We start from the raw sequence: 72,089 nt of genomic DNA, 5'->3' as shown, positions 1-72,089 counted from the left end.
TAGCTTTAGCAGAAATTTAAGGTTATGTGAATGCTTTTCAGTCAGAACTTTTGGTAAAAATCAAATAACAGCTGCCTGGCCAGTCCCCTGTCTTTTGATGTGGAGTAATGGAATAGCTGGATATGCGTACCTGAAATCCCAGGACTTGGCAGGTATAGACAGGAATGATGGGGAACAGGATCATCCTTATCTATGTAGTGAGTGTGAGGCACACGTCTGTTCCTATAGCTGACAGCTCCCTTCAGTGCTGGAGAACCCATTCTACATTTGGTTCATCACAACAAAATAACACACACACACACACACACACACACACACACACGGTTACACACCAAGGAAAGAATGCCATCTACAGGTGCCATGGAATAAATATATTGTCACAGCTGAAACACACGACTGTTGTTGGCCTGGAACTTTTAATTTATCAAATTAGCCAGAATCCTGGAAAGCTGATATTAGTTTACGGTACTGTGTTAAATATATTCCGCTCAGAAATTTGTAAGTAAACTTGTGTATTCGTCCACTAAATAGTTAACATTTTGTTCATTCGTCCACTAAACCAGGACTTGATAACAGCTGTACATCCCTGGCCAGACAGAATTTGTGACAATCCTGCTTCACTGTCCTACATGGTAGGCTTACATACGCCACCATGAGCCAGGCATTGATGGCACACACCTTTAATCCCAGCACTCGGGAGGCAGAGGCAGGAGGATCTCTGTGAGTTTGAGGACAGCCTGGTCTACAGAGTGAGTCCAGGACAGCCAGGGCTACACAGAGAAATACTGTCTTAATAAACAAACAAACAAGTAAACATACTGCCATGCCTAGCTCCTTTTATGATCTTCAAAATTTAACTAGAGAACACTTCATATAATTTACATATTTATATTTATGACTCTATTTAAAATTAGTATTGTAAAATTATATTTTTATAAAAATAGATATAATAAATTCATTCAGTGTCTTACCTTATTAAAAAACAAAAATAGGCATGGTGGCACATGCCTTTAATCCTAGCGCTCAGGACTTGAAAGCAGGCAATCGCTTTAAGTTTGAAGGTATTCTGGTCTGTATAATGAGTTCCAGGACAGTCAGGGTTATCATATGTCAGGACAGGACTCTGTCTCAAATCACAAAACAAAAACAAAAACAAATGTATTGGCAGTAACAGTCCACATTTATAATCTCAACACTTGGCAGGCTGTAGAGGAGAATTTCCAGTTCCAGGCCATCATGTGACTCTTCTCTCTCTCTCCCTCTCCCCCACTCCACCCCACCCCCTGTGTGTGTGTGTGTGTGTGTGTGTGTGTGTGTGTGTGTGTGTGAGAGAGAGAGAGAGAGAGAGAGCGCATACACATACACTTTTAGCTTACTATTGGTCTCAGAAAGGTAGACAACTTGTTTGTATGTCTATTACTTCACAGTACAAAGAGAGAAAAGGGGATTTTTGTGGCCCTGGCTAGCCTGGAATTCACAGAGGTCTGCCTGCTTCTGCTTTCCAAGTGGTAAGATTTAAGGCTTGCATCAGCATGTTCTGCTGAAAAAAGTAATTTCAAGATGCCTATCAGTGTATCGAGAAAAGAAATCATTGCAAAAAAAAAAGTTTGTTAAATGTACTTCCTCTTGTTCATACATTTTTGGTTAAAAAAAATCCTAGCTATCAGACAATTTAACACATTTGGGTTTCTTATTCTAGCCCCAACATTAGAACACTCTTGTGCTTTTCATCACAAACGCTAAGGAATACTAGTGACTCACGTGACTGTATTTAGAACACTGTGTGACTTCAATACCTTGAAAGGCATTTAAAATGATGCGACCTTCTTCCTTAAGCTAACTTCCTTATCTCAGCTGAGTGCAGGTACAGGAAAGGTCCCTGAAGGTAGAAAGCCCAGCTGTGCTCTGTGTTGTCTAGGAAGCATTTCCCTTGAAGAGAAAACAGAGGTCCGTCTATTTTAGTATCTCTCTCCCCAGCTTGAGCAAATCTATGCTCTTCCTGTGTGTTCTCAGAACTTCTTCCTGGGTGCTTAGTGAAAGGCAGAGAGGGGTAGGAGGAGAGCAAAGTTTTGGGGGAGAGACTGAATGATCAGTTCTTTCTAGAGTCCCTGTGAGAAAGCTTGTGGCTAGGTGGCTTACTTCCTTAGATGCCCCATCTCCAAATAGCCACAACACAGGTTAGAGTGTACACATGAATTTTAGGAGGACATAAGCATTAGGTCTGTAAAACTACAACACTCTAAACTTCATAAGATAAAAACAAATTAAGACAGAATGATATCCCTATTTAGTAGGACAGGCCTGTGATATTATCACTTGGATGACAGAGACTGGAGAGGCCAAGATTCCATCGTTGAGGGGGCACCATGGTGGGCGTGCCAAGGTGTAAACACCCCCCACCCCCCACCACCCCCAGGAATTATACTCAGCACAGGGGATCTGGTATAAAGGAGCTTTATTGTAGGGAAAGGGAAGGGAGTGAGCCAGCACAATGTTAGGATATGTAAATGATGCAGCAGTGATGGAGTGTCGGGGGGGGGGGGCAGGGGGGATTGGGGGGTTGTGGGGGACCATGGTGTGCCATGCCAAGGGATGCCCCCTGAGGAATTACACCCCACACAACAGATCTAGTATAAAGGAGGTTTATTGAAGTGAGAGGGGGAGGGAGCCTGGAGAAGGAAGAGAGACAGCCAGCTAATGAGCCATGGAGGGGGTTTAGGGGTGGGAGGGGGTAGGGAGGCAGAGGGGGTAGTGGGCAGAGAGGGAGAGAAAGAGCAGGAAGCTGGGTCTGAGGGGGAGAGAGCTGGAGGTAGAGGGCAGTCCTTATATCTAGCTACACCGGGAGCACCTGGCCTCAGCTGCAAGTGATGACATAAACAATTGCTAGGCCCCTGAAGGCAGGCCTGCTGAATTGCTGGTACACTAACACTCACAGCTTATCTGAAAACAAAAACCAAAGACTGCAGCAAAAAGGGGAAAAAAGAACTCCCCAAAGCTACCACCATCAACAGCAGAACAAAGATAAAGATGATTCGGATGTTTCACTCCTCTCACATATTTTTACTAAAAATTTTTAGGTGATGTGAAAATGTGGATTTATGGTACAATAGTATTTCAGCGGCTTCTCCCCTGAAAACTCTTTTTATGGCATTTTTAAATTTCTGAGCGTGCATAATTCTCTTCTTGCTATAATGCTCTCTGCCTTAGCTTCATGAGGGGGAACATAGTTAAAGGTCACTGAATGAGGTCCCCTGAGGAGGCTTGAGTTGTTAGTCCAGTTAGATGATGTCATTTGGCAAAGTCTAGTAGCCTGTAACCATAAGAGTGTATTGGAGTGTTGCACGTCACTCCTATAATATCAACTAGTATCAACAACTGCAAGCACAGGCAGAAAATTCTCAATAAGTCAGGGGGAAAGCCTGTGAGATGGCTTAGTAGGCGACAAAGGCACCTGCTGGCAAGCCGATGGCCTGGACAGCACAGGATGGAAGGAGAGGACCAGCTTCCGCACGTTGTCCCCTGATCTTCACAAGCGCAGTGTCACATGTTTGCACACACAAAAGTAGTTTTGTTTTGTTTTTTTTTTTAATGTCAATTTGCTTTGAATTATAGTTTGAAGAAAAAAAAAAAAAAAAAAAAAAGAAAAGTTAACAGTTGCTTTTAACTGAACAAAAACCCTTGGCATTACAGTGTCATTGTCCTCTAATTTTAGTTTTATTCACTTTTGTAGTGTGGTCAACTGATAGACAGGCATTTAATTCACTTAGGAAACTGAATTGAAGAAATTGAAGAAAAGATTTTTAAAAGTTGTCTGTACTTGTGGAGCGAGAATCACCTTCCTAATCACAGAAAAAGAACTTTTTTTTTTTTTTTGGCCACATCTCACAGTGCAGACTAGCCATGAGTGGGCCATGAGTAACCACCCTGAGCCTCAGCTCCTCCTGGTCACCTGGAGGATGCGAAGGAAGGAGTCTTGGATTCCAGGCCTTCACCACCACAGCAGGTTTCAAGCTAGGCTGAGGATGGGACCCCAGGCGTCCTGCATGCTAGGCAGGCTCTGCCTCCTGAGCATTATCTCTATTCCCTATTCTACCTTTTAAAGGTGAGGAAGGTGGGGGTTTTATTTACCACAATGCTAGAGCTAGGGTACACCAGGCTGTCTAACTGCACAGCTTAAGTGCTGGGTCCCTCCTGCACTGCCAGGTCTTGATAATCCAAGTGTGTGACGTACAGTCGGAATTCGCCTAGACACCCACAATTGCTTCATAATCACTATGTCTTTCCAGTGATTTCAAACAGTACCCCAAATGCTAAAAACATAAATACAAGTTCTGCCCTAAATTAACCTATTTTTGTAAACTCACTTTAAGAATATCTATGGCATATGTAATTTTGTAGGTGAACAAAGAGAGTTAAAAAAAAAAAAAAAGAATATCCATGTCAACTTATCAAGTTTGGAACCCACCCAAATTGGAGATATTATAGTTTACTTTATTAAAGTCAGAGTTCAGGTTGACCTAAAAAAGAAAAAGAAAAAAACAAAAAATAAAAATCACCACCTGCACTGGGTCAGATTGTTCAAGTTCTCTTTCAAGAAGGATTTCCTCCAAATTAAGGAGCGTTTCAAAATGTCAGCAGTGAGAGTATTACTTAATATAGATAAATCAAATATAAATAAAATACAGCATAGTAACGTTCGAGAAATTTTGCATTTTAAAGGGGAGGTTTCAGGGTGTGGGTGAGAGGAACATTCTTGCTGGGTGCATCATCCCCACCTTTTTTTCTGCTTAAGGACGGAGAGTGTTTATCCATTGGCCCCTTTTCTTAAGTATTCTTTCAGAATACTTAGTCGGTGCAAGACACTCCCTCTCAGGAGCATGCACAGTAGCCCCCGCCCTGTGTTTGTGAATGTCGTCATCATGAGTGCTGCTTTGGTTAATAGGCAGGGCAAAGTCACGCAAGTGTGCTACCACATTCCAGACTGGCAACAATAGGGAACATGAAAGGCAAGGGAGCTCTCGCCCCACGGAGGCCACGTGATGGGAGGTGGTGCAGGCTGGGTGCAAGGGCAGAGCCTAACACGGGTTGCTCTTGTTTGAGATCATCTATGAAAGAGACCAACTGCACTGTGAACCACTGGCAGCTTGTTCTGCGTTCTTAATTTTGTGAAACAATAATTGATTTTTTTTTTTTTTTTTTTTTTAGTTCTTCCCTAGGATTCGGCTTCTATGTAATTTGAGCGTTTATTTTTGAGAGCAGATGTACGTTGAGCTTTGCAAGGAGTTGTGCTTTGTTTAAAGTATTGCTCGGGCATCCTAGTTCAAAACTGCAAGCTGAGCACTTGGGAAGATGTGGCAGGATTGCCTTGAGGTGAAGGCCAGACGGCAGCTAGCCTACATAGTGAATTCCAGGACAGCCTGTGCTGTCTACACGCAAAAGCCTGCCTCAGACTACAAACCACAAATGCCTACTGTTGGCTTGATGGTTTGAATGAAAATGGCCCCCACAGGCCCATCGGAAGTGGTACCATTAGGACATGTGGCTTTGTTGGAGTGATGTCTTGTTGGAGGAAGTGTGTCCCTGGGGTCAGGCTTTGGGGCTTCAAACGTTCAATCCAGGCCCCGCGCCCCTGTCTTCCTGCTGCCTGTCCACCTTCTGTCCTTCTTCAGCACCATGTCTGCCTGTGCCCCTGCCATGATGACAATGGACTAAATCTCTGAACGCAACACAACCCCAGTGAAATGTTTTCCTTCTTAAGAGTTGCCGTGGCCATGGTGTCGCTTCATGGTAACAGAACCCTAACTATGACAGCGGTAAAGGCGCGAGTCTGACAACCTGAACGCAATTTTCAGAAATCATATGGTAGAATGGGAAAGAGAATCAGCTCTGGCAAGTTACACACACACACACACACACACACACACACACACACACACACACACACACACACTCACAAAGATCAAATGAAAACTTAAAAAAATAAAATCGAATACAAGAAAATTTAATATAAATTGCAAGATTAAATACAAAAATTGAATTAAGATACTAATATTAAATATAGCAAAAGCCAATCTGATTCTTTTTTGAAATCTGATTCATTTTAATGAGGGATAGGTCCTTCTAAAGTGATTCCTGGTTCTTAAATTAAATAGCAGATTGATTACAGAACTTTTGATATGTATCTTAAACTCTTTCCTTTTCCTTTATCTTTAGCCTCTGGCTGCTATGTTCTGCAGAAGTTAGTGTGCCTAGGAGAGGGAGGAAAAGATCTTTAATGAGGTCCAGATGGGAGCAAGGGGCAGGCCTGGTCAATGGATCTGTGGCACCTGAAACTACCGGGAGAGAAAAGGGCTAGTAAGACAGATGGATAACAATGGAAGAAGGAAGTATAGGAGAGTGAGAGAAGAAAGTATAATGACGCATATGTGTGAAAACACTACAAGGAAATCCCTTACTTTGTATGCTAAATTTTAAAAGGGGGAGGAGTATTGGGCAATGTAGCTCAGTTGGTAGAATGTTTGCCTAACACACACCAAGAGCTGGGTTTGATGCTCAGTACTCAATGAACCAAAGTGATGCAGGCCTATAACCCCAGCACACAGGAGATGGAGATGCATAGACCAGAATTTCAAGGTGATCCTGGCTACAGAGTGAATTGAGGCTAGCCTGAGGTCCATGACATGCTGATCTGAAAAGAAAGAAGAGGAAGGAGAGGAATAGGAAGAAACAATAATTTTAAGTCCTTAATAGTGTATTTGAATTTACTTTGCAGGATGATTATCATTATTATAATGATTCTTTTTCTTTGATTGAAAACTTCAGTGCGTTGAAGAAGTGGCTCAGCAGTTAAGAATGTTTGCTGCTCAGTCATGAAGATTGGAGTTCAGATCCCAAGTCCAATATCATGCAGCTGGCTTTTGAGGGCATCTGCACATATGTGCGCGCGCGCGCGCGCGCGCGCGCGCACACACACACACACACACACACACACACACACACACACACACACACACACCAAAGTGAAAACAAATGAGTCTGGAAAGATGGCTCAGTGGTTAAGATTGCTTGCTGCTCTGCCAGAGGACCTGAGTGCACTTCTTAGCATTGTAGAGAAAATCTCTTGTGTACTGTCAATAAAAAGCTGATGGCCTATCAGCTGAGGCAAGAAATAGGAGGTGGGAGTTCCGGCAGAAAGAGATGAACTCTGGGATAGAGTGAAAGGCGGGAAGATTTGGCGCAGGAAGATGGGCGCACAAAACTGAGGAGAAGTAAACATAGAACAGAATGAATGGGTCAACTATGAAGCAGTCGGGGAATGAGCCAAAGCTTATGACCCAGGCACTTACTCATAATAAAGTCTCAGAGCTGTTATTTCGGGAACTGGGGTGTGGGAGGAAAACCCGAGGTTACAACGGCTACATAGCATCCACGTTAGATGGCCTATCACTCTCACTCCAAGAGATCTGGTACCCTGTTCTGGCCTCCATGGACACCTTCACCTTTGTGACATTCACTCACACAGATACACACACAAACATATAAACAAAACCAATGAAAATAAATCTTACATAAACACCTCTCCCCCCAAAAAAGATGGGCATAGTGGTAACTCCTGCACTCAGGAGGGAGAGGGTAAGGCAGGAGGACTCCTGTGAATCTGAGGCCAGCCTGAGCTACATAATGAGTGCCAGGCAGTATGGTGGCAGGGCTATGCCAAAAGTTTCTGTCTCAAACAAACAAACAAACAAGCCATGTACAATTTTGAAAACAAACAAACAAACAAACATACTATACCTTTACAGGAAGTTGCAAAGAAGTGAGGAGAGAGTAACTGAATTCCACACCTCCCTGAATACTGACATCTTCACGATTATAGTAGAATATCAACGCTAAGCCAAGTGATGTTGGCACAGCCCACGGAGCTTACTCAGATTTTAACACTTTCATATGTTAGTCAGAAATACATATATTATGTTAATGCATTTTTTGTTGCAGAAGAAAATGGCAGACCTTTCCAGAAACGGTATCTCAGCTTGCCAAGATGTTACTATATCTTCGGAAATCACTACACATTTTTTTCTTCATGCGTCTTTCCTTACTCATCTTTCATGTGTTTTTAATGACTTCTAAATATATTTAGTATTCTGAAAGCTATGAATAACTCAGATAAAGTTTTTATTTTTGGGAGGCACAAATGTCTAGAATGGGAATACAGGAAACACACAAAACATAAAAGTATCAAATAAGATTGTAATGAATGCTGTGAGGACCATCAAATTAGCCTGAGAAGTACCGTCCTGGAGGGTATTCAGTTTAGGGGGCTAGACGAAGACTTCCTGAGGAGGGGAAATTTGAGCTGAGAAGGCAGCGGCATGTGAAAATCTTTAGACAAAAATCTAAAGAGTGGCACCATCTTGAGAATCATTGCCAATCAAGAAATCACAAGAAGACCATGTCACAGGTGGAGGAAATATGGGTGTGCCTGTGGTGTAGATATGGATTGTCACCAAAACTCATGTTGAAATTTAATTAATTGTTTATAACCATTGTTTTGTAAGGTGGCTAGGAACTTCAGAGGTTTCTGGATGATAGGGGCTCTACTATTAAGAAGGGATTAATGTACTCCCCCACTCTACCATGTATTAGCAAGGTATAGCCATGTTCCTCCTCTGTCCACAGCCTGTTCCCCTTTGCATGAGCCTGTTCATCCATTTCTCCTGCATCAGTTGGATCGCATGGAGCAAAGCACTCTACTGGAAGCCCCGTAGCTTTGGATTTTGTAGTTTCCAGAGCAATGAGCAAATTACCCAGTCTCAAGCATCTTTCACAACCACAGAAAATGAAATATGACAAGTAAGGGAAACACAGTGGACAAGCTCAGATAGGTAGGCAGCAGATGGATGGTTGAGGTCCCTATAAGGTAGGATAAGAACTTTATATTCATTGTATCATAAGAAGCCACTGGAACTGGAAGGTTTCAGACAAAGAGCCATTATTAGATAGATATTTAAAAAAGTCCTACTTCCAGATCTAGCCAATGGTCAGAATATTCTCCACAGTTGAGTGGAGAGTGTGATATGACTTTCTCACGTACTATGGTGCCTCACATTTGACCATGTCCCCTGGAGGGGGAGACCTGGTGGCACTCAGAGGAAGGACAGCAAGTAGCCAAGAAGAGACTTGATACCCTATGAGAATATATAGGGGGAGGTAATCCCCCTCAGGAACAGTCATAGGGGAGGGGAATAATGGGAAAATGGGGGGGGGGAGGAATGGGAGGATACAAGGGATGGGATAAACATTGAGATGTAACAAGAATAAATTAATAATAAAAAAAAAAAGAAGAAGAATGTTTGGGACTAAAGGAAGGATTGAAGAGCGATTACCCATTGAGTGTCTGCTGTGCCGTCTAGGTTGATACTAGTGGGGTTGGTGAGCAAACTGACAAAATTCTGATTTGTCTATGGAATACCATCAACAGGATTCCTTCTAGGGCAGATATGGGAGAGAAAAAAAAAAGCTTTTGCTTAAAACTAGAAGATGGTATTTATCTCATTAACTTTATGTAATTATTGTTTGGCCTATATGGTGAATGCATTGTTTAGGCAGAGATGGAAAAGAAATAATTTATATTTGTAAGGATGAGTGGGTGGCTGTTAATTGCCAAATAGAAGTTAATCTTGGAAATATAAACCTAAGGGTGATTATTATCTGATGTTTGATGAAATCAACATGAATGGTCTTATGGCATGCCAACTTATAGATACAGCAGAGGGACAGGGGTGCTCTGTGCAAGTAAGAAAGACCAGGAGAACAGCAAACCGTGTGCCACGGTGTGTGTGTGTGTGTGTGTGTGTGTGTGTGTGTGTGTGTGTGTGCAAACAATAAAGACAGGCCCCTGGGTTGAACACTACTAAAGAGCCAAATTAAGCCAGGCACTGGAGCTAATACCTTTAATGCCAGCACTTGGAAAGCTAAGGTGGGGTTGCCACAAAAAGCTGGTGTTGAGCTTGGGTTACACTGTGAAACCCTCAATGTGAGACCCTGTCTTTAAAAATAACAAATCAAGCAACATAAAAAGAAACATGTAGCTGAGCGCGGTAGTGCAATCCTTTTATTCCAATATTCAGAGATAAAAGCAGGTAGATCTCTGTGAAAGACCAGCCTACTTAGAGTTGTATGCCAGCCAAAGCTAAACAGTGAGACCCTACATTTGGAAAAAAAAAAAAAAAAGGCAGGAAGAAAGAAAATAGCTATTAGAAGAATGGCTGAAAATCAGCAAATTATTGCAGTTAAGTAGAATGGAGAAGTACAGTAGGAGAGTGAACAGATGGGGAGTGGCTATGGCATCCATGTTAGATGCAGATGGAAGTAAGGAGATAATAGGGTGGTGCCTCCCTGGTCTGCTTTTCCCCTTGGGGTATTGGGGCACTGTTGTGCACCAGGTGCTGGACTTGGAGGGGATGAAGCTTAGCCAGGGTTAGTGGGTTTGGCAGGATCTCCATTGTCATAGGGTGTGGGAGAAACAGCCGTCTCTGCAGATGGTTCTCAGTGAAAACAACTGTCCTTATTGGGGATGAACAAGGGCTATATCAGCCTGGGGTGTGGGGAGGGGCTTTCAGGGGGACTGTACTTGATTGGCTGGGGCCAGGGTGCTGGGAATGCTTAATTTTGCATGAAGAAGAATTCCAGAGCTTCCTGAATATGTCTACCAATAAGGTACATTTCATTCTTAACGTGAATGAAAGAACACAAGAGAATGGTTTAAGAATCATAACTCAGAGATATCAAGGCCACGCAAAAATATAAAGAAACAATCAGAATTTATTTTCAGAAGTTTTCAATTATTAAATAAGTATAAAAATAAACAAGCATTTGTTTTAAGACTTCTTTTTTACATATTAACTTAAATAAACATTTCTCTAAGGCACTGTAACAGTCACATACTTAACCTGAATCTTCAGGTTCAGTCAGCAGGTTGATATTCACAACAATCAAGTTGGCTTGTTTAAAAAAAAAAATCAATGACATTAACAATTTTTCCTGAAGTTGATTATTTTCTCAACTTAAACTTTTAAAGCATATAATCTTTAAAAGGTTTTATAATTTCATTGTAATAAGATAAATTTCTTCTTTCTCTTTATACAACATATTTTCAGTTATTTACATATCAATGTTATCTGTAATCAGTCATTGATCAACAAATTCTAATGCCTATAGTGCTTTGAATGCATTTTCTTAATAAGTTAAGTTCTAATTAATGAATAAAGCACCTACAGGGCCTTCAAAATGTCTAAAATGCCAGCCTTTATAACATGTTTAGATGAGAAAATATTCTCTGTAGTCTGCTTTATGGGGAAATTCCAAAGGCACAGATTCTAAGTTCAAACTTTTCAATATACCACACTAACTAGTTTTCTCAAAATTCATCTGTGAACATTAATCTCATCATTTTGTTTGATTGTTTACACAGTAATTCAGAGAGGTAATCATAAAAAAGGCACATCGATTCTGACATAATACAAAAACAAACACTTGCAGGCTTAAACATAGTTTATAACAGCAATGTCTAAAAGACATAATTATCCTCAATAAGTTAAGTAATATACAGTACCCCAGCTGATAATGAGATGCAGGAATTGATCATCATTATTGTTTTATATTTATTCCTACTGCCCAGAACTACCCACTAACCAGCTTTGTTTTTATTGAGAAAGCCATTCTTCAGAATAAGAATGTAACTTTCTTGTCAGGAACCCCCTATGTTTCTAGCATCTTGGTAGGGTCCCACCATATAATTAATTATAAGTAAAAACCTGCCTTTTGCCTAAAATAGATTTATTCCTCCAGAGGGGAGCTACACAGTAGTCCTGAGCTGAGGCTTTCCTGAATGTAAAACTTCAAGTAGAGAAAATATTAATAGAGGCTTAAAGAGAGAAGAGATCCGATATTTAAAAACCTGGAAAACTAAGCAGTTTCTCATAGTAAAATGACTATAAGAAAACTAAAGAAGAGGAGCAACATGCTGGCATCCAGGCTGGACTCACACATTGCACGGGACCTACTGCAGTTCAGGTACCATGAGCTGGAATAGATTTCAATGTTTTGAAGCTCACGAGGCCACTGATACTTTTGTATTGTGAAGTGGACTGTCGCATCATACTGTGCAAGGGAAAAACTGTTCAAGTCCAGCTTGGCAAGTCATTAATCTCACAGCAAAAATCTGCCGAGTACCAGGCCAGCATCACACATGGATCAGAAAGTCTCCTTCAGAAGTTTAGCCCCACATGTGGTCTCTCATTTGGAACCCTTCTTTGTTCTTGGTTATTTTATTCGTAGAATCCTTTGTTGCTATAGATTTTGTTGGCTACTTCTCATAAACAAACTCCTTAAAGATCATACTTCTATTTAGGACAGCAAGGGCTCCACTACCTTCCTACACTGGCATTTTTTGCTTACAAGGAAAGTCTAATCATAATAGTAATTAGCATTTAACTACTACCCAGAAAAGAAAACTCCTGGCACAGTATTTTAACCATCAATCACAATGTAATTTCTACTAGTTTTAGAGGTTTTTGTTCATGATAGCTGTTTTAATGGTGTGAGTATAAGTTTGACAGCTTAAGAAAGAAAGACCTTTCAAAAGTGATCCAAACTCCCAATTTATAAATTTCAAATTATTCATTTCAAGACTGCTTTTAAAAACAAAACTATTGGCAGTATCTGTTCAAATGTTTAAAAACGAGCTTTTACCCTTTTGCTTGATGAGATAAAGGTATGCAAAATTTCTTTAAAATTTGTTATTATCTGCTCCTAATGTAGCAAGGAAGACGCAGTCATAGTCAACTGGCAACATTTTTCATCTTGTAACAGCATTTAAGTATTCAAACAACTCCCCTTTGTTCTTAAGATATACCATGAGCTGAAATTCAAGTAAAAAGATATCAAAATTCATTTTCCTTCCCAATGGTTTATGTAGAAGAATGAAAGCTGTTTTTTCTTTCACTTGAGGGCAACACATACCAAAGGACAAACACACAGGAATCTTCACAAATGTAACATTGTTCCAGAACGCTGCCTTCTCTTATAGATGATGTAAAGTGAGAAAGGCATTCAGTATAAATATTAAATAATTAAATAAAATTAAATTGTTCATATAAATAAATAAATATGGTCAATAATAGACTTCTACAGCTCAGTTGAACGCCTTTTGATTAGCACTGTAGGGTTGATGTCATCTAGACTGGAGTGGGAGGCACTGGCATTGATGGTGGCTGTTTTGGTAGGCGGTGGATCCTGCACATTGAATGACGTGAACGGGCAGCCCTTCACGTTATTGCAGATGAGAGACTGAAATGAGGCAGTGTTGATGATCTTAAAACCCACTTCTCCTCCAAAAGTGCTGGGCTTCCAGTATTGAGGAGAACAGATGGGATTACCCATAAGTCCTTTCAAAGAGAATGGTGCTCCAAGTTCTACCATGGTCTCCCCAAAGATAGCGTCTGGACGAGGCTTTTCTACCAGCAGAGCAGGATACAGCTCCATGGCATCGATGTCGCTGTAGAGGGCTTTCAACTCTGCAGCCATTTCCTTCTCTCCTGGAAGGTAAAGAAGATAGAGATGCAGGTATTTATCAAACTGGGAGAAGGTGAAAATAGTTCCAGGTGTTGAGCGCCGCGGGCTTTCCCCTGCTCAGTAGCCCTCTGCCACTCCCACGCCTCTCCCTCAGTAAACCGAATCTTTTCCTATTATCAGAAGAAGAGGGAGATAGTTTATCCCATCATTCAATTCTCTCTCACCTCCCTTCTCCCATTTAATCCTTGATCCTTCCTGAGGTTTCAGAAACCATCTCTCACCTGTAAGTTCCTCAAATGATGTGTAAGGCTTCAGGGAGAAACGTTTGCGGTATTCATTGAGAGGCTGGTATCTCATCTGTCTGCTCTGGTCAATGGAGGCCTTTGCCACGGCTTGTACTGCAATGGGAACATTCCGGCCCCCAGCAACCTGAGGACAGAGAACAATACAATGGGATCCTTAGATATACATCTGTGGCCCTACGTCTTCACCTCATCAACTCCAGTCTGTAACGAACTTGCCTTTTCATGATTATTAAAACATACGTTTATAGACAAGTCTGAATAGTAACTTCTGCAATCTACCAGATGATTGAAAGCTTTTCAAAAATACTAGTTTTAAGACAGACACATATCATTATTTGATTGATAACTGTAGACTTAAAACAATAGTCTTTTGAAAACCTTCCGGGCTTCACGCTTCAAGAGCCAATAGAACATCTGGCCATCCTTTTAGTAAAGGGAAAAATTAACTTTATGATGGAAAATCCTGAAGCTACCCACCAGCCTATTCTTGCTTTTCAGGAACAATCCTTACCCGGCCAGCGATCTGTCTGGTGAATGACTCCACGAACTGGGTGAGTCCATGTTCAATGAGGATGGAGTTGTTGTAGAGGAACTGTTTGAAGTTGTATTCCTGGTCCTCGATGTGGAAGGAGTCGGGCAGCAGGGGGTGCCAGTGGTAGAGTGTGTTGAATTCAGCGGCGATGCGGTTCTGATACTGGAACTGCTGGTTGAAAAGCAGCTCTGGGTCAAACTGGAGTTTGAAGTGGTAACCGCTCAGGTGCTGCACATAGTCTTCGATCACGATCTTGATAGTCTCTCCTGTTGTGAAACACAGAGGGTTTATTTCCCTTCCTATCAAACGGTAGGTATGTTAACCAGCCACGTTCACTCTCCCTGTTCAGAGGAATGAGTCAAAACGTAGCAAATGAGGTTTTCCCTTTCTTGGGGAGATGGTCTTATTCACGTCTCTTGCTCACCTATCAGAATGAGCCTGCTGGTCTGGAATAACCGCTCATCATCCCACTCAGGATGCTCCTGTTTGAGCACATCACACACTCGGTTGTGTTCCCGCAGCCAGATTGTAGCATACATCATCAGACCAGGTACCAGGCCAAAGACTTCCTGCCCCACAGCAAACCGTAGGTGCTCAGGGATGTGAGGGGGGTAGATCATCTCCACCTGAGTGTCTTTGACCGTGGGAGGGTACATCTCTCCATCAATGACCTAAACCACAACAGTAATAACAACAGAGAGTTAAACACATACACACACACACACACACACACACACACACACACACAACCAGTTAACAGTTTTAAAATGTAAGTCTAAATGGCTGTTGACAATTCATGAAATTTAAGGAAAATACCTGATATTTCAATTTTCCATCCTTGAAAAGGCGCAGTTTATGTTGTCTGTCTAGAGTTTCACCGTAAATATGATTTAAGTCCACCTAGAAAATTATGGAGAAATTTCAATTTATTGATTTTGTACTATCACTTGTTATTAAATTTTGATCATTTAGTTGCCATTAAAATGCAACAAATAGTTTTTAAAGATTTATTTTATTTTTATATGTGTGGTGTTTTCCTATATGTACATAGGTATGTATATCGTATGCATGCCTGGTACCCAAAGAGGTTAGAGGAAGGCATCAAATCCCCTAGAACTAGCTGGAGTTGTAGTTACTTGTGAACTACTGCATGGGTTTTGGGAACTTATGATGGATCCTCTGCAAAAGCAACAAGTGTTCTTAAACACCAGGTAATCCCAAGCCCCACAAATAACTTCTTCATAGCCACAAAATTCTAAAATAATTTGTCTACCAGAGCTACAAGCCTGTTTGTCTCTTCATGTTGAATGATACTTGTATCCAATATTAAATATACCACATGATTCATTATAATCATGATAGTTATTTTTATATTACTTAAAGCAGCATGAGGGCACATTTTTTTTGGAGGGCTGGGCCTCTTCCTCAGTGGCATAGCTAGTGGCCCCAATGCTACCAATATTATTTATTTGTTTATTGACTTGTGGACGGTATAGAATTTTCATAGTCGAGATTTTTAAACTAGAAAGGTAAGGAAAATCACATTAGAATACTTCTGTGCATGCCTGTTTATTTTCACTAAACGGGTAAATGGTAACGGACCACTCTATTATGGCTTTAGTAGGCATGACATATGTATTAAACAATGCGTGTGATTTGTTTGGCATGGCAAGATGTCAGCATTTCCTAAGGATTTGCTTTAATTCTGAGTTAAGCCTACTTACTCCATGGCCCAGTCCTCGGGTGAACCCAGGTCCCCGCTTCTGGTCTGTCTTGAAAAACTGGTGAGTGAAGTGCTGGGCAAAGAATGCAAACATCATGTTTGTGCCTTGGGGATCAGGGATGAACTTTCTCCTTAGAAGAACTTTTTCCAGAACTTCTTTTGAATCAGGAAGCTCCTTGTTTCCTAAAACAGGAAAACTCTAATGTAAAAAAACCCATTCACACATCTGTTCAAGCAGACAGATGACTGTCCAATTCATTCCTCACTTATCGCCTAGAAGAGCATCATGACATCAATGGAATGGTTTTGCTTTAAGGCACAGTATCATGCTTGTACCTCAGGCTGGACTGAAATTCACTCTCTAGCCCAAGTTGCCCTTGAGTTTATTGGTGAGCCTTTACCTTAGAGATTACAGGTAATGAGCAATCTTGCCAAGGCTATAAATTCAAGGTCTGAGAGATTGGGGGAGCAACTTATTGAATAGTTTTATCAATTTTAGGTATCAATCCTATTTAGCACAATATACTAATGTTAAGACATTGTATCAAAATGAAGATTTGCTTTTATAGAATAGATTTACCCTGTGGGTAACAATACCAAAGCCCAAACCATTACAACTTTAAATCCAGGGCACTCTGAGGTCACCTTTTGTAGGTACACATCTGACCCTCACTGCAGCTGCTGCATCTCTGCTGCATCTCTATTTCTTTGCACTCACCCTTCACACCCATGGGAGTTGGGCAGTCATCAGCTACTGGAGGAAGAGCCCTGGTGTAGTAGGAGAGGTTGGAGAAGGCTTCCCAGCTTTTGTAACCATAATGCACATTGTAAGTTGGTGGACTGTCAATCAAATGTGATCTGGCTGGAATTTGAAAGAAAAAAAAATTGTTAGCCCTCATATGAAAAAGCAAAATAAAACAAAATAAGAGAATGTCACCCATCATTGTGCAATGTGGCGAGTCCAGAGATTGAGTTTCAATCCAGACAAAGATACCCTGCTTTACAATGACTACACTTTAAAGGGCAACTGAAAATGCATCTTCAATAAACCTTAAGCGTTATGGGCCAGGACTTTATGCTCCAGTAGTCTTGATTTTTCAGGTAGCACCCACTCCCTGTTCCATAGCAGATGACCGGTACAGTCAGGCATGGACCTCACTTAGAACTGTAGAAAGTCATTTTCTTTCCCTTCTGACCCAAACCCTAATCAACCATTTGTTTGAAAGGGCGCTGTGTGTTCAGAACAAGTCTGTGAGGGCCATGTGTAGTCAATAAACAAGTGAACCAATGCTTCCTCCATAGGAATGAAGGTTGTGGGTTGTAACTAGGATGCAGACCACTGCCTCACATGACAATATTTTAGACATTTCGGGGAGGGGGGGGGAGACAGAATAGAAAAGGTGTATCTGAAGCCATTTTGAGAAGCTTGTGGATATTTCTTTGGGTTGGGCTTCCAGCACATATTTTTGCTGGAGGATGCTGGAAACAGGGCATGTTTGTACTTACATGTCAACACGTATCTCATGATTGAACTTCGCAGGAAGGGAATGTTGTTTACAATGTTCCAGACTCCCTTGAAGTGGGTCAGGATGTAGTGTACTGTGTTTGGGGTGGGTTTCAGCAGCAATTTGATTCTTGTTAGAAACTCAGCTGGAGAGGCAGAAAGCAGAAGGGAGAGCTGAATCAGTGCCCATCATAGAACACAGATCTACACAACGATGCTTAACTGTGGCCCCATGCCAAAGGAAGAACCCCCAGGGAAAAAACTTACGGATAGTACAGTTTTCACCGTAGAATCCTGTCCTGGTGCAATCACAGTTGTACTGGTCAAATCCTACGCTCATACATATACCGCGGTTTTGACATGGGTTGGAACAGCAAGGATTTGCTACATTAAAAAAAATAAGAGAGCCTGTCAGTCATTCTTGGTCATCCTCATCTTAAGGATTAAAATTGTGTTACTAATTAGGGGTCAACTTTACAATGATAAGTTTGAGAAAGACACAAGTAGTCCCAGAAAAAGATGAAGATGGAGAAGAAGAAGAAGAAGAAGAAGAAGAAGAAGAAGAAGAAGAAGAAGAAGAAGAAGAAGAAGCCTGTTTCATCAGATAGCAGTTTTCTATTCCTAAACAAGAAAGGCAGAGGGCCTAACTTCATAGCTAACACTACTAACGTTTTCACAGTAACCTCTTAGATGTTCAAATTAGAATTGTTAAGTAGCGCTTTCAAAATTAAAATGATTTGATCTGGTACATCTTTCAAAATTCAGTGTAAAGAAAACCAAAGTAAAACAGTTAACATTTAGCATTTTGAATATCTTTTTTAAAGTGTATTCTGGACTTTTTCTATGGGCAGAAAAGCACCGGCATGTATTTAAAGTAATTCCTCCTATTCAGCCACCCGCACACGCTTCACAAGTATTGATCAGATCCCATCTTACCATAAGGACAACTTGCAAGCTATTATAGCTATTGGTTTTTAGCTAGCGAGAGTGGCTCTCGGCTCTGTTGGGTAAATTGGCTTAAAACCTGAGGGCGGGTGGCAAAAATCAGGCCACCCTTGCAGTTTCTGCGGACCCAAGTGGTCCAGGCGCTTTGCCACTGCACAGCTCCCCGACTCTGAGAACAGGGGTCTGAACTAGAGGAGTTGGCATCGCCTGGGGACGCAAGGTCACTTACCAGCATGGCTGAGCGCCAGAAAGGCGCAGAGCAGCACAGCTCGGACAAGCATCGCGGAGGTGGAGGCGGTAGCAGCGGCTGCGGCGGTGGCGGTGGAGCAGGCAGGACTCAGCGCTGAGGTCTTCCTGGGCAGATTCTTGTTACTCCTGAAGCTATTGCGCCGCAGTTTGACAACTGGCTGCTAACAGGGGAGAACCTCGCTTTTAAGTGTGTAAAGTGCCCCCCCTCCCGTGACGTGGTGGTGGTGACTGTGTCTTTCCGCCTCGTCTTTCCCCAACCCCCAACAGCTTTCCCCCATCTCCGCTTCACCGAATTGCGCAAGGCCAGTGGGGGCAGGGTTTTTACCCACGCAAAGGAGAGACGAGCGAAGCCGGGAAGTTGCCCTCGGCTGCCCCAGGTGGTGCCAAGAGAACTGCGCCACCTTCTTGCATCCTTGCAAGTGCCTCCTGTGCTTCGCTTTGCCCGCGCACGCTGGCTCTGTTGGGGAACCCTGGCTTTTTCTCAGTCCCCACGCCATGCTCCAGATAGGGACCGAGGAGCCAGGGACGTCACAGCTTCCTATACCGGGATCTGAGGTCCCAACCCAGGGAATCCCCGCTCGCCACCCCGCCCCCGCCCGGTACCCCCTCCCAAGTAGGGCACAACCTTAAGTGCATGCTGTTCGGAGCGCGCATGCAGCTAGAATTGTATTTAATTCATTCAATTTTTAATGAAACGAGACTGCTGCTGTCAGAGTCCACATCTGTTCTGGTGGAATTAGGGTAAAGTGTCTCACAGTACTGACCCTCAGGCTCCTTAGTCCTAGCCAGCCCCTGACACCAGCATTTCCCAGAGACAGATGCTGAGCTCCACTCTGAATGCTAAGAGCCCACAGCATTGCTTTAAGGTATTTTCTCCCCTCCGGCTGTTTGGTCAATAACTCTTTCCACAGTACATACCACTAAAAAAAAAAGTTCGTTTTTCAAAATGTACTTTTTTTTTCTTTTTCTGTCCACGTTTTCAAGGTGTATTATGGTAACGGATCAAAACATAATGCCTTAAAAAACCCACTTCATTCTGAAACATTGTTTAATAAGAAATTAATTGCATAGAAAGGTGATTTTTTACAGTTTTGAATGTCATTCTGCTATTCTGCTGTGTTTGGTCCAGGACGTATATGAGGATGGAATAGTGAAAAACTAGCAAAATAAGAAAGAGAGGAAACTACAAATTTCATAAACATTCTTTGCATGTATGGAGAAAGAGATGACACAAAATCTGAAATTAAGCTATATTCTCAGGAAAGTTAAGTCAGGAACATGGTTTGAAGCAGGCTGGGCAATCCACAAGTGCGCTGCTCAAAACAAAACAAACAAAAAGTGTAAGGAGAAAAAAATACAACAATAAAACTCGTAGGAAACTATACCAAACACCTTAATCTGTGGAAATCTTGCATAAAATAAAAATGAAAATCATGGAAATTTTGTTCAACTGCTTGCTTCATGTGCCTACTAATTTGAATCTACATGAGACATAGTGACTAAAATTCCATGTCACCCAGGGCCTTTGTTCTAGTCATGTTTAATCACTCCATCTATGGCACTCCCAAATTTTTTGCAGTGATTACTGTGTGAAATTCCAACTAAACGCACAGACTGTTTCCTTTTTGGTAATTTCTGTGAGTAGTTCTTGTTTTCTGTTTCATTTTAAATGAGTGGATTGCACGTGCTCCAACTGTGAGTCTATTAGAGCTTTCAATACGAACTTCAGCTAGGAACCATAGGAAAACCCACCCTCCAACTCTCGACGGTGCACTCAGATCTTACAGTGTGATCTTGACTTGACTTTGGACATCCCTCTCACCCTGTCCTCTTCGGATATTAGTTGTATACATACTATATTGAAGAGTATATTCTGATGTTTGAGAAGAAATTATGACAAAGGGGGGAGGGGGGAAGAACAGCGGATGGTGGCGCTAGCCTTTAATGCCAGCACTCAGGAAGCAGAAGAAAGCAGATCTCTGAGGCCTGCCTAGACTATAGAGCAAGTTTCAGGACAGCCACGTTTACACAGAGAGATCCTGTCTCTGAAAACCAAAAACAAATGAATGAATAAATAAATAAATAAAACAATTAACTAATTAAAAAAGGAAAAAGAAAAGATTATGAATTTAAAAATGAGAGAAAAACAGGACATAGAGAATAATTACCTTAAGACCACTAAGGATTTAAAGACATTGGAGCACAATTCTATTGGAAACCTGATTAAAGCATCTGTATGGTTCATTAGGTTCAGTTGGACCTTAGGACAAAAGTAGTTTTGAAATGATGTCCAGATAAGGATGTAAGGGAAGATTATCTTGTAATTGATTGCTTCTGACAAGTCTGAGATGCTGGAGTACCATATAGCGGTACAGTTTGAATGCTGATCACAAAGGGATATTAAATGTCCCAAACCAAATCAAGATGTTTCAACGTGTTTCAGATGGCAAAACACAATGGTAACAGTGCCCCTTCATAAGATTTTTATTATGTAGCAACAATAGACATAAACTGTGCAGAAATTTAGTGTTCTCTGTACACTTAGGTACATATATGTGTTTGTTGTACAAAATATACTTTGTTAGTGTCTGAATATTTTGGAGAAATCCCCGCCCCCAAGAAAAATACGGGAAACATATTAATATCTTTTGAGAACATTCTGTTACATTTTACTGCCCTCTTCTGCTATTTGAATAATCAGCAACCTTTTCGCTAAGATGCTAGGCAGATTGTTCAGCAGATTTTAGCTCTAGTTTTCAATGTTCTTATATAAGCACACATGTGTGTTCATATTAGATTTAGAGTTCACACATACACTGGAAATAATGAAAATTTTTGGTTTTAGGGTTTTTTTTTTCTGTTTTGTTTTATTTTTCAAGATAGGGTTTCTCTGTGTAGCCCTGGCCATCATGGAACTTGCTCTGTACACCAGGCTGGCCTTGAACTCAGAGATTTGCCTACCTCTGTCTCATGCATGTTGGGATTAAAGGTGTGCACCACCACCACCTGGCTAATAAATGACATATTCATTAATTCAAGCAAAGGATCATTCATAACAAATCCACAAAGAATTATGTAGATTAAAAGTAAAAGAAAAGATATATCATGTTATTAATCTAGGAAAGCTAGGATAGTCCTATTTATCTTTAGAGAGAGTAAGCATTCTTTAGAGCAAGGAAAATTAGAAGAATAAAGAGGTGTGCAGCATTTGATAGCACAGTGAACTCTTCAAAAAGGTACAGTTGCCCTTACATACCCTGAAAAGTACACAGAGCATCGATATACATGAGGCCAAAATAAATAAAACTGCAGGGCAAAAGAGATGATGGGGACTTCAATACTTCATTGTCATGGATGGACAGATCTATCTGGAAGATAGTCATAAAGGAAGATATGAAGTCAGTAGAACTACAAGTCAACTAAACATGATTAACATCTGAGGCGGTTTCAACCAAAGGCAGCACTATAAACACTCTTCTAAGTAATGTGGAACATATATTAAGATGAACCACATTCTAGCTTATAAAACACACCTTAACACACTTAAAAAAAAATAATAACCATACAATGTATATTCTCAGGCAATGGCTAAACTAATTTAAAATATGAATCACCAATGAGACTAAAATAGGCATAATAATGCATGCCTATTATCCTAGTATTTAGGAGGTAGAGATAGGAGGATCAGGGCTTCAAGGACATCATTGACTACATAGAGAGTTTGAGTCTTATCTACAAGGGACCCTACCAACCCTCCCCCCAACCAAAAAAAAAAAAAAAAAAAAAAAAAAAAAAAAAAAAAAAAAAAAAAAAAAGAAGGAAGAAAAGAAGAAGGGGGAGGAGGGAGAGGAGGAGGTCAAGAACGGGAAAGAGAAATCACCGATATCTGGAAAATCCCCAAATACTTGGATATCACAAGATACATTTTAATAATGTAGGGCTCAAAGAGGAAGTCCAAAGGATATTAAAAAATATTTTGAGTCAAATGAAAGTATAACTTGAAATGTTTAGAATTCGGGAAAAGCAGCACTGAGGGTTCCAGCACGAACGCATGGGTGAGAGAAGAGGACTGAAAGCTCAAACTTCAAGGCTGCAGCTTCGTCAGAGTAGATAGAAAGAGCAATCAGATTCAAAGCAGACAGAACAGAGGCAACAGACGTGTGAGCAGATACCAGTGAAACTGGAACCAGGAACAAACAGAAGCTACCTTTGAAAGCCTAATAAAATCGGTGTCCCTAGCCAGTCCATCCAGGAGGAAATAAGACAGAAATTACCCTAATCACAAAGACCTCAGGAAGATGAAGCTGTCACTACAGAAAGAGTGGGCATTAGGAGGATAATAAAAATGCACTATGAACAAGAGAAACAGGGACAGAGGACTGCTGTAAGTTAGAGGCCAGCCTGATCTACATAGGGAGTTCAAGGCAGCCAAGGTTATATGGAAAGCTCTCTACCAAACAGCAAAAGTAGATATACTAGTAAAAATTACTGTTCACAGGCTTTATGGTTTCAATTGTATGTACCAATTTCTTCTTTCCCTAGCTACCCTCTTTCAGTGTATATGGTGTATGTGTGTGGTGTCTAAATGAGTGTGCACCTCCTTCCTGCATGCAATTAGAGGTCAAAACTCGTAACTGTCTTCCTGTATTGGAGGTCAGAGCAGGATAGAAATGCCATTTTCCATTGTGCTCCCCTTGTTGCCTTAAAATAGGGTATTTTACTGAATGAAAAGCATGCTTTCTGGTCTAGGTTGACTGGTCAATGAGTTCTTGGGTCCTCCTGTCTCTGTCTCCCAATGCTAGGGTTACTGGTACTTGTAATCATATCCATTTTTTTTATGTGGGATTTTTTATGTGGTCCTCATACTTGCTAAATGATCATCTTTATCCACCATGTCATCTCTCCAGCCCTTGGACCAATTACACACACACACACACACACACCAACACACACACACACACCAACACACACACACAGAGAGAGAGAGAGAGAGAGAGAGAGAGAGAGAGAGAGAGAGAGAGAGAGAGAGAGAGAGAGACACACTATATATATATAGTGTGTGTATTTATTTATTTGTTTGTTTATTTATTTAATGTGTATGGCTTTTGTCTGCATGTTTCCCTGTATACTACATGCATGATTGTTGCCTGTGAAGGCCAGAAGAGACAATTATGCTCCCCAGAACTGTAGTTACAGAAATTAGTGAGCTGCTCTGTATATACAGGGAATTGAATATGGGGCTCACTAGAAGAGCAGTCAGTACTTTTAACCACTGAACCATTTCTGTAGCTCTATGTACCAACTTTTTGAGCCCAAATCCTAGAAAATCTCATATAAGAAGAGATCACTCCAAGCTGGGTTTTATGTATTAAAATTTTTGAATCAATGATGACCCTGCCAAAGAGAAAGAATCAGGCTTTATGGGCTTGTTGGTGAGCCCTGCTAAACTATTAAAGAACCTGTATCACTTCTCCCCAATCTTCATGAGAAAATGGAAATAGAGGTGTGTGGCGGAATACTTGAACCCATTGTGAACCCCGATATTGAGAACTGAAAGAAACCCCTGTTTTTAATTGTGGTATGTCTTATCTCTGACGGTGGAGATTTCTGTCAGTGTTGGAGAAACTCATCCATAGAGAAACTAAAATATTTAGTGCCTGTTGTTAAAATCAAGACTGTACTGGATATAATAAAGGACAGAAGAGCTACAACAGATGAAACAAAGAATCTTGCAGGAAAGATGAGAAAACAAGTATTTTGGCAAACTGCTATAAATGGTCAGAGACTAAAGCTAAAAATACAAATAAATGGCATTGAAATTGAAGACTTAGTAGACACAACAGCAGATGTAACAATAATTTTACCCAAATCTTGGCATCCAGATTGGCCTCTTCAGGAGGTAAATATTCAGCTTCTAGGAATTGAAACTTATTTCAGATGAGACAAAGTGCAAGATGGGTGGAGTGTATAGCCAGAAAGACAAATAAGAAAATTAAAGCCATATGTGGTTAATAAAGCCATGAATTTATGGGGATGGGTTTTGTTGTACCACTGGAATACACAGATTAACATTCCTCTAATCTTAGAAACAAACCATAAAATAAAGAACCCTTCTGAGAAAAATATTAAAAGGTATTATCAAGAACAGTCATAGACCGTTCAGGCTGTACATAAGCAAGACACAACAGCTGAGGGGAGACACTGGATAGTAGGAAAAAAACAACTGAATTAAATCAGCCTGTATATTCTAAAGATATATTGCTCTCAGAATGGTAACAGGGACGTGTATTACCCTGGGTAAGAGTGATCTCCTGAGTGAGGAGAGGAGATAGTTCATCGGACAGCTTGGTTATTAAGTCCAAACTAACTTTGAAGGACTAAAGTTTTCTTCTTAAATAGAAAGGATGTAGTTCTATTGTTTGATATTAAAAACACAGCTAAGAGATTTAAAGTGTTTTAAGTAAATTCAAAGGATTGCTGCAGTTTACACTTGTTTTCTAAATCTCTAAGAGTTGGAGTAATTTGGAGCTAAGACAAAGATATTTGAGGAAGGTGATGGTAGCCCACGCCTTTAATCACAGCAGAAACGTGGGAAGTCTCTACAAATTCTAGAGTTACAGTGAACAACATGGTGGTAGTTCACACCTTTAACCCCAACACTTGGGAGACAGAGGCAGGCACAAAGGAATTACAGTAATTTAAATTTAAAAGCTGATTGATTGCAGAAGCCAGACTGAAATTAAAAGTTAATGTCCTTTGTGATCTAAAAATAAATACGCTTAAAGGTATGTTTAGTTTCAAATTTTCAAAAGAATTTTAAAAATTTCAATAGGAGATAATACTTTTTCTATTGCCAAAAAACATTTTGCCCTAGGAAAGATATAACCTACTCCCAAAAAGGAACCCCTTTTTATTCCCCCCAGAGTTAGGATTGGGGCAGAGTTTTGATTTTTATATTTCCAGGAGGACAAAAACACCCAACTAAGGAATCTGGAGACCACTAGGTAAGTGAAACATCTGAAGAAAAAAGACCAGACACCACAGAAGACAAATATCTCAGGTGATCCAGCCTCATGGATTGCCTCAATAGCTCTTTCCTCAAAAATATGCATCCATAACAACTTCAAATTGGCTAGCTAAGATGATCCAGTCTCACAAACTGTTCCAGTCAGGACTTCATTTAAGCCTCCATTTTCATAGCACATAGAAACTGAACAGCAAATGTTATAGCTAGCTTTCTTACTTGACCATTTTCCTAAATTCTTGGGCTCCCCAAGAGGAAACTATGTCCCAAATCAGCAAGAAGCAATTTTAAAAGAGTGACACCACATTCTCAAAAGGCAGGGTGGATGTTTTTGTTTTTGTTTTTGTTTTTATCGTTTGTGGGTTATGAATGTTTGTTGCCATTTGGGAAGATTGGTTGCAAATTGTTAATGGTCTTGACCAGGGAGGAAACAAGATATAGGAGGTTAGAATGAAGAATTTCCTTCTTTCTTTTTCATTTTTCTTCTCTCTTTCTTATGTAGGAGGATAGGGTTGAAAAGAAAAAGAGGGGAATATAAAAATAGTATAGGGACAATAGGGATAAGGGTAGATTATTGAATCTACTCATAGGTATTTGTATATTGATACAAAGTTAAGGTTGTATTTGGTTACATTGTTATAGATGTTTGTATATTGATACAAAATCCACCAAAAGGTGTGGCCCAGAATAAAGGGAGATCTTCTCATGTCAAAAGATCCCAATTAAAGGTGGGTCTTCCTACTTCAATTGATTTAATTAAGAACAATATACCTCACAGACATACCAAACCACTTAACATGGTTTTAGTTAATTTCAGATGTAGTTAAGTTGACAACCAAGAATAGCTATCACAAGTCCATCCCTCGACAACTTGACACACAGTCATATTTCTTTACATCATGGCTAAATTCCATTAGAAAATAATAACCAGGTCTAATAATCAGGTCATAATTATGCCTAACATGATATAGGTAGCCCATGTACAATAACAAATATTTATCCAGGACACAATTAAGCCTAAATATATAACTATACCACATACAACCACAAAGATACTATACATTTTACAATAGGTGGCATTCTTTTAGTATCTCAGAACTTAAATATGAGTACTGATATTCTCTTAATTGACTACATGACAAAGACATTGAGGAAAGAAAACACAAACATCTGTACAAACAACATTCTTAACAAAATATGACAGAAACACTCATGTCAATTATACTTCTTCTTTCTACAACTGGTCATATAACTTTAGCTCATGTTTATATCTACTTTCCTCCATGATCTATTCTGTATTTTATCCTGGGATTCAATACTATTTCTCCTGGCAGCTTCCATTTGGTCTTTCCAACCGAAAGACCCTTCACTCCAAGTCAGGGAACCAGTGTGAGAATTCTGCCAACTTCTAAGTATGTCTATCACAACTATACATTCTGGGAACTGGAGAAATGAGCACTGGACAAGTTTTGGCAACCATTGGATCTACTCCAAGGTGGGCACCAGCCAAAACTGCATTAATTCCACGAACTCAATAAGCCCATATTTTAACTGGAAGGCCATAATGCTTCTTGGAGTCCCCTAGACTTAGTGACAATTCAGAATTAGTATCCAGTTGACCTGGAAAATCTGATTGTCTCCACCCCACTCCCACCCCAACCCTGCAGCAACACCTATGTCAGTTACCCTTGTGATAGGTCCCTCTGGGGAAGGACTGGAGAAAGGCTAACAGTAAGATTCTTAGATATCTTATCAAGGTCCTTCCTCACAGGAACCTGGCTATTCCTTCATTCAAGGCTTCAGGATCTGTAAGCTGGCTCTAGTCTGCAAATTGATCAATGGGCTGAGATTCCCATTTGTCACATGCCAATGCCACCCTTCTTCCATTTGTTTGAGAATATTTTTCACGTACACAGATCAAACAAAAATGCAGTAGGCTTTTTAAACTATTTCATGCCTGGAAACACCATGATTGCTTAACCAGTACCAATGGTCTATACAACTGGTGACACCATAAAAAACACTTTGCCTTTGCTGTTCATTATAGGTCAGGCCACTATGGACATTGCTTTGTCTATGCTCCCCATTATGGTAACCATGATCACATTGCCTTTGGTGATTCAGTGCTGCCACATGGCCTCTGCTACTCCGGGGTCCAGTTAAATCTGTTGTATTTAATTCATGCAACAGCTCCAACCCTATGGTCTGACACAAAGTAAAGGGCTACAGCAAAGCTCTTTGCATGTGCTAACACCCTCTCACCATTTTATGACTTATAGGATTAGAGAAAGGCATGTCTTCTTGGCCTTCCCACTGTGGATTGGGCGCTACACAGTATACACACTTTAGCACTGTAATTTCTTTAAGTCTTAAAATCCCCTCATTAACACTCCAAGGGATGTCAAATATCACCAACTGCTTTTAATTAGGTCATCTTTTGACAAATACTTCAGTCAACTATTCAAATGAACATTTGACAGCTTAAAAAAAAAACCAATGTGAGTGTCCATATTAAACCTAGAATCACGACTCAGAGGGGCCATATCAATAAAATCATCCTGATGCAGTTTTATGTTCCTTCTACCATTATCCTACTCTCTTGACATCCATTCCTACACATATTCCCCAGACTTCTGCTTGAATTAGCAGATTCGTTAAGGTCTTTAGCAGTATAACATACCTCCTCATGGACTACACTTTCTACCTCCTCTGTAGAAGTCTGCTTAGCCTTAAGTCTGGTTGTAAGTCTAGAGGGGGACTGGGGGACAACAGTATTATCTTGGATGACATCTCCTTTATGGAAAGTCACGTTGGGTTAGCAGGCAATGAAGGATGGATTTCCTCAGTCAGAGGTGGAAAATTTAATATTTCAGGGTTTGGGGGAGGTGAGTACATCTTTTGCTGAGAGTAGAGGGATGACTACTTTATATGAGATAAATCCTTAAGAATCTGAGGGTTCAAAGTCCTCAGCATTAATATGGTCCTCCCACACAGCTCCATCCCAATTACAGGATCCCATTCCTCACCAATTAAGGCCCTTACTTTAAGGTCTGTCAACACTCTCTGAGGCTGGAAGTTAAATTTTCTTTGTAATTCAGTCAACCTTATAATGAGGGCTTCAGTTTGATTTTCTGCAACTTGAGGTCTGTGGCTCCTGGAGAGAAGATTCCCTAACAGGAAATGAGATCTCATCCATGAAAAAGAATGAAGAACCTGAATGCATATTAATTACTATGAGAATGTGGGTGCTAAGGGATAGAGTATTCTGAGCCCAATATGAATGACCTGGCCCTAGATGAACAGGGATTCAGGTTACCCATGAGAAGCCTGTGGTATGGAGGTAGGTACATGAAACTATTACTCCCAGAAGAAAGAATATCATAAACCAAGGCTCTTGCCCAAAAGTAGGTGGCTTAAGGCAAGTCAGGGCAAACTAATTATAGGTATTAGATGCTACCTAATGACATCCTTAGCTTTTGGATTGGTGGAAGCTGAAGGCCTGCTAAGAACACATTTGAACAAGCTTTACATGATAGGCAAAAGGATGTTAGAGTGTTGCCCACAAGGATGGACAATGAATGGCTCTTAAAGGGACTAAAGGTAAGCCAGATCGCCTGGAGAATCGATCACAACATGGTGGGGTTTTTGTATTTATTTATTTATTTACTTATTTATTTATTTATTTTCTGAAAACTTCAGGCATCAATATAAAGAGGCAGTGTACGATAGGATTTCAACAAGAAAGTGTGCGTGGGGGGGGGATGTCACCACACATTTGACAAATGATATCTTCAACTGTAGAATAAACCCTACCGTGCACTATGGATTTGAGTCCTAATATGTGTGTGCATTGACTGCAACACTAGTAGCACTCAGGTGGAAGTGGATGCTAGAGGCTGTGAGCATCTAGGTCCTGGGACTATACAAGCATTTTTTTTATTTATTTAAATAAGCTCTGTTTTAAGATGCACTTCAACCTGTAACTAATGGCTTCTGAAGTTTGGCTGGTCTTTGTTTTGTATCCCATCTCTGCATCTGTATTGCTGTAAGGAAACAGCCTTTGCTAAAGGCATTGCGTGTTTGTTCGCTGGCTCCTCACAATCTCTGGGGAAAATCTTCAAGGTTGAATGCAGTAGTTTTAAATAGTGTCAGATGCGTATGTTCTGCGCACAGACAGGAAGTCCATTTCCTCTTCAGCTGGATCCTCACTCTACCCTAAGGGCTAACAGTTGAGGAATTTGTTCCTCCTTGTCCTCTTCTCACACTTGCAAAGAACTTTCCAGTAAAGCCATCTTCTACCCTTTTCTTGAGTCAGCCCTCCTGTCTCACAGCTTTGTATCCCTTCCATGGGTTCAGGGACACCTCACATTGTCTCTTCTATCTTCTCACATGAATCTTAAAAGCCACATGTCCAATTTTCCCCTGGATTGTTCCATATGACCACACTAAAAACTCAACTTATACTCTTCACAAACAAAACAAAACAAAAAACAAAAGCACTTTCCCACCAAGGTTAGTGAGCTGCTTGGTGGGACATAATTAAAAGAAACATGAACTCACAAACCAGTAGTGGTGGGGCAGGCCTTTAATGCCAGCACTGGGGAGGCAGAGGGTGGTGGATCTCTGTGAGTTCAAGGCCAGCCTGGTCTACACACTGAAACCTTTTATGGATCTCTGTGGTAATGAACAACCTTGTGACCCACCCAGATCCACTGTTATTGCTTATCATTGTGGAATGTGCCACATTTAATTGTCTTTTTCCTGTGTATGCTTGTTTGTCCCTGTGTATGTAGGTTTCCTATCTCTCTTTCTTAGGAAAGATATAAAGTCTGTGACGATAAGCTTTTAACCTGTTCTGTGTTCCAAGCGCTTGACATTGGGTCACAATAGTAAATATTTGTTGGATAAATGTGGCCTATTTTCTGTGAAATCAACATTAAAAATAAGATGTATTCATTTTATCATATAGAATTTCCAAACTCAAAGCATCAATATTGTTAATTTTATTTAAATGTCTCTGGTGGTTGTTGCAGAAGCGGTTGGAGTTATCTTGTGTGGCTGGAACTCTGGCTGTCATCTTGCACTGAGGAATATAAGAAATGGAATGTTCAAAACCTTGACAGTACTCTTCAAATGGAGTTCTGAACCATTTCCCTTGGAACTTGTCTCACTATATAATTTTTTTGTTTGTTTGTTTAAGGAGTCTTAAGAGCTACACATATAAATAACTTCATTGGCCATGGTGGCATATATCTGTAGTCCCAACCCTAGAGAGTTGGAGCCAAGATCAGGAGTTCAAGGTCATTCTCAGCTCAGAAACAAGTTCAAGGCGAGTCTAGGTTAGAGGAAATCGTCACTCATGCAATCTATCTCAACAAAAGCAAGTGTCCTAACATATGTCCATTTTAAGGGTCCTGGAGTTTTGCAGGAGATAGAAGAGAACATGCCTCACCTTTTTGAGTGGGAGTGGGGAGGGAAAATGTTAAGCAATACATTTTTTAGAACACACAATAAATATAATTGAAAGACAAATTAAACTAGGGGACAAGCAATTTAATAATTGGGGGGCGAGGTGGGGAGAAAAACCTCTGAGGGGCCCAAATAAGGAGAATGGAGCCTTCATTAGCTGCTGGCAGGACTGTCTCAAGCAGATTAGTGGGAGCAGCCTCGATGCCTCCAGTTGGAGTTTTAAAAAATTAATTAATTAACTTTAAAAAAACAAAAATTTTAAAAAATATTTCTTAACTTTACTTCCCAATCATAGGCCCCTCCTTTGTCTCCTCCCAGTCCCATCCTCCCTTCCTCTTCTCCCATCCTCTCTCCCCTGTTCCTCAGAGAAGGGGAGCCCCCTCCCTTACCAAACAACCTCAGCTCATGGAGTCAAATTGGGACTGAGCACATCCTCTTCCCCTATGTACGCCTGGAGAGGCAGCCTTGCCAGGGGGAAGTGATCAAAAAGCGCGCAGGGAGGGTGAGTGGGTGGGCGAGGATAGAAGGACCTGGAGGTGATAGAAGCTCCACAAGAAGACCAACAGAGCCAACTAACCAGGCACAGAGGGACCGGCGGAGACTGAAGCAAAGATCGTGCATAGACTACACAGTTGTATCCAGTTGGAGTTTTTCAAGGGGAAAAATGCAATTATGATGCATACAGAAAAGCAGCTCTGGGCATTGGCAACAAGCAAGCCCCATTTACAGAAATGGAGAGAGAACAGTTAAGCTCTCAGGCAGTCAACCTTTAGCTCAGAATCACTTCTTACAGGAATTTGGGCTTGGTCCAGAGGCCAGTTTTGCTCAAGATAGTTTTAGCACTTAAAGCATTTTTAGGAATATTTTTATGAGACGGCATAACTATAGTTTAGTAGCCTACTGCATTAACATTTGTAAAGGACTAAAAATAAATATATCAGTGTATAAATAGGTATCAAGGGAGGGGTTCTATTTCATATTAAAAATGGGCTAGCATGAAGTTGAAGATGCTTTCTACAAACCTGGTGACATGAGTTTGACTTTGGAACCCACATGGGGTAAGTTGAGAACCATCTTCCACAAGTCACACACACACATACCCATAGCCATGCACACGGATAAATAATACATGTAAAGCAAATAAGTAAATTTAGTTGCTAAGAATGACTAATTCTCATATGTGAAATGGAATACTTTCCCTCCTTCTGTCTTACCAAGGGTGTCTTATTTGCATACCTTAATTTTTATTATTGTTGTTGTTTTGTTTAGTGGTGTGTGTGTGTGTGTGTGTGTGTGTGTGTGTGTGTGTGTGTGTGTATAGTTAGTGCAGACTGTCTTGAACTCCTGATTCCATTGCAAGTGCTGGGATTACAGAGGTCTGTCACTGTATCTGTTTTGCTTAATTTGGTTTTATGTAGGAGATTTAGATCCTAGTTCTATCAAGGACCCATCTTTAAACCTGAGTGGTTTACAGAAGGAAGCATTTAATCAGAAGCATGTGACATTGAAGCCTTGGACAGGGCTTACACTGGTTATGCCTCAGTTTCCTCATTTGTTCAGAGATGTTGTTAAGATAAGTAAGCACTGAGGACTGCCTTGAAGTATGGGGAGAGATCTAAGTCTAGAGTGGACCTCTGCTTCCGGGTACGTTCATTGAAGCCCAAGACATCAGGCCACCATTGTGTTTTGCTATGTAGATTTCACACATCTTTTCAATTCTGCTCCATTGTAACCTTTTTTTTTTTTTTTTTTTAAATGTGATTTTATTTTTAAACCGTATCTTAAACTATTTATTCAGTAATTTTATACTTGAGGCAGCTTTTAGGCCTAGAATCCAGTTTCCTTGCTCCTGGCATGGGGTCATGCAGCTCAGTGGAGCCTGTGGCCACAATAATGACGGTTATGACCACTTTGTCTGCCACAGCTCTTGTTCACGCTCCTCTGCCTGTGCTCTGAATGTGGACTGGAGGTCCAGCACATTCACTCAACAACAGGTAAGGGGCTCAGGCTGGAGATGGAGATGGAGAGGGAAGAACATCTGAGTGCCTGACATCAGGACAACATCCTTCAGGTGATCTGACTTTGCCTGTTCCACGTTGAGGTCCACGCCATCATCCATAGAGTTGTAACTGGCCCTAGATACTGCCACATTAAAGCTCTGGTACACCCAGGCCCCAAACGAGGACACCAAGGTTACAAGGCAGTAAATGGCGAGACCCATAGATCTAGACAAATACCTACTCAGCCATGCAACAAGGCCAGTAACCAGAACTGCTGTTAGTAGACACTGCATTGGCAGCCTGTGCACTTCTGGATCCTTAAGGTACTCTCAGATCAATCTTTGGGATGCTGGTTATTAGAGAAAAATGCCTTCTTCAGAGATGATCACTGCCTAATAAGATGCTGCATAGCCAGAACATTACTGTTTATGTGTTTCATCATGATTTCATTACGGTGCTATGTACCTTCATATCAAGGCTACACTAGGCAACCCAGTAAGGGGAAAAGGGTCCCAAAAGCCGGCAGAAAGAGTCAGAGGCAGCCCTGCTCCCACCGGAGCACCAAGCTACACTTTTAATTTTAGGTTCTTCCATTGACATTTAAAGAGAAGCTGGCTGTGCCAATCAGCTGTTTTCACTTATCAGTGCTGAATGTCATTTATTTTAGCAACAAGTGGAAAAAGTCTATTTAGAGAAGATGTCAACTTCCAACTTTTAAGTTCCTTATCAAATATTTTCACTTAAGAAATAATTCTCAAGCCTGGTGTGCTGGTATATGTCTGGCATCTCAACCCTTAGGGGTTGGAGGAGGCAGGGGGATCAAGAGTTCAAGGTCACTCTCAATACATAACTAGTTTTAGGAAAGCCTGGGCTATAGGGGACCCTGCCACAAAAACAAAAGAACCAAAATATTTTAATTAAATGTTATAAAAATAACTCAATAAGCCATTTAATGCATTTAAATTTGAAGCTACATGGATATTGCCAGAATTTATTTCCAAAATTTAACCTAAAGTAATTCTCATATGTTCAGCTAAATCTTTTGTACAGTTTATATTTTGAGTTTTATTTGTTATTACTGTGAAGGGGCCCAGAGCACCTACCTTGGCCTATATGTAGAGGCCAAAGGACAACTTTTGTGAAGTGGAATCAGTTCTCTCCTTTCACCATTTTGTGGGTTTTGAGAGTTGAACTTGGGTTGTCAGGATTCACAGCAAGTGCTTTTCCTGCCTGATCCATCTTGCTGGACTTCATGTGTGTGTGTATGTGTGTGTGTGTGTGTGTGTGTGTGTGTGTGTGCACGCATGCACGCCATATTCACAGTTTGTGTGTGCAGGTACCAGCACTCACACATGTGCATGCAGAGACCAGAGGAGAACATCAGGAGTCCTTCCTTCCTTTTCTGCACCTGTTCCCCTTTAGAAAGAGTCTGGCAGTCAAACTGGAGTAAGCTAAAATAACAGCCTAGACCATAAAATATTATTCCTTTTTTTATACTGTTGGACAGGAAAGAAAGAAGGAAGGAGGGATGGAAGGAAGGAAGGAAGGACAGGTGGAAGGAAGGAGAGTGAGTGAAGAAGCATTTAAACTGCCTTTTCTTTGGCATGGTAACTCTCACACCAGTGATTGTTAATACAGAACAAATATCTGCTATCGAATGCTTACTGTAGTTCACTATCCTAAGACAAGAACCCTGCAGGGCCTTTGTGGCCACTGTTCTAATCACTAAATCACAGCACTGATGAGTTTCAGCAGAAGGAAGAAGCATCATAGGGAGAAGTAGCCAACTGTTAAGGCAGCACAGTCTGAACTTGCTTTCCAGCCTGCTCTAAGCATCATCAACTCGGCCTCAGACAAGATCAGGGCCAAAGCCCTCATGAATTGCACACAGGAGCTTTGAGCACTTACACTGCTCTTCTGTTCTTCTGCCTACACTACTTGTGTGGTTGGGGGCTCTGGGTTTGAGATCAGCTAACGTTTTGCTGCTTGGTCTGGGAAAAGTTACCTGAGTGTTTTGTGTTCTAGTGTTCTGGTTTTTAGTAGAAATAATGCATGGCAACACAGGTGAGACAGCTAGAACACTTCTAGCCTTCTAAACTTCCCCTACCTGTCAGAGGTTAAATGTATTTAGGTGTTAAACACAAACAGCAGATGAAAAGTATGTTACTTTTTGGTATGTGGCCCCTGTGTGAGGCAACCCTACATTTGATTTTTTTAAAGGAGAAAGTTGCCCATATCTTTTCCATTTTAATTAATTAATTAATTAATTAATTAATTTACTGTAATGAGGACCAAGAACAGCAGGACCTCACACATACTAGTGAGCACTCTACAACTGACATGTCTCCAGCCCCCATATGTGTTTTAACGTCCTTTAAATTACCGATTTTGGAATCATAGTAAGTTTCTATATATATCAAATATGTAAGTACAAATTATTTGTACAATATTAAGTAGCAAAGACTTTGGTGCTTAAACCTTATGTTTTAAAGAACTTGCAGCCATTCTCCTGTCTCAGCCACCTCAGTGCTAGTGTGAGCCACCATGTCTAGCAAAGAGAATCTTTTTAAGGAAAGAGATGTAAAAATATCAAATTAAGCTAAAGCATGTATTTATATTTAGAATATGGGATTCTGATAGTGCTTAGTGCAGCCTAGTGGCCTGATGTGATACCCACATGGCTGAAGGCGAGAACTGACTCCTACACTAGGGTGAGCTCAAGTGTACACACACAGACACACAGACTCATAGACACATGCATAGACACACACAGACACACACACAGACTCATACATACAGATACACACACAGACACACACATACACATACACACACACACACACACACACACACACACACACAAAATGTAAAAGTAAGGCCAGATGTGTTGGCACAGATTTTTAATTACAACTCTTGGGAGGCAAAGCAGGTAGATCCGAGGCCTGTCAGTGGGCTACCTGATGAGACTGTCTACAGAAAGAGAGAGAGAGAGAGAAAGAGAGAGAGAAGAAAAGACAAAAATATGTCATTGTAAATTACATGAAAATACAAACTTTAGAGTGGAACAATAGCAGTGCATGTCTATAATTCTAGTACTTGGGAGGCAGAGCCAGGCAGATTTCTGAGTGACCAGAACAGCCAAAGCTACATAGAGAAACCCTCTCCTTAAAAAAAAAACCAAAGCACCACCACCACCAACAAAACCCTTTAAAAATCAGTAATCCCCGAAATTTGTGGATAAATGGATTGAGCTAGAAATGATCATAATGAGTGAGTTAACCCAGAAGCAGAAAGAATCAAATGGTATATACTCACTTATATCTGCATACTAGCCAAAGGGGCATGTCCCACGAAAGCCTTCACTTACCAGGAAACTGGGACAGAGGGGAGGACATCCTATTGGGACTCTAAATGAGAGAAGCATGGGAGAATAGCAAAGTAGAAGGATCCAGAGGGTCCTAGAAACCTACAAGCAGAACATTATGATAGGCAGATTTGGGCCCAGGGGTCCCGCTCAAACTAAGGCACCAGCCAAGGACAATACAGGCCGTAAACTTCAAACCCGGATCTAGCCAATGGTCAGAACATTCTCCACAGTTGAGTGGAGAGTGTGATATGACTTTCTCACGAACTCTGGTGCCTCACATTTATTTGACCATGTCCCCTGGAGGGGGAGACCTGGTGGCACTCAGAGGAAGGACAGCAGGTTACCAAGAAGAGACTTGATACCCTATGAGCATATACAGGGGGAGGTAATCCCCCTCAGGAACAGTCATAGGGGAGGGGAGTAAGGGGAAAATGGGAGGGAGGGAAGAATGGGAGGATACAAGGGATGGGATAACCATTGAGATGTAACAAGAATAAATTAATAAAAAAAGAAAAAGAAAAAAAAATCAGTAATCATTGCCAAACTGAAAACACTTTACTAATTAATGAATTATATGTTATATGTTTTCCTTGCAGATTTTGTTTTGTGCTATATCTTTTAAACATCTCTTTTTCCTCTTTAATTATTTTATAATAACTCTTTAAAAATAATTTTTCTTTTGAGGAAGCTGGGTCACATAATATAGCCCAGTGCTGACCTTGAACTTTCTTCTGTTGCCTCTTCTTCCCCAGTGCAGGGATTATAGGCATATACCATTGTCCTGTCTAGTACTGGTTTTTGTAAAGACAGGGTCTTACCACGTATTGCACTGGCTTACATGTAGACAAAGCTGGTCTTGAGCTCCAGAGGGCCACCAGTCTCTGACTCCTGAGACACTATTATGCATTATAGCTTAGTTACTTCTTTCCCTTCCTCCCTCCCTCCCTCCCTCCCACATTTTTCTTTTTGGGGGGGGCGTGGAGTACTAGGCTGACTGTACTATGCTGGCCTTGAACTCTGGACAATGGAGGATGACCCTGGACTCTGACCCTGCTTTTACTTCCCAAATGCTGAGGTTACAGACATTAGCCCAGTATAAGCTGCTGCCTCCTCCTCCTCCTCCTCCTCCTCCTCCTCCTCCTCCTCCTTCTCTTAATTATTCTGCAGTAATTGACATTAGGGTAATCAACATATAAGCTTCTTTCATTCTCTGAAGTGTCATGGTATCATTCCTATGAGGATGATGCAATCTGAGCTACCTAAGAAAGACCCTCTTCTTGCAGCTGTCTGGAAGCTTTATTGACTCACTATGGGACAGTTAGTGTTACCTTCTTTTAGCATTGCGTGTGATTAAGTGGCTTATTTTCTTTGACCTTTTAATTATGTTCATTATACCAATAGATTTCCTAATGCTAAAGCTCTTCTTTGGGAAAACCCCTATGAGTCACGGGTAATTGATTTTTTTTTTTAAACATCACCCTATCCTACTAAGCAATTGTTCATTAACATTGATAGTCTTGGGGAAGATCTGTCATGGGTTTTATGTGTTTTGTTTGTTTGAGACGTGGTTTTGTTAGGTAGCCCACATTTACTTGATGCTGTGTGTAGATCAATGTAATCCTTTAACTCATTGTGATCCTTCTACGTTGTAGGCCTTGGGACTGTAGTTCGACATCATGTCCTTGTCAGCATTTGCTGCTGCAGTTTGATTGTGTGTTATGCTGGATTCTCATTTGCAAGAAACAGAAACATATTCCAGCTGATGAAAATGGATTCACACCAAGGGTGTGTCCTCATTAGGATTATTGTTGCTGTGATGAAACATCATGACCAAAGCAAGCCAGGGAGGAAAGGGTTGGTTTGATTTATGTTTCCACTGTTCATCATTGAAGGAAGTCAGGACAGGAACTCAAACAAGGCAGGAGCTTGGAGGCAGGAGCTGATGCACAGATCATGTAGAGGTGCTACTTATTGGTTTGAGTTTAATGGCTTGTTCAACCACCTTTCTCATAGAACCTAGGACCACTGATCAGGGGTAGTACCATCCACAATGGTCTGGGCCTTCTAGTATTCACTAAATAAGAAAATGTCTTACAGATCTGCCTACAACTTGATCCTATAGAGGCATTTTCTCAATTGAGGCTCTTCCCCTCTAATGACTCTGCCTTGTGTCAATCTGACATAAAACTAGTCAGCACAGGTGTGGAACTCACTTAGAATACCAGCATTCTGGGACCAAAGAATCACTGGACATTCGAGGCCAGTTTGGACTATGTATGGAGGTGGAGGCTAGCTAGGACCATACTGTAAGACTCTGTCTCAAGAAGGAGGAGGAGGTACATCAGAGCTATGGTCATTGCTGTCTCTGGAGAGCAGAGTGAGTACAAATGGTTCTTCTGTCAGGCTGCTGGGCACAAGCACTGATGCTGCCTGGCTGGCTGATTCTCATCGCATGAGACTGGCGGAGCCTAGATTTTCTGCTTACACCTACTTGCAAAGGAGTCTGGGAAAGCAAATGGCTCTAAGCCACTGAGTAAAGGAGAATTCTTTATTCAGTGTGGATGGTTCTAGTGTTTGACAAAACTCTAGGGCATGCTAAGCTGGTTTAAAAAATGAGGTGGAGGGGTCTAAAAACTGAGGAGCAGTGATGGCATTTCCCCTCTCTGTAGTTGGAATTAAGTTAAATATTATTGAAGTTATTTTGTTAAAAAAATGCCCCCTACTGTGTGTGTTTGTGTGTGTGTGTGTTGAGCTTGCAAGCACATGTGGTGGCCAGAGGTCACATGGATAGAAAGAGTTAACTTATTAATTATTTTTCATTTGTTTATTTATGAAAATAGTGCATGAACCCACTATTTCATTTATCTTCATCCCATTAATCATAAGTTCTAAGACAGTCAGAGCTACATAGACCTTTGGAAGTTTCTGGAAATACAGAAAACTAAACTGGGAAGAGACTTCACACTCAGGATCCTCCTCAGCATGGAGACCACCTTAATCTTGTCACCGCTGACCACCACATGTGAAGGCATCACACTGCCAGCTCAGTGAACAGAGCTCCAGTAGTACAACAGAAAAACAAAACCAAAGATGGAGCTTTGCCAAGAGCCCCAGTGGCCAAATGGCAGAAGTGCCAGCTCAGGAAGGAGAAAGAGTGTCCTTCCTTCACGTTTTCCAGGTGGTCTGGCTGTCAATGTATTGGATGATATTTCCTCAGATACTGAAGGGAGATGTTCTTCACTCAGCCTGTTGGTCCAAATGTTAGCTCTTCCAGAGCTGCCCTCGCAGACACACCCAGCTATCAGGGAATCCCTCAGCCCAGGCACGTTGTTACATGAAATGAACCATCCATCTGTCAACTTGTGATTTTGTGCTCCTCCCTCCACCTCCTTTCTCTTTTCTTTCTTAGACAGCAACTCATGTCTCAGGCTGGCCTCAGACTCCCTGTGCAGTGGAGGATGGCTGCTGTGCCCAATTTGGATGAAACTAGGGCTTGGTGCAAGTCAGGCAAGCACTCCACTGACTATGCTACATTCTCCAGCAGGTTACCCCCTCCTCCTTCTCCTCCTCCTTCTTATTCTTTCTGTTTTCTGCAAATTTTGCTATCAGTCTTGTGTTAATTGTTGGATCTTTTTACATACATATATTTGAATTTGATTTTTCCTTTGTTTATTTGGTTTCTTGAGACAAAGTCTGACATAGCTGTGATTACAGGTGTGCATCACAGTTTTAAGCTTAAATTTGGTCTTTATTTTTCTTAATAGTTTCTCAAAAGTGTGTGTGTGTGTCTTAAGTGTTTGTTTTTATTTCATTCATATGAATGTGTGTATGTGGGAGCCCATGGAGACCAGAAGAGAATGTTGAATCCTCTGGAGCTGGAGTTCCAGGAGATTATGAGTTGTCAAATGTGAATGTTAGGAACCAAACTCTAGCCCTCTGCAAGGGCAGCAAGTGCTCTTATGTACACACACATATAATTATGAGCCAGTGAAGCCAGTGGCTCAGTGGGTAAAAGCACTTGTCATAGAAGCCAGATAACCTGAGTTTAATTCATAGAATGCACATAAAGGTGAAAAGAGAGAACTGACTGCACAAATTGTCTTCTGACCTTCACACTATGGCACATTTGCCCACATATACATAACGTGCACACACACACACACACACACATACACACACACACACTCACGCACATGCCCACATACAAATTAAATTTAAAAATCAGGAGCTAGAAAGATGGCTCAGTGGTTGAAAAACACTTGTTATAGTAGAGGACCAGGGTTTGATTCTTAGCACGCACATGGCAGCTCATAAGCATTCATAATTTCAGTTCCAGGAGATCTGATGGCCTCTTTTAACCTTTGTGACCTCCAGGCATGCACATGGTTTACACACATAAATACAAACAAATCACTCATATACATAAAATAAATAAACCTAAATTTTTGACATTTAAATTGTTCTTTTACATTATTTTTAGGGCTTTTTCTCATATGCCTTATTTTTAGTGAACTAAGACTTTTATGCTTATATTACCTTAAAAAATGTATTACACTTCGATCAACATTATAATAGCTTATTGAATTTTATAATGTATTGATTTTTATCTATTTTACCATCATTTTCTGATGAAAAATTTCAAACACCCAGCAAACTGACTGATGGTTACAGAGAATACCTATATGCACAGTAACTGGTATCTAGAGTCTACACTAATCATTTATTACCTTCAGGGTTTTACATATTCATCCATCCATCCACCCATCCTTATATCAATCCAGTCTATTTTCCCATGAGCCCCTGAGTAAACTAAAAATCATCAGTCCAATTTCATCTAATATATCAGCATACATGTAATTAACTAAGGCTCCATAAAAACATGCTTCTTTTTGAAGTAACATTTAAATATAGTGGAATAAAAATCTCACCTTTATTGTTTAATTTTAAATTTTGTTTTTTCTGAGGCAAGGTTTTTCTGTGTAGCTCTGGCTATCCTGGATCTTGGTTTTTAGATCAGACTGGCCTTGAACTCAGAGAACAGCCTGCCTCCACATCCTGAGTGCTGAGATTAAAGGTGGGCATCCACCATTATCTGGCTAAGAAGGTGCTTTATTTCTGTGTCCTCATACAGAAGAGTAGGAGGTAGAAGGGGGGGCACATGGCTCCATCACTAATTTCTTTCTCATTTAAAAAATATTTTATTAATTTATTCATATTACATCTCAATTGTTATCCCATCCCTTGTATCCTCTCATTCCTCCCTCCCTCCCGCTTTCCCCCTCCTCCCCTGCCCTATGTCTGTGACTGAAGGGGACCTCCTCCCTCTGTATATGCTCATAGGTTATCAAGTCTCTTCTTGGTAGCCTGCTATCCTTCCTCTGAGTGCCACCAGGCCTCCCCATCCAGGGGGCATGGTCAAAATGGGGCACCAGAGTTCATGTGAAAGTCATACCCCACTCTCCACTCAACGGAGGAGAATGTCCTGTCCATTGGCTAGATCTGGGTAGGGTTCGAAGTTTACTGCACGTATTGTCCTTGGCTAGTGCTGTAGTTTGAGCAGGACCCCTGGGCCCAGATCCGCCCATCATAATGTTCTTCTTGTAGGTTTCTAGGACCCTCTGGATCCTTCTATTTCCACATTCTCCCATGCTTCTCTCATCTAAAGTCCCAATAGGATGTCCTCCCCTCTGACCCGCTTTCCTGGTACTTGAAGACTTTCATGGGACATGCCCCTTGGGCTAGTGTCGAGATATAAATGAGTATATACCATTTGACTCTTTCTGCTTCTGGGTGAACTCACTCATTATGATCATTTCTAGTTCAACCTATCGCTAATTTCATTCTGGAGGTCTCTGCTATTATGACTTAAGCTCCTTGGGAGTTGTCAAAAGTTAAATACAACCTTCTTGATCATTAGGTTTTATTTGTGTTGTGTTTTGAATTTGAAAAGCTGTTGAGATGGCTCAGCAAGTAAAGACACTTGACACCAAGGTTGATTACCTGAGTTCAGTCCCTGGACTCCACATGGTGGTAGGGGAGAATGGAGTCCCTCAAAGCACGTGTACACACACACACACACACACACACACACACACACACACACACTAAATTAATGTAAGTATTTTAAACATAGCTTTTTGCAGCTTAGTCATTCTAAGATTATGTGTGACAAATATCTAACAATAGCAATTCACTGTTTAATTTGAGACATATTTTCATGAGGCCCAGTGTAAATATCTGAAGGTCTGCATTAACATTTGAACATTTCAGTGGTAAGTCGAATGTGGCATGTCCAAAGTAGACCTCGTGGTCAAACCCCCCTTCCTCCTCCTCCCTCTTACCTCATCTAATCTGATTGTCTTTGGTTTCCTTTCCAGTGAAGTATAGCAAGATATTTTTATTATTTTACTTCCATCTGTTGCATTTGTGTAATTTCTTCCCTGGTTCAAGTCATGATCTCCCTTTGTTACCTCTCTCTCTCTCTCTTTTCTTCCTGTCTGTTCTGTCTGTTACTTATTTTATCCCAAGATTTTTTTTTTTAGTAAAAAGTTGAAAAGCCATCTCTAAATTAAAACTCTTTAATGCCTATGAACAACTCTTAGGAAAACAGGAGAAAGAAGTGCTGTAATCCTAATATTTGGCAGACTGAGTCAGGAACCTAGCAGGAGAGCAGGCCAGTGTAGGCTTCAGAGTGAGGCTCCATATCAAAAAGAAGAACAGTAGGCTAGACATAAGGCTCAGTGGCTAAGAATACATGTTGGTCTTATAAAGGATCTTTTATTTCCCAGCATTCACATGTTGTCTTGCAACCATCCAAAACTCCAAAGCCAGGTCTGTCTTCTAGATCAGCAAGTAATGATACTCAGTGAGCAATGTCTCCATGCCCATTCCTACATTTTTGTTTTTAGCCTAATGAAGAATTTTCATCCTTCAGTTATCAGTATATAAGGAAATGGAAAAATATCTATTTGTAACTTTTATGTCATTGTATACTTTTTTCTTTTCTTTTCTTTTCAAAAAGGATGGATTTATCTTTATGTGTGCATGTGTGAGTGCCTGCATGTATGTGCATGCACCATGTGCCTGTCAGAGACCTGAGAGAACCAGAAGAGGATGTCAAATCCACTGGAGCTTGAATTACAAACAATTGTGCCACCATGTAGATACTGAGAACCAAACCCAGGTCCTCTGCAAGTAGTCTTAACGGCTGAGCTATGTTTAGCCTCTATATACGTTTTCTTTCTTTCTTTCTTTCTTTCCTCCTCCTCCTCCTCCTCCTCCTCTTCTTCCTCCTCCTCCTCCTCCTTTTTTTGAGAAAGGGTTTCTTGGCTATCCTGGACACACTTTGCAGTCTAGGCTAGCTTTAAACTCATAGCAATCCACCTGCGTCTGCCTCCCCTAGTGCTGGGATTAAAGGCAGTGCCTCTGTACCCACCTTGTATACTTTTTCTTAAGAATCCCATGGCAGTTGTACTTTACACTTTTTATGTGAATACTTAAGCAAGGAACATTTCTACAACTGAAATGCATGCTTCATCAAAAAGATCCTCCTCGGGTTAACACAGAATTCTGTAGTATCCAAATCTGCCTTCAAATTCATAGCTATTCTCCTGTCATAACCTTTTCAGTGCTAGTTTTGTAGGAGTCTCTCCATGCTCATCTTTCCCATTTTATTATTAACATAATATTTTCATTATGCTTATGGGAGTAAATGAACAAATGAGTGACTGCAGAATGACTAGAGTCACATAGATCTTAAACTATCTATTGAAGTTTAGTATTATAAATGTCTCATCAAAGCAGTCAAGTTATATGCAAAATAATGGATACTCTGCAACATGAATTGTCTATAGTTTACAACTACACACTTCTGTGATTACATAAGGTAGCTTTCTCTGCATATACATATAATTTTTCTGAAAGAAGTTGAGTTGTAGTATCTTATGCTTGAAAGCTACATCTGCAATAGAGAAAGCATTAGAGAAGAGATGATTCACTTTAGCTAAGTGGTCTGTATTTGTAAGTCCAGGCTTGAGAAATAAGTAAACAGTGATGGCCCTTAAAAAAGAAATCGAGTATTTTCCACGATGCTGTATATTTCCACTCTACTCACCTCATATTGCATTAATCAGAACCAACAATTTACGATTGAGAAGCACGTACGTCACTGCCATAATTTCATTAACTGTGAAGACAGTTTCAGTGACAACAGGTCACTGTTGCAGACAAAGCAAATGTGTGGATATAGTGTGCAGATTGCAAAGCTTCAGGCAGACCTATGATTGGAGTGTGGCTTTCTGTGCTGGTCTTCTTTAGCTTAGGAAAAATAACATCTATCTCCTAGTGCTGCAGTGAGGAGTTGTTATCAGTGTTGACTGAGTTTCCTTTCAACCAATCAGGATTATAGAAACCAGGTTTTTGATGCTTTTCATGTGATGGCTGGTATGAGGCCAGGATTTTCCACCTCTGGCCTTTCTGTAACTGCCTAGTTCATTGAGAACCTGGGCTGGCCTGATTTCCTCACTACTCAGTCATTCCTCAGCATTTCTGTTGAACACAAACATTAATTTGTCTAAGGTCCTAGAAGTAGGGGCTTTGGAGGACAGAGTATGAATCAGGTCTTTGTAGATCTTGAAGGCCTTTTTAGGCATAACATCTGTATCTCCAGTTATTCAAAAGCATCTACTTGGCTATTTTTCTTGAGTTCTGTTTGTTGGATGCTCTGAGCTCCTGGTTCACCCAGGCAGTCAGGAACATGTGTCTGCCTGTACAATGTGGGCAGCTCTGGCTCTTAGGCAGAAAGTCAGGAGAGAGTCTGCTTCCTAGCATTCTAGCTTCCCTTGGGAAGCACAGACGATATATGAGACAAGAATGCTTACAGTGATAATGAGAGAATGTGATACGGAAGACAGTGTGACTATAAGTTGGCTGGTGTTACATAGGTCTGTATGCCCATGAGATCTTTATTTGGCTAATTCTCATTCATTGGGGAAGCAGTGAGAAAGGCATCAATATTGAACAAAATGATAAGCCCAAACAACATGGTTCCTAACATGTAATTCCATTTATATACCGGCATTGCTGTAGGATAGGAATAGAAAGAAGGGCTGAGCATGTAGCTCAGTCAGGTGAGCATCTGTCTGGTGTACTCAAGGCTGGAGTCTGACATTTGGCACTGTCTAAGTCATACATGGTGGTACACTCCTGTCATCCTAGCCCTCAGGCAGAAGATCCAGATCGGCTTCGGTGTTACAGTGTCATCAAGGCCACTTAGTTAAGACTCTGTCTAAACAAAAAATACAAAATAAAAATAAACCAAAAGTGTGTGTGTGTGTGTGTGTGTGTGTGTGTGTGTGTGTGTGTGTTTAGTTTAGTTTAGAGTTCAGTTCAGAGTTTCCCATTCTTTCACCAACAAACATTTCTTAGAATGCTAGTGAGAAGCAGGTTGGTTAAATGAATGTTTAGGTAGATCTTTACAATTCACCATATACTAGGCAACTAGCCAGATGTGACAGTGTAATCCCAGAATTTAGAAAACTGAGTCAAAAGAGAACACATACCAGCAATGGTGGCACACACCTTTAATCCCAGCACTTGGGAGGCAGAGGCAGGCAACTCTTCTTGAGTTCAAGGCCAGTCTGGTCCCAGAAAGTGAGTTCCAGGACAGCCAGGGTGACACAGAGAAATCCTTCCTCAGAAAAGAAAACAAAATAGAACATAAATAACAACCACAACCAGATTAACAAACCATCATATACAATTCCCTTTCAAAGAGCTAAGCACAAGCCAAGACGCATACTCTATAATTCCTGTTGTGTGCTGAAACAGGGAGAGCTAAGGGTGCTTTATCTATGGCAAAATTAGCTGCCAGTTAAAATCAGAAACCACATCCTTCCCAGATAATGAATGTGGAAGGAAGTGAGCTGGGAAGGGAGTGGGTAGTAAGCATTTTATATCAGCTGTTAAAGTACCATCACAATGGAATCTGACAGAAGCACATGCTTTATTAAGATTACCGTCCTTCAGCTAGGCGGTTAAGAGTATGTGGCGCATACTGGAGGATGCAAGTTCAGTTCCCAATGCCCATCTGGGCGGCACACAATTGATTGTAACTCCAGCTCCACTCTGTATGACACTCCTTTGGTCTCATGAAGCACACACATGCACATTCATGCATACAGACACACAAACACAGAAATAAATTATGTAATAAATCGTAAAAAGGAAAAGATGTGGTGTGGTGTCACCTTCCTTCAATTCTAGCACTGAAGAGCCCAAGACAAGCATATCTCTGCAAGTTCCAGGCAAGCCTGGCCCATGCATTGTATTGAGATCCAGGCCAGCTAGGGCTAAACAGTGAGTTCCTGTCTCAAATAATAAAGAAGATATTTATCTTTTGTGACTTGTTTGGTTAAAGGACCAGTTTAAGAGTGAGAAATGGTCAGAATTTCCTTTAAAGAAAGCTATTCTTTGGATCAGTTACAACCGTGTCTAAAAATCGAATTTGTCCTTGAAGTTTAGAGATGTGAAAGGTTTGAAGATGTTTCTTTTTTTAAGCACTAAATCTTCTTACCAGCCATGTTAATCAGGGTTCTCTAGAGGAACAGAATTTCTAGAATGAACACACACACACACACACACACACACACACACACACAGTTATATCACAGTGACTTAAAGACTATGGTCCAGCTAGTCCAACAATGCCTGTCTATCAGTAGACAGTCCAGGAATCCAGCAATTGTTCAGTCCACGAGGCTGGATGGCTCAGCTGCTCTTTAGTATATTCAAGGCTCTAATGCCAGTGAAGAATGAAAGTTCCCAGCAAGAGCAAGGGCAAGCAGGCGAAGAGCAAAGTGTTTCCTTCTCCCATGTGCTTTATGTAGGCTCTCACCAGAAGGTGCGGCCCAGATTGAAAGTGGATCTTCTCAACTCTAAAGATCTATGATAAAGTTGGGCCTTTCCATTTCATGATTTAATTAAGAAAACGCCCCCCCCCTTGCAGGTATGTCCAGCTGCTTGCATTTTGGTTAACTCCAGATGTAGTCAAGTTGACAGCTAACACTAGCCATCATGCCAAGAGAGCATACAACCTTCTGTGACCCTCCTTAGCTCCAGCTTCAGAGAATCTGACACCTCTGGCTTTTGTGGTCACCTGCACTCATGTACAGATGTAGCCACACATGTAGCCACAGAAACTTGTACATAATTAAAAATGATAAACATAACTCTTTAAAAAAAAGATCTCCTATGTGCTGCTCATGGTGGCACACATCTGTAATAGCAGCACTAGGGGGCATCAAGACTGCCAAGAAAGATGAGGCCAGCCTGGTCTACAGGGAGCTGAAGGCCAGCCAGTGAGAGCCTGCTTCAAAAGATAAAATCAGAACATAAAGTGATTTTCATTGTGTATAAAGTTTATTTATTTATTATCACATTTATGAATTAGTACAGAATCCATCCACATGCTATGATTATTTAATATGGTGAGAACTTGTTTCCAGGATAGGTAGCTAAGACAGGGTCTCACTGGGTTGCCTGGAACTCACCGGGCATTCTATGTTGGCCTTAAGCTTTTGGTGCTCTTTCTCTATGTACTCAGTACTGGGACTGCAGGTGAGTGTGCATCGTCACACCTGCTCATAGTGTGCATCGTCACATCTGCTCATAGCTGGCTTTGCATTGGCTCTGCCAGGTCTTTAACTGATTATTTCAGATTAGTAGTGTATATTTTTCTCGTCTGGACTTTTCACAGTTCTCTTATTTTGGGGCATGTGGGTGGAGACAGAGTCCCACTATGGGGCCCTGACTGGGTTGGAACTCACAGGGATCCACCTGCCTGAGTGCTGTAAGTAATGTCATCATTCCCAGAGTGCTGTAATCTTAAGAGATTTAAGAAAGAAGTAACTAGGAACCACAATCTGTCTTTTTTGTAAAGTAATCATTCTTATAAAAGAATGTTTTGAGTATTAACTCATGTGTGAAAACTACCTAGTGCATAAAAGGAAATCAATTACTAGAAATGTCTGTGCTATTTTTCTCAAACATTGTTTGGCTTGGCCAGTTTGGTGTTGGTGAGTAGGCAGTGGGAAGAAAGATCTTGCAACATTGAAGACTCTTCAAGTCTTTATTTCATGTTCTGAAATAAAGACTTCAGAAGGCACTCTGAAGCAAAAATGTACAGCAGTGCAGTTACATGCACACAATCTCCTTATCCAAGATTTCCACACAGCACCAGTGTTAGTCTTCATTCACACTTATATGCCAACTGTTTATGTTCCATTCAGCATGTTGATGGTGATAAACTCTTAGGAGGTCATTTCATGAAGGCTCTGCTGATAAGATTAGAGCTCTTACGAGAGAAACACAGAGGTCAGCGACCACCTCAGCTGGTAAAGACTCTTAGCACTGAGCCTGACAACCCAGAGTTTAACCCCTGGGACTCACATGGTGGAAAGAGAGAATTGATTCCCCAAAATTGTCCTTGCACAATGTGCTTGTGCACCCAGACACTAGCAATGCATACATACAGACACACAAACACATATACAGAATAAATAAACTGAGAGAGGTGGGAGGAGAGAGAGAGAAAGACAGAGAGAGAGAGAGACAGAGAGAGAGAGAGAGAGAGAGAGAGAGAGAGAGAGAGAGAGAGAGAGAGAGAGAGGTAGAGAGAGGAAAGGAGGGAGGGAGGGGGAAACACTTGAGACTCCTGTCTTCTTTTCCACACAGAGAAGACATTCTTTATGAACTAGGAAATGGGCACCTCATAGAGTCTAGAGTCTAGATGCTGAATCTTGACCATGGACTTCTCAATCTCCAGACGTGTAAGACAAAACTCACTATTTATCCTGGTTAGTTTTGTCAACTTGACACAAGTTAGACTTGTGTCATCTGAGAAGAAAAGTACTAGTTGAGAAAACATCTCTATCATACTCTCTGTATGGGGCATTTTCTTGATTAATGACTGATGTGGAAAGGCCCAGCTCACTGGATGTGGTGCCATCCCTGGCCAGGTGGTCCTGGGGTATATAAGAAAACAGGTTGAGAAAGTCAGGGGGAACAAACCAATAAACATTGTTCCTTCACGGCCTCTGCTTCAGTTCCTGTCTCTAGGTTCACGTCTTGAGTTCCTGTCCTGATTTCACCTCATGATGAATTGTAAACTGTAAGCTGAAATAAATCCTTTTTTCCTCAAGCTGCTGTTGGTCATGTTTACAATATCAGTGGAAACCAAACTAAGCTAAGATACTTGCTTCCTACCTTCTCAGTGATACTATAATAACAAGTCAAATGGACTAAGAAATGCAGCAAGGACCTGGGTTTATGTCTTCTCATCTTCAATCTACAGAATTGGTTTGGACATTTGGTCTATCTCTTTATTTGGAATTTTAACCCATTTATCTTTCATATACTTCTTGCCTCCCTATCCCAAAGTAGAAGTTGACAGAGTAAAGGATGCTTCCCAAAGTTTTGGTATACACCTCTAATCAGTGGAAGAAAAAACTCCATACATTTTGTTTGTTTGTTTTCACTGTTGGTCAGAGACATGTCCTCACTCTGGAGCCCAGGTTTACTTCAAATTTGTAAAAACTCTCCTGCCTCACCCTCCTGAGAGCTAAGATGACTGATGTGAGGCAGCATATCTGTCTGTTTGCTGAATGTGGACAGGATTTCCCTCCCTCTTTCTCTCTTCTGCCTTCCTTCCTTTCTTCCTCCCCTGCCTCTCTTTTAGCAACAATCTCTCACTCTGTATCACAAGTTAGTCTTAAACTCCTGATTCTCCTCCTCAGTTCTAGACTTACTGGTATCTAGATGAGGGCATTTCTTTTAGGACAGCATTCATTCATTCTACGACAAAGGGTCACTTGGAACATTTATTTAATATTAAGTTAGAAAAGAAAATTCCATGAGCTGTGTTTCATTCTTTTCATTGGACCACAAGGGAGCTGAAGTTTATGCCATATCCCTTTTAATGTGTTTGTTTACAACTTGTAGTCAGATGTGAACTAGAAAACATGTAAATTTTCTACTAGGGTTTTTTTGTTTTGTTTTGTTTTGATCTTTGTACTTTTGAGAAAAGCTGCCTCTATACCAGTACATAGGCTCCCAAACTGTTTTACCCTCCTAAGTTCTAGGCTCATAGGCACGCACCACCATGTCAACTTGGATTCCTAGTATGCTATACTATTCAAGTCATATACACCATATTCTTATTCACCTGTTTAGTATTAAGTAGCTTGTTTCTTTAATTTAATGCTTGTTTGTTTATGAGTTTGATTCTGTAGCCAAGGCTGACAGTAACTCTACTGTGTAAGTTGAGGATGACCTTGAACTCTTGATCATCCTACCTCTTCTAACTCCCAAGAACTAAGTTTATAGGTTTGTGCTTTTTCAAATGTCAGGAAAAAGATGCTGAAAGTCCTTGCTTTTCTGAATGTCAGTAAACGATACTGAAATATTAGAAGACAATGCAGACTTATGCTTAAACATAGGGAAAAATGCTCCAATTGGGAGGTGCAACCATTCACTGGATTTTGCCATAGGAGCAAGCTGCATCTCTGATTCCTATGTGCTTCTCACATTTTAGGCTCAGGATTTGGTACCATTCTTACAAACACAGAATGCTTACTCTTTGGTGCATGTGTAATTCACACAAACTAATTACAGGTGAAACTAGCCTGACATTACCCATTTTGAATGATAATTCCTTATCCCTGTGAAGAGGCTGGTCTGTATTTTTCCATCCTTATTTGAACATGGTGAAAACTTGTAAAATGGAAAATTCCAGATCTTAAGAATGTGTTTAAAGATCATTTCATTAATAAATTCATGTACTTTTAGTAGTGTCAGCTATAAACTTATTCTAGTGACATGTTCTACTTTTGATTTGTAAGTGTCAGACAGTAAGTTTAGAGATTTTTGACTGAGCGTGGCACCATACATCATAACCCCATCCCTGGAGAGGTGGAGGCTGGAAGGTCTAGAATTTGAGGCCAGCCTGAACTTCATAGCGAGACTCTGTTTCAATAAAAGAAACCCCCAAATCAAAAACAGATTAGCAATGAATAAGGAGGTGAGTGGCATACAGCTCCCCTACTCTTCTTGCTCATACGCTATTTTGATTTCTTCACTGTGGTAGAGTGAGTGATTGCCTCATTGCATTCTGTCTCACTTCCTGTCTTGCCTCAGCTCCCACAGAGCTTTACTTAAGATTTTTTTGTTTTTGTTTTTGTTTTTTTTTGATCTTCATTTTTTTTTTATACTTCAGTTAAGAATCTTTGTTGTTGTTGTTGTTGTTGTTGTTGTTGCTACTTATGAGAAGTTCAGGCTGCTTTGGTACTCACTCCTTAACCTGGCTTCAAACTCATAACAATCCTCATGTCTCAGCCTCCCGAATGCTGGTGTTTACTACCACCTCTAGCAGCTCTAGAATCTGTGACGTCTCACATCTCTATTAACACATGAACATGCTTATTTAAAAGATTGTGCTTATGGAAAGAAACTTGGTTATTGAATGTTTATCACATAAAATGCTTGTTTCCTTTCATGTTTTTTCAAGACAAGGTCTTGGTGTGCTGTCCTGAATGGCAGGGCATGTACTCTGAGAACCAGTGCGAACTTGAACTAGCAGTGATCTCTTCCCTCTGCCTCCTGAGTGCTTGGATTACAGTTCTATACCACCATGCTTGGATTAATAAAGGTGTGAAAACGCTTCTGAAGCCCCTAAGAAGTCATTGTGAAAACCTAAGTTATGCCCAGTCTTGGATGGAAATTTGTCTTTAATGGGTTGTTTCTCAGTATCCTCCCTCTGAGTTAACATTTCAGACCTTTTGGAGTGATTGGCCAAGAACTAAAGTGATTTTTTTTTTCTCCCTTAACTTTTCTTTGACATTAAAAAAAAAAAAAAACACGTAATAAAAATCTTACCGGAGTCAAATGTAAATTTCCAGTTTCTTCACTGGTCTATGATACATCCAGGAGACATTTGCTTGACATTATCCAGTGCTCTTTCAGAAACCTACCTCCAACCATCCCAACTATATTCATTCCTTAAAAATTCAGTTAAAATGTCAGATTTCTACAGTCATTCAGTATTCTCTCTTGTCTTTTTTGATACTTTTTTTTTTTCAAGACAGTTTTGAACTTGCTACCGTTAAACTTGCCAGTCAAGAATGACTTTTGAATTTCCTGCTTCAATAATGTTCCTGTGTTGGAGACTGAACCCAGAGCTTTGTCAAGTACCTTACCAACTAAGATATACCCCCAGGCGGTCAATAGATGTAGTCACAGAAGTTTGGTTTGTTGAGGGTTTTGTTGTTGTTATTGACAATATTGTTCTTTATAGCCTGAAACTCCACATGTAACCCAAGTGGGCCTGCACCGATCCTTCCCTTGATCCTCCTGTGTCAGCCTCCTGCGTGCGGAGATTTACAACTGTTTGCCACATAAAATATTAACCGCATGTGGTTAATATTTTGTATTAGAGACTAATATAATGGTACATGGTGCTGATTAACTTTGTAGCAGTGAGTAGGATGAATTAAAAGAAGACAGCACTGCTCCAGAGTGCTGTTTGTGATCCAGAGGCTGTTTGTGAGCGTGGGCTGTACCAATAGTGACTTCACAGGCATAGAGATGAAAAATTAAAGAAGGTACTAGGATTGCGTGAGCCAGAGGAGGAAGCGAAAGATGAATATTGTGTGGTATAACTTATCTATTAAGCAACGAACTAGGTTGCAGAAGGAACATTTGCTTCCAGTTTGTGGGAAACTTCAGAGAAATTTCTTACCACATGCTGCTTCTAAGTCAAATATGTAAAGCATATTTCATTCATACACAGAGTTTCATTTTGCGCTTTTCTTATTTTTTATTTTTGAGACAGTGTCTCACATTGTGAGTCAGGCTATCTCTAATTTTTACCATGTAGCTCTTGTTGGCCTTGAACTCTCAATGTTCCTTCTGCTTCAGACCTCTCAAGTGCTGGGGTTATCGGAATGAGCCACCATGCCTGACTATATCATGTGTCTTAATTTTAGAGGGTTTTCTTTCTATAAGAATATTTAATCATTACACCAATAACTCCACTAAGATCTCCAAGTAAAAGTAAATTTATAAAATCTATTATGTACTACTTATAATAGAAATGCTTACAAATAGACAAACTTCTGTTTGCTTATGATTCTATCACTTGATGAGAGTCAGGAGTTCAAGTTTATTCTTGGCTATACAGAAAGTTGGAGGCTTTTCTCAACTGTATCCCACAACAAGCTCCAGAAAACAATTAAATTTCAATGTCCCTAGAAACATACTTTAAAATGTACAAAGAAAAAAAAAAAAAAAAAAATGCAAAGACTTAAGAGTAAATATGCAATGTGCAACTATAGTCAGAAAGTCTAAGGTAAATGCAATAACCAAAAGATAAGAATTTAAAAGATAGCAGAGAATTTAAGATTAAAAGCTCATCTTACTCTAGAACTCAGTGGTAGCCACCTATAACCCTTAAATTTGGAGTCTGAGGCAAGGGGACTTGTAGCTCTAGGCCATCCTAGACTACAAAATAAGAACTGCCTCATGACAAGACATCTTCCAACCTATGCCATGTAAATCACAGCACCCAATATTTGTAGACGGCACCTTCTTTTCTAGTAATGAAGAAGCTGCCTTATTTTATTTTGAGTTAGCACCTTGTCATGTGTTGTATTTCAGGCTAACTACATAGCCTAGATTAGCCTCCAGCTCATAACATGTTTTAGTCTATTGAGTCTTAGGATGACAGTCACACGCCACTACATCTGGCCAGATACATGTACAGATTGAAATCTCTGAGAATGGATTCTAGTACCCTACATATATGCTAGACAAGTACTCTACCACTAGGCCCAGCCTTTATTTTTTTCCACTTTTTGTTTTGAGATAAGTTATCATAAATTGTGTAAACTGCCCTTAAAGTCAACTTAGTAGCCCAGGTTACCACTGAACTTCAGGTCCTTCTGCTTTGACTTGTTTGTTTTTTGAGATAAAATCTCTCTCTCTCTCTCTCTCTCTCTTTTATAGCCTTGGCTGGTCCAGACTTAATATGTAGATCAAGCTGGCCTCAAACTCATAGAGGTCCCCTGCCTCCTCATGCTGAGATTGAAGGTGTGAGCCAATCGTGCCTGACTTGCCTCTGGCTCTGAAGTAGCTAGTATTAAAGGCCTGTGCCTTCATGTTTGGTAAATAGAATATATATGTATATATATATTTTTTTTTCATCAAGTTAATCTTTGGACAAAAGGAAATTGTAACAAATTTCCAGGATTTGAATGATTTAGAATATGTTCTTTGAGCACATTGCGAGTACACCAATCAACAGCACACAGATAAAAAAAAAAAAAAAAAAAAAACAGTAGTCAGAGACTTAGAATGGGGGCCTAGCCTTTTCTCTTTTCTTTCATTCCTCTTCAGGCCTTTATTCTGACTGAAGCCAGACAAGAGTCAGGGAAAGAACACATTTCGACTATTTATGTCTTTAGCATTTTGTCTCTTACTGAGTTCTGCACTTATCAATCGCCAAAATGAAACTATTCCAGGGTATTGAAAATGACCCCAACTGGGCCGGGGTTGGGGGAGGGCACAGACCGCACCTGAGATGACCCACACCCAATGCCATGAGGCCCAGGCAGGGACCAAGCTTGAGACGTATCCTGCCTGGTGCCACACCGCACTGACGGGGCAAAGCACTCCTGAGTCCACTCCTGAGATGACTTCTGATACCCTGGGCACCACTAAATGAGCAAGTAACTGGTGGAGAGATGGGAGAGGAAGAGAAGCAGAAAGATGTGGACACAGTGGAGAGACACAGAACTGGAGACACCAGGGTAGTGAGAAACAGCCTGATGTGAGTAGCCAGCGATGCCTCCTAAGGCCATGGGGAGTGGAGGGCTGGCCGGTTCCTGGCCTGTGCTACTACCAAGGCAGACAAAGGAAAAATCGCATTGTGGAAGCTGCAGTTTGTCACAGTGTGTCACACATTGTACCCTTCTGTGCACATTTCTTTGCTTGTTGATGTTCATTGCAATGAGTCATTTGTTTGGTTCGAGGCCTCTGGCTTCTGACCCATTATCAATAATAGATCCTCACTGGGACTCCTCTGGGATATCCTGTTGTTGCCCTGCGTCATGGAGTCAAATACTTCTTTTTTGCTTTGTTACCACCAAAGGCCAGGCAGTTGTCCCTGGTTTGGGCTCTTGCCTGGGGCCATGGTGATCTCTGAGGGCTGCACAGAACTGGCTCCACCCCTTGCCTGGGCATTTCCGGGAGTGCTGGTCCCAAAGGTAGAAGAGCAGGAGAACTGGCCCAGTGCCTCGCCAGCTGCCAGCTGCAGTACTCAGGAGAGTGCCCCGAACTTCACTCAGGAAGCACAGTGGAGCACCCTCTGGTTTTGGGAGTTGCAGGTGAGCCCAGAGTGGCCCAGAGGGTGTCAGCATGGGAGAGCTGGCCCTGTCACTCATCGTCTGTGTGGTGGCATGGGCGAGGGAGAGAAATACCCTCCACCCCTCTTTGTCCTATGTCACAGTTCTCCTTCTTTATCCTAAAAGAATTCTAGATAGAAGCCAAATACCAACAATGAAACCAGACATTTTACCTTCAACTAATTAAAAATACATGCTGCTTTGGATGTAAACATTTGAGTGCCTGCTATTTAATGCTGTTATGGTGGCATTTGGGGACCTAGACTGGATAAACATAAACCTGGTCGTGGAGTGCTGGGTGTGGTCGCACAGCCTGCTATCCTAGCGTTTGGGAGCTGGAAGTAGAAGGATCAAGAGCTCAAGGACAGTCTTGGGTTGCATAATACACTGAAGACCAGTGTGAAACTACAGGAGACTCTTTTTCAAAAGACCCAATCTAAAGCGACGAGAAGAGAAAATTAACTCCATAAGCCATAGCTACAGGGGATTCTTTGTGCTTCCCACTGCTTAAAAAGGAAATACAAAAAAGGAGTGGGATGATAGCAGCAGGGTTTGGCTGAGGATTGATTGTTTTAGCACATGGAAACACTGACAGGTTCTAGGCACTCAATAACTGGTTCTTAGTATTGATTGCCTCTTTCGCCACATAGAAATTAGTCTCAGTCAACAAGTATAGGTTTAAATCATTTCCTCTGCCTGCATGATAGACCATAGCATGGATTATTATTGTGTAGGGTAACCCATACTAGTGGAAATATTAAATTATTTGCACTGTAGCATCGGTCATGCCAAAGGTTACCATGACACATAGACTGAGTCATAAAGACGAGTCTTGTCATGCAGGTACAGAATTGATTTAATAACTGGAGTATGAATGTATTTCTGGCAAGCTGAGGAAACTTTTGGAAGCCCCTCCCAGCCACACCTAACATGGCACATTTTGAATGATTTGTGACAGTTCCTCTATTTCTGGTCTACATGGTATATAAAGGCAGTAGTGGACTAAGAGTCTGTACTTCTTTAATTCCCAGGTGTGTCTCGATTTCTTTGATTGAATTTGGAATGAGTTTTCCCCCTCAGTTATTTATTATTCTTTATCTACTGCTTAGATTCAAAATGCGATTATCTAATGTTCAGATAATTAATTCCTGGCCCAAGCTTGTCTTCCAGATCTCTCTATCATATTTGTGCCAACATGAAATGCTTAATCTTTTCACAATATTCTTGTCCCTGGCCTATATTGTTCTTTCATCCATCTCTGCTAAAATTCAGTTCCAGGCCCTGCGAGATACTATTTTTCTCATCCTTTTCTCTGTTCCCTGTTACACTTAACAGAAATCTCAGCTTACTCTATGCATATGACATATGTATTTTTTAGGGACAAAATCCTCTGTTGAGTATAGGCTTATTGAAAACAAAGCATCTCTAGTATTTAAACAAATGAATGAGGATAATGAACTAAGAAGGTGATGACAAGATGATTGCACTGTGAGGTGAGTTGATAAGAATGCAAGGAAGAGGAACATGACCGTCCATCAACTGATCAACTTATAGCTAATTAACCATGGAACTATGAGTGCTTGTTTAAATTTCAGAAGTATAAAAATACTCAAGATAATCGTGGAAGTCAGAGTATTTTAAATGAACAGAACTGTGTGCGTGCATGCTTGTGTGCGTGCGCGCGCGCGTGCGTGTGCACGTGCATGCATGTGCATCTTAAAAGCTGCCAGAGTCCTGGTTGGTCTCCAGTCTCCACTGGAATCTTGAAGAAGTAGCATCTAATACCAGTGAAGGAATGCTTCAGCTGCAGGGTAGATGAGCTGCCAGGAGGATAGATGAGCTGCCAGGGGAGAGTGAATGCAGGCAGACAAAAAAGGAAAGCTTCCTTGTCTGTGCCCTTTTATGTGGGCTGCCACTAGAAGGTTTCCAATGAGTCTTCCAACCTCAAATGATCCAATCAAGAGAAATTCCTGAGAGCCATGCCCAGCCACTTGAGTTTTAGGTTGGCTACAGATGTAACCAAGTAGAGAACCAAGATCAGCCATCATATTAACATACAGTCCAAAACAAGATGTTAAATATATATTTTTTACTTGTATTAATCATTTTACACAATACCTTCTTTATATTTAAGAAAAAAAATCTAGAAGTAGGCCAGTCTACTAAAGTAATGTGAAATATTTTTTCAACCTTTGAATTTGCCTAAGATCATTCATTTAATGGTTCTTTTGCATATTTCACCTCTGTTGATTAGGAGTCTTATTTACAAGATGTTTGTTACGCACCTGAAGTGGCTCATGAGTTCAGCCTCCATCGGTGTATGCCCCTGTGTCTGCCTTTCTTTCCTTCTTCCCCCTCATCCTTCTCTCCCTCTTTTTTCTATTAATTTTTTATTAATTCATTCATATTACATTTCAATTGTTATCCCATCCCTTGTATCCTCCCATTCCTCCCTTCCTCCCACTTTCACCCTATTCCTCTGCCCTATGACTGTGACTGAAGGGGACCTCCTCCCCCTGTATATGCTCATAGGGTATCAAGTCTCTTCTTGGTAGCCTGCTATCCTTCCTCTGAGTGCCATCAGGCCTCCCCATCAAGGGGACATGGTAAAATATGGGGCACCAGAGTTTGTGCGAAAGTCAGACCCCACTCTCCACTCAACTGTGGAGAATGTCCTGTCTATTGGCTATATCTGGGTAGGGGTTCAATGTTTACTGCATGTATTGTCTTTGGTTGGTACCATAGTTTGAGCAGAACCTCTGGGCCCAGATCTGCCTGTTCCCAGCCTACCCAGGTTCCTTCTCTCTCTCTCTTTATCCTCTTCCAACATGAGCTCACTGTGTAGTCTTGGCTGGCCTTCACCTTGCAGGGCCTCTGCCTCTGTGTGCCAGGATTACAGGTGTGTGCCCCTGTGCCTGACTATGTAAGGGTGAAAAGAACAGAACAGTCGGAGGCTTTAATTAATTACACAAACTCAGAGGAATGAGGCTCTGAGGGGCAATGATTAATTAGATAGATGCCATCCAATTAAAATCATTCACACTGGAGGATAAAGTGTCATGCCAGAACCGGGAAGTACTTGAACAAAGATGCCCACATCAATCTGAATCCTTGGCTCCCGGGATGAAATTGGCATTCAGTAAGTGTTTGTTGAATCAGTGATGCACGAGCAAATGAAAAGATGAGAGTGGATTCTAGGAGTCCTGCTGATTCCAGAACTGGAAGGGGTGCACCGGACACTGACTACAACAGTAAGTGTCAACTCTACCCCTTGACTGAAGTTTTCATTCAGGATGTGGTAGGGCCTGCTTTGGTGAATTTTCCAATGGCTTTTTATGGACCGTAACTTGTCTGAAATAGACAGAAGCTTCAAGTTTACACTTTCACCACCGCCCACTTCTACCTTTTCTGGTTGCTTAGAGACTTGTTTCTCCCTAGGCATTATGTGACTTGGGGTCAGTGATTACTCAGGAAAACACTCCAAGGTGATTCACAACAGTGTGCTGTACCTGGGTGATCTATCCTACAGAAACCTTCTCTAGGTCCAAAGTAGCAACATTACCTCAGTTGTGTGAGGTTCTTACCTGCAATACTAACACTTAGGAGGCTAAGACAGAAAAGATGGCCATGAGTTAGAAGCCAGCCTGCTCTACATAATAAGTTTGAGGCCAAGCTTGGGCTTCATGACAAAAGAGTATCTTTAAGAAACTCAGAGAGGTGGATATTTAGTTTTCACACACTAGCATAACCTAAGCAAGGTCTGCCTTTAAAAAAAAATCCAGACTCATTCTTTTCAAATACCAATGGACACCATACTCAAGGGAATTTATCCCACTCCCCAGCAGAAGTGAAAGCTCACTCTTTCCAAGTTAAAATAAAGGAACTGGCTGGTCATGTGAATGTCATTGATTCATCCCTCAGTAACAAAGACCAATTCAGGAGAGGATTATGACCCAGGTAAGTCTCAGGGAGAATACTGTTTGAAGACTGCTCTTGATCTTTGAATGAGTTGAATGAGGAACTGATGTCTAAAACTCAGAGTCATCTTACTTATCAAAAGGAGAGATTGTGGGGCAGTGACTTATTTATGGCATTCCTCTGAAGTCGGATGTTCAAGTTCTGGCTTTCCAAGATTGACATCTATGGTGGGCTGAACCACAGATGAAGAATATTGTCTATTTCTTGATTCATAGGGAGTTCATAGCTATGCCATTGTTTGATGAACTCCTCTGTATATCAAGTTTCATAGCTTCATTACCAAGCAACAGTGGCCCTACATAGGCAAGTACGTCCTTGAACACATGATTCTCCTGCTTCCATCTCCCAAATGCTAGGATTGCATGATGGACCATGATACCTGGCCAGAAGTTTACTTCTGAGTATATGAGTTTTCAGTGTCTATTAGTTCTTGAAGTAGGGAATATGAATATGCTCTTTAGTGGATGGGTCTGGTTATATGAAGAAGATTGGGCTAGAAATATAATTTGTAGAACAACATATGGATCAGTTAGAAGATTACAAAACTGGATGCAAAATGAAGGATGAGAGTTGAAAGAAAAGAGAAACAATTCAAAGATTGGGCCCCTAGGTACATCACTGCTCCACACTCTAACAAATGAGACTGGGTGGCATACATGGAGAGAAAGTCAGGGAAATGTGATTACCAGCACCAGTGGGAGGGCTTAAGACAGCTCAGGAAGGATGGCCATCAAGCACCATCATTTGACCTAGCACTGGGTAAGGCAGTGGTGACCTATGCTGCTTAAGTTCAGCTGACTTTAAGGGCTGAGCTAGAGTTTGCCTCCTCCTGACTGTCGTCCTGATTGCACAGTGCTGGGCATAAGAAGTTCTCAAGATGCATGACAGCAAATCTATCATTTGGTACTCGTCCTCATGTTGTGAAACAAATTTTTTTTTTACTTATCAGACCTTAAATTATATATGCCTCAAGGATAAATTGGGTGTAATTGCTATTGTCTCTTGTGCAGTATCTGGCAAAAAGTAACAGAGTAGGGATGATATTTACCAAAGAGGACTTAATTGAATTGTATATCAATTATGCCAGAAGTTCAACCTTTCCTGGTCTCTCTCTCTCACACACACACACACACACACACACACACACACACACACACACACACTCACATATACACATACACACACACTCACATACACACACACACACTCACACTCATACACACACACATATACACACACTCACAGATACATATACACACACTCAAATACACACACACACACACACACACACACACACACACACACACACACACACTCCACAAAGGGTGGATCACATCAGGGAGTAGCCAGGTCTAGCAACTATCTGTGATTCATTCATTGATGACAAAACTCGTGTTTTTGCCTCATTTGGTTACTTCCGGTTCAGAGCAGCTTGTTAGAACAATCTAAAGTGAATGCCTTCCTAGTGGAATATCTAGGTGTGCCAGTTTCCTGAGGGCAAAGAACAGCCCAGAAGCTAGCTAAGCAAATTAATGACAAGTTGTCATTAGTCAGCTATGCCCACCCCAATGAGTCTTTATCAATTGGATAGCTTGTAATTTTCCTTTACATGGAGATTTGCATAGCTCAGTTCTGTATATCTGCAAAAATGCCTGCATGTCCAGCCAATATGAATTGAATAGATGAGGAATTAGTGAATACATGCTCAAGTAATGTACAAAGTAAAGATCTATAGTTATTAAATCTTCCAAAATGTGATTGCAGTTACCAGTAAGACGTGAAAGGGGGCCGGAGAGATTGCTCAGTGGTTGATAGGACTTGCTGCTCTTTCAGGGGCGCTGGATGTTGTTTCCCAGAATACACAGGGAGCCTTACAACCATCTGTAACTCTGGTTCCAGGAGATCTGACTCTATAGTATGAAATATTATCAAGTAATAGTTTTCTTATACCCACTAAGATTAAAAGTAAGCTATTAGATATTTTTACTTTACAACATCTATTTCTTACTGTTTCCTTTGTGCCATTCCAAAATATCTTCCTAATTTCATTTTGTATCCTGTTTTACTTCTTTATTTTGTTGACAAGGCTTACCTGGAACTTTCTATATGTGTCTCAGATTGGCCCTGAAATTACAACGCCCGCCAAAGCCCTCTTCAGCCTTCTGTGTGTTATGCCTACATTATGCTCACAATCACATTATGAATATACTACATTAAAAGCATCTACAAAATCTTGGGCTTAGCAAGACATGGTGGCTTACAAACATAATCCCAACGCTCAAGAGGCTATGGCAGGAGCATTCCTGTGAGTTATAGGCCATCCTGGGCTACCTGAGACCCAACTCAAAACAAACAAATTTTAACATCGAACCTGCCTACACCCTTTGTTTTGTTGTTCTCTAAAGTCAAATTTTTCTCTATACAGCTGGCTGCAAATAAGATATGGCCTTTCTGATTAGAGGAAACGATCTTGAGACATAACTTCCTAACTTGAGACAAGTTTGGTAACTTGATTTCTACTGCTTATCATTGCTACAGGAAAATTAAGCAAGCTTTTCTGGGTAGCTTTTTCAAGAGTATGGGAAGAGACGAAAGGTTACTTGAGGGTGGCAGAAGCTTGCAAGTAGTGTTAGTTTCACTGGTCACATATTTCTGATCACACAGGAGGACAAGTGGCATTTTGCCTCCAGGATATTTTTCTCATACCCAGGACCCCTATTTAACGAGGGAAAAGGGAGACTGAGGAAGCCAGAATGAAGAACATAATAAAATACTTGACTAGTATTTTTCACACACTGGTCATGGCCATTGCAAACATGGAAAAAAGAAACCGCAACTGACCAAAAGGGGAAGGGAAAAGGGGGAGCAGGGGAGAGCACTTAGTGACACCTAATGCCTAAGGTAGTTTATCTGATAAAGTAACCATGGATTCCAGATTCCCCTACTTTTATGTCCCCAAGTGCTAAGATGACAGGCATGTCCCACCCTGCCTTGTGGTATACACTTGTATACAAGAATTTGTATACTTAAAATAATATATTTTAACTGAAACAAAGTAAAAAAAAAATAATTCAGATAAAATATACCGGCTATCAATAGATTAGCTGAATAAATGTATAATATTCTAGGAGTGTACAAATTAGTGAGGCTTTAACACTCAATTTTGGCCTTAGTTAATAAGTTTTTTTTTTCTACGTCAGTTCTTTTTAATTTTTCTTTCCATTAGATGAGCGTTCAGGAGAGAACAATTATGGTTTTGAAAATTACTGACTTGCTGCTATTTATATTCATGAACTGCTAAACACCTAGGGACTACATGCTTCAGGGAACTAGGTCCATGGTAACCAAGTAGAGTGATAAAAGGTTTAATAAATAAAACTTTCCACTTCTACTTCCCTTGTAGGAAGTTTATTAACTTCCTACAAGGAACCATGACGCTAGGGAAGAAATATTGCCAACCTCACGCCATTTCTTGAGACTGAAGAGACTAGTTGGCAGAAAGTGTGAGCCGGCTCTGTTCTCAGCAGCTGAGATCATATCAACTTGAATTTAGGAGTAGCCACAACTATTACCACATTGCGAGGAAGCTAAGGTGGCCAGTGCTTTTCAAACAGTTCAAGATATCCTGGAAATCTTGGCAAAACACCTTGCTTCTCTCAAGGTATTTTAGAAGTGAGGGTATTGGCTGTCACCTGAAGCGGTTAGGTTTTAATGATAAAGTGAAAGTCTTCTGTGCCTGTTAAAGCAGGGAAACTAAAATTGTTACCCTCACTTCCTGTCATAAAACAGCACATCCATAATAGACGCAAATATCAGTTGTCATTGAGTTTGGAAGACACTTGAAAAAGTCATTAAGCCTTGAGTTTTCTTTAACTCATCTCTTTCAAAGGAAGGAAATAATGTAAATCCTACAGTGTGTTGTTAAAATGATTTTTATTAGATAATTTAAAAAATGCAAAGTGTCTTAGTCATTGTTCTATTGCTGTGAAGAGACACTATGACAACAGCAACTCTTATAAAGAAAAGCATTTGCCTGTTGGAATGGCACATGCCTTTAATCCCAGCACTCAGGAGGCAGAGGCATGTGGGTCTCTGTGAGTTCGAGACCAGCCTGGTCTACAAAGTGAGTCCAGGACAGCCAAGGATACACAAAGAAATCCCATCTCGGAAAAAAAAAAATTGGGGCTGGCTCACATTTTCTGGGGTTTATTTTATTATCTTCATGAAGGGGAGCATGGCAGCACACAGTCAGTCAGACATGATAGCTGAGAATTCCACATCTGGCTCTGAAGGCAGAAAGAAGAGAGAGAGAAACTAGGACTGGCTTGGGCTTTTGAAACCCCAAAGCTTATCTCCAGTGACATACTTCCTCCAACAATGCCATACCCCAAGTCCCTTTAAATAGTGTCGCTCTCTAAGCATTTAACTGTGGGAGTCTACTAGGGCCATTCTTATTAAAAACCACCACACAGAGCACCTAGGGGTGGACAGATGACTCAGTGGTTGAAAGTATTTCTTTTCCAGACATGCCCATTTCATGCCCCACACCTACATTAAGGTGCTCACAACCATCTGTTACTTCAGCTCCATTGGAGTTTGACGGCTTCTTCTGGCCCCTGAGAGTACCTGAACACTATGAAAGACAGACAGACAGACAGACAGACAGACAGACAGACACACACACACACACACACACTGAAATAAATCTTTTAGGGAATGAGAAACATCTGTCATATATCTTCCTAATTAATATTAAGTAGTACATGCAAAAGAACTATAAACAAATTGGCTTTTATAGCCCATTCTGCTTATTTTTACCATTATACCAACATAAGCACAATACCAACAAATAAAGATAGACAAACTAGTTCAATCATGGCCAGAAACATCCATTCTTAATTTTTAAGCAAATAGAAACAAATGACTCAGTAGAAACCTCTGTTTTTGCTGTTTGCTTTGGTATATGGAACTGTGGGTTCCTAAAGACATCAGATTCTAAACATTTAACTAGTGTGGAGCAATCAAATTAGTATTTCCATGCAAGTGTAAAAGCCCAAAGTGAGCGTTTTACTTTCCTCCGTTTGTACTTCAGAATATAAACCAGTCTTTTGCCTGTGACTGTATTTGTGTGTATCTGTTTATGTCTATGTGGGCTTGAGGGGTTTTCAAATATTTGGCACTTGGCAGATTTTTGTCTCCCAACCAGATGTTCATTGACCACTTACACGAATTTGTACTTATCAGGATTAAACTAAATTTATGAACAGCATTTATAGATACACAACACATATCCTTACTATAAAAAGAAATTCCTCAGTAAACTTTTCCTGAAAAATTAGTTTCTAGCCCAGTGTGGTTCTGCACGCAAGAAGTCTCTGCACTTGGAAAACTGAAACAGGAGGATCCCTATAGTACGGGAGTTTGAGGCAAGGCTGGGGAACATCACAATTTATATTCCTAAAAATTGCAACAGAAATTATCATTAAAAAAGAAAGTTCTTAGTCCTGATGAAATCTGAGACTCTATAAGGCTTACAAAAGGTGCCATTCTGTGGTTTTATATGAAAAGGGTTTCAGAAAAGTTAAAGTTTTGACTGTTAAATGTGTGTGTGTTGTTTTCCTTTCAAGTGTTGAATACTGGCCATTCATCAGTCCAAACTAATCAAGTCTCTTTAATTTACTACACCTCATCTCTGTAGAGGTGATACTTTTGCCTGGCCTATTTGGTGTGTGTGTGTGTGTGTGTGTGTGTGTGTGTGTGTGTGTGTGTGTGTGTGTGTGTGTTGTGTAGAAGGGAAATCTAGAAAGTTGGGCCATGTAGATCACATTGCTCAAAAAGCAAGGTCATTTCCTGGGTGGGAAGGTAAAGCCCTTGTTTGCCTGGAGGTTAGCAAGGTAAACAAAGATGCCTAGCAGCAGATAATCTGGAGGAAGACTGGTTAGAATGGCTGTGTCTAGCTAAGCTAACTGAATGTGGCTGGAGGATCAGCTGAGGGTACAGCGGGCACAGGGAAGGACAGACAGATTGCTTTGTTGTGTGTGTTCTGTTTGTTGAAAGCATCACAGAACCAACAGCACTGTGGAGATCTGTTTTCTCATGGTGCTAGGGATGCTAGGAATCCAACCCAGGCTATTGCACAGAGTAGGTAAGGACTTCCACTGTTGAGATACAACCAGCACTGATGCTGAGGTTTAAAGAAAGGCCCAGTACCAGCACATACACAGCAAAACAACAACAAATTACACACACACACACACACACACACACACACATACACACACACACACACACACACACTTACACACTTCTGGTAAAGAATATTACTTTTGTCAGCATGCATGCCAGTCTTTAAAAGTGAATTTGATTATGTTATTCTATGTGGTTTTTTTTGTTTTTAAAGATTTACTTATTTTTATTTATGTATTTGGTGTTTTGCCTTCATGTATATCTATGCTATGTATACAGTGGCCTCTCAGAGTCCAGAAGAAGGTATCAGATCCTCTTTGACTGGAAATACAGAGGGTTGCTAGCTAGCGTGTGAGTGCTTGGAACAGCAATGCAGCTATGAAACGTTTAATCTACAATGGTATCCTGCCTACACTGGTGCAGCAGTAGCACAAAAATTGTAGGAGTAACCAACCACTACCTGATTGGATTTAAGGCCCACTCTATGAAATACAATCCATGCCAGGCATTGCTCAGGTGGGCAGGAACCTGAGATTAGATAGGCCATGGATATAGAAGAAAACAAAAACTATTGTTCTGTTAAAGAAATATCGCAGTGTAATGACTTCTAATGACATTCTGCTATATCCATATATCAGTGTCTTCTTCAGCCATCATCAGAGAAGTCTCCACCAGCAGTAGAACGAATACAGAGACCCACAACTAGACAAAGTGTGAATTCCAAGCAGGTTGCTAACACTTTCCCTCATCCATATGTATATATGTACCAGGGCTGCATAGTATAACCTTGTTGGAAAAGAAAGAAAGAAAGAAAGAAAGAAAGAAAGAAAGAAAGAAAGAAAGAAAGAAAGAAAAAGAAAGTACTAGGAGAAAGATAGGAGAGGAGAGGGAATGGAAGGGAAGGGAAAAGAAGAGAAGAGAGGGAATGAAGGAAAAAAGAGAAAGAATGGTGGGAGAGAAAAAGAGAAAGAAAACGAATGTATTGATGTTTGGCTCTCATATCCAGAGATTCCTATTTTTGGAATAAGAACTAAAAGACATTTTGTTAATCCCAAGTAGAGCATCTTGGAAATATTGCATGAAATGACTCTTCTTGAAGGTTCTCTGTGGTCCAGTAAAAGGGAACTTTTAGAAGTATTCCCTGACAACAAAATGAAGACAGGTTTGTGGGGGTTACTGAAAAGTGATTTATTCACTAGGCTTTGTAGGCACTGTGCTTAGGAACTCAATAAGATGTTTTAATGTTATTTGTTTATTTATTCATCAATTTACTTAATTATTTTGACACAGGGTTTCCCTATATATCTCCTGCTGTTTTCCAATTTATAATCCTCCTGTTTCAGTCTTCCAAAGTGCTAGGATTACAGATGTATGACACTGTGTCTTGTTTAATGTACTTTTAAAAACTGAGAAAAAAAGCATTTTTAGATAGAAGGTAATTTTTTTGGCATAACATTAGCAACTATTTCATACCATTTGTTCATCCCTTGTTCCTGCACACTCACAATGCATTACAGCTAATTAAGTATAGACCAATCACTTCCCAGGTGTCCCCGAAAGCTGAGTTAGTTGTTCCTTATACTTAGGCTGTGTCATAAATTCCTAACACAAACTAGGTTCCTCAAAACATTTATTCATTAATCAAAGTTTTATCAAATGTAATAACTTACAAATGTGAACTATAGAGCAAAAATCCCAGTGAATTCATAAAATGTTCTGGCTGACAAAATTGATTGAAACAAAGTTCACTTCTCAATTTATACCTCATAAGACACGAATGAGAAGGGTGGTTAACCCCCAGTATGACTTCTGATGGCTCTCAAAGAATTCTTTTCCTTTAGCAGTTACAATGGATGTTTCTCTAAAAGGCCTCAGCAAGGAGCCATTAGCATGTGAGCTTCTATTTTAGAGATTTGCAGTAACATGTGCTACCTTGGCTTTCCTGATAGCTCAGCCTTGGCCTCACATCTAAGAAATTTCCATGTCAACCAATGGAAATCTTTGTTCATAACTGTGTCCATGAGAGCCATCTGCTCACAGTTAAACATACTTTATCTCCAGTATGATCAGGCAGAAGACCTGGATCTTTATTTATATTTTCCATGAAGCATTGAGGTCCATAGTGCTGCTATTCCAGCTGTGACATTTGTGCAAATGCTGGTTTAATTAAATAAAGGAGGATGGAGTTATTTTTAATCTGGGGGCTATTTTTAATTTAGTCCTTAAAGAGTAACTAAATTAGTGGGAAAAATGTCCACTACGATCTTGTCCTTTCTCTTCTTGTTTGCAACACACTTGAATCTTACTGTCAGTTAGGCCACCCTTACCTTCCTAGACATTATGCTATCACTTTCTGCAGTGTCTATATAGCTTTGGGTCAAAGCTGACTTCAAAGATAACAAATTTAAATTGAAAAGACAGCAGACTTCCATCACTGAGCTGAGTGTTTCATGCATTACTGCAGAAAGGAGGAAATAATGGATCAATCAGATCAAAGAATACAAGGAAGGCACCATAGAAGAAAGAGATTGGGGAAAATGGAAAAGCTTTGGGAGATTCAAAGGAAACAAACTGTTGGGTATGGGATTGGTGTATGCTTGTAGCCCATTTGTTCCACAGAGGAAGGCAGGTGTATTGAGAGTTCAAGCTGTGGATTACAGAATGAGACCCTGTCTTGAACCCTGAAAGGCAATATATTTGCGTGGTAGTTGTGGCAAACATTGTGTCACCATGGAATTTTTAATCCTGAGGTGTCAGCAGTAGTTTGTAATTCCTCCAGGCCCAGCTATGTAAATAATGGGTATTTAGAGCTGGAATGGTGTCTACAGGCATTTTCTGAAGTGAGATCCAGACAAAGTAAGCATTGAACGTGAGCACTGACATTACTAGTTTAAAAGTATCCAAAAGTGAGAGCAGTCCTCTGTTATATCAGTGGTCTGCATTATGATGAAATGACTCCAACAGAGGCAGGGAACAGGTAAGGGTCATGTGGACTTATGTAGAGGTGCCCTGAGAAATGAGGACATGGAAGAAAAGAGGGGAACTTTCTACTCTTCTATCTCAGGAAGGAAATAGAGCCCTGAACATGGAGACTCAGAGCCAACAGACCCTGGAGATGACATACCCTCTGCCAGTGCTTTTTCCACTCCTGCCCCAGTGGTCCTCCTGAATGCTAGGATTAAAGGTGAGTGCTAGCTGGATGTGGGGATGCATACCTTTAATCCCAGGACTCAGGAGGCAGAGATAGGCAGATCTCTGTGAGTTCAAGGACAGCCTGGTCTACAAAGAAGAGTTCCAGGACAGTTAGGCTGCACATAGAGAAACCCTGTCTCCAAAAACCAAAAAGAAAAAAATAAGGTGAATGTTACCACACCTTGCTAAAACTTAACTTCTGGAAAGTAGAAGAAATGGGCACCCCTCCAAAACATGTGTAGTCTCAAAATTGCTTCTGAAGGAACAGAATCTACTTACCTGATCAGCCCGTCTGTCAGATCCCATCTTTTAGGCTCAGAATTTCCAACCCATTCAGGAAACAAATAGCTGACTATCGGCTGCAGAATCAGTTATATTGAGAAGGGCTCCCCTACTTCCCCCCCCCCCTCCACACTATACACTCCCAAAACACACATCCTGACATCTGCAAGCTGACTTTGTGCAGGAATTGTTACTGAGGACATAAGAACACAGCCTCATGCCAGCTGGGTTCTAGGGAAAGGTGAGGCCTGGTGGCACTCAGAGGAAGGATAGCAAGTTACCAAGAAGAGACTTGATATTCTAAGAGCATATATAGGGGGAGGAGGTCTCCCTCAATCACAGACATAGGGGAGGGGAGAAGGGGGAAGTGGGAGGAAGGGAGGAACGGGAGGAAACAGAGGAAGGGCTAACAATTGAGATGTAATATGAATAAATTAATAAAAAAAGAAAGAAAATAAAAGAAGAATAAACAAACAAAAAAAAAAAAAAAAGAAAGAGGGGGAAAAAAAAAAAAACAGAAGGACTCCTTCTAAACCTGTGGGAAATGCTTCAGAAAAGCTAAAACGGAGAGCACAGTGTTGTGGCAAGACTTCACTTGCAGGCTTGAATGAAGTAGTAAAGGGTGAATGGCATTATGGGTACCCACAGAAAGGGACTGTGTACAGGAGGCTGCTTAAAAGGACTATGACTTTCATTGAAGGAATGCAGTCAGCTTGAGGCAGTTTGTCAGGGAAGACCTCTGAGAGTAAACTGCCCTTGTGTCATTTGTAGCTCTGCCAGTGCCTCCTGTGGGCCAAATACATCCAGTATTTATACAGGAACAGGAAATGCATTGTCTCTGGAAGTGAACATCCTAACCTCTTTTGTTCACAGTCAAGGAAAATTCTGCATCCTCGACACTCGAGGAAGATAGTGCCCCGTTAACAAGCATGTCACTGTGGCATGACGCTAATTTTGTTGTAGTCTCATCTGTAATCTAAAGCATGTGTATAACTAGTATTGGGAGCATGCTGAAAACCCCAGGTAATGTCAGAACTGGGGAAGCTGAGGTGGGGAGGGCATTAGGTCTGGGTCCAGCCTGTAGTACGCAGCAAAACAAGCTCAAAAAACAAAACTGGAGCCAGGCACCATGGTACACTCCTCTAATCCCAACACTCGAAAGCTGGAGATAGGATTGCTGCAAGTTTGAAGCCAGTAAAATTGAAATGGTACTTGAGTATTTTTTAATTTATTATTATCATTCTTCCTTCCTTCAAGCCTTCCTTCCTTTAATTATTTTTTGAGAGGGTCCTGGTGGTAGTTAGTGTTAAATTGCCAACTCGATAGAATCTAGTTGTGTTTGGCCTTTTGGCATGTCTGTGAGGATTCTCTTGAGTGCTTTAGTTGATGTGGCTAAGATGGGTTCCCGTTCCTTACCCAGGCAGGGATCTTGGACTGTGTAATTGGGGAGAGAAAGCTTTTATTCTTTCCTTTCTGTTTCCTGACTGTGGTTGTACAGTCACTACCTGCTTAAAGCTCCAGCAGCCCGAAGTTTGTCTCTGTGATGGGATGATACATGTTAAACTATGAGCTAAAATAAAGCATTCTCCCACACATTGCTCTTGTTAGAGTATTTTTTCAAGGACAAAAGAAGAAGGAACTAAGTCTCCTGCTGTAGCCTAAGCTAGCTACAAATTCATTGCTTCAAATCCATGGCAGTCCTTCAGCTTTCCTGAGTGCTAGGACTACAAGTTGCATAGGCACAACCAAAAAGAATAGTGATGTATACTTGTAACTGGCTGGGACAATACTCACACTATTTCATGAACAAGTTTGGGTTTGTTGTTGTTGTTGTTGTTGTTGGTGGTGGTGGTGGTGGTGGCTTTTCATGATAGGGTTTCTCTGTGTAACCATGGCTTTTTCTAATATGAGCCTTAGCTCCTCAATAATTGACACAGAGACCTGTTAGATTTGTTCAATAAGCTTTAAGCACTATAACTGGGCAGATATTCATCTAGTCCAACCCTGTTTTGTCAGTCTAGCTACTTCCCAGCTATGTGCCTATTTCCCTCCCATCTAGTCTTGCCTTGGCCTTCTGCTGTATCTCCTTGTTCTCATGGTGAATTCCTCATGGCTCCTTCCTCGCCAACATCCTCCTATCGTTTCCCCACCCCTCTTGGGATCATAAATCTAGCCTTCCTATGTCCTCTGTCTAGTCATTGCCTGTTCAGATACTTATTAACCAGAGATAATTGGAGAGCATTCTTTATACAACATTGATACAGTATTCTTCAATAATCGTAACAATGCCCATGTCTGGACTGC

General features: G+C 40.8%; 1 protein-coding gene across 1 annotated transcript; it reads right to left on the bottom strand.

Annotated features, from left to right (window-relative positions):
• Positions 1-12,740: 12,740 nt before the first annotated feature.
• On the bottom strand, positions 12,741-18,961 carry Ptgs2 (prostaglandin-endoperoxide synthase 2). The gene is made up of 10 exons (XM_051147541.1): positions 18,814-18,961; positions 17,907-18,023; positions 17,642-17,785; positions 16,854-16,997; positions 16,137-16,318; positions 15,229-15,312; positions 14,837-15,083; positions 14,392-14,678; positions 13,857-14,004; positions 12,741-13,598 (listed from the first exon to the last, which is right to left on the bottom strand). The coding sequence occupies exons 1-10, from the start codon at positions 18,863-18,865 to the stop codon at positions 13,189-13,191; spliced, it is 1,815 nt and encodes a 604-aa protein (XP_051003498.1). The 5' UTR covers positions 18,866-18,961; the 3' UTR covers positions 12,741-13,188.
• Between the last annotated feature and the right edge of the window lie 53,128 nt (positions 18,962-72,089).

The sequence above is a fragment of the Acomys russatus genome, chromosome 6 (assembly GCF_903995435.1).
Source record: "Acomys russatus chromosome 6, mAcoRus1.1, whole genome shotgun sequence".
NCBI classification, from domain to species: domain Eukaryota; kingdom Metazoa; phylum Chordata; class Mammalia; order Rodentia; family Muridae; genus Acomys; species Acomys russatus.
The sequence above is the reverse complement of the archived record's forward strand: the minus strand, read 5'-3'. Positions and strand labels throughout refer to the sequence as shown.

Coding starts and splice junctions, on each gene's coding strand:
- Ptgs2 (XM_051147541.1), bottom strand. CDS start 18,865: ATGCTTGTCCGAGCTGTGCTGCTCTGCGCCTTTCTGGCGCTCAGCCAT. Junction 16,998..17,641: donor CATGAGATACGTGTTGACAT/GTAAGTACAAAC, acceptor TTCAAATTCCAG/CCAGATCACATTTGATTGAC. Junction 15,313..16,136: donor CCCGAGGACTGGGCCATGGA/GTAAGTAGGCTT, acceptor ATAATTTTCTAG/GTGGACTTAAATCATATTTA.